Below are 72089 nucleotides of genomic sequence, written 5' to 3' on the forward strand. Positions count from 1 at the left end.
TAGTTTGAGAAACAGATGCCTCACAAGTCCTCAGCTTCATTAAATAGTACCCGCAAAACACCAGTCTCAATGTCAACAGTGAAGAGGCGACTCCGGGATGCTGGCCTTCTAGTGGAAAGCGAGGGGTCATGTTTCGGAGGAAATTGGGGAGACCCTTTGCTATGAGACTCGAAATTGAGCTCAGGCGCATCCTGTTTCCATTGATCATCCTTAATATATTTCTACAACTTGATTGGAGTTAACCTGTGGTAAATTCAATTGATTGGACATGATTGGGAAAGGCACACACCTGACTATATAATGTCAGAGCAAAAACCAAGCCATGAGGTGGAAGGAATTGTCCATAGAGCTCCGAGACAGGAGCATTGAAGATCCCCAAGAACACAGTGGCCTCCATCATTATTAAATGGAAGAACCACCAAGACTCTTCCTAGAGCTGGCCGCCCGACCAAACTGAACAGTCGGGGGAGAAGGGCCTTGGTCATGGAAGTAACCAAGAACCCGATGGTCACTCTTACAGAGCTCTAGAGTTCCTTAGCAGCACGCTTGGAGTTTGCCAAAAGGCACCTAAAGCCTATCAAACCATGAGAAACAAGATTCTCTGGTCTGGTCAAGGTTAGTATTGGCCCACTAGAGACACGTATTTACAACTTAACTCGATATGTTCATTCATACAATCAACTCACTGAATGCAATATGACAGAGAGGATTTGAGATTGAAGTCTGCAGTAGAAGGGCGTCATCTAGTGTAACATTCCTTAGGTCTATCAATAAAGGTTTTTATTTTCAAGGTTAGAAAGGGTCAACTTGGCAGAGTGTATTTGTGTAAGATTAGTTGGTCGGTGTTTACATATTATACACTCCAACATGTTCATGGAAATGGAATAAGAGATGGTCTCATACTGCATGCTCAGTTTTTTCTATTTTCAGTATTTGAATGACAAATGTAGGATCTGGAAGCCATAGCACTATAGGCAGCTAAAGCACATTCCATCTCTGTTACTCACACACTGACCTTAGCCTTAACTCCCTCCAAACCTTGAACAACAAACCCAAAGGTTATGGACCCTTTTCATGTAAAGGCCAAGTTATGCACACACACAGACACACATACGCGAGCATGCACACGCGCACACACACATACACACACACACTTGAGTAACATTGTTTACAGTATAACATATAACCAGGGCATTGTTCTTGGCTGTTTGGCATAAACAAGAGCAAACTGCTGCACATGAACTTTGATCAACATACAGCATATAACCACTGTTGAAGGCACAGGATGATGGTGACACCTTCATTTGGGAGGACAGGCATGTGATAATGGCTGGAGCGGAATAAGTGTCATGGTGTTAAATAAACCAAATGGTTTCCAGTGTTTGATCCCATTTCAATAGCTCCGATCCAGACATTATTAAAAGTCGTCCTCACCTCAGCAGCCTCCACTGTTTGAAGGATATAAATATACAATAAGTAGGTTAGACTACCAGAGCATTGTAATATCTTAATGTTTACTCCCACCTAGTGGTCCCAGTAGGAAAACACTTCCATAGGGTCAGATATACTGATGTACTGTAGAGAGTGGTGTAGAGCAGTGCAGTCGTTGGTGGTCTGTGGTGGCCCTCTACAGCTGTAAATAATGTCCTTACAAGTGTGTGACCACTCCTGTGTCTCTGACCCCTGACAGCTTAGCTTTCCACCTGGTGGAACGCTGCTCTTGATCTCCCATCACCTCCCTCAGATTGACAGAAAGAGAGAGTGAGAGAGAGAGAGCTCCGTCTCCCTGTAAAGAATTCCAACCTCCTCCTCTGACACGCCTGGTGTAGAGGTCCAATGGCAGGTGATGGTAGTAGCAGGCTTAGCAATGTAACCTTCCTAGTGAGGTCTGGTATTATGGCTAGTATGGACTAGTACAGCATCAAATCAAATATTTTCTTTGTTATTTTTTACAGCAGACTTTTGCACAAAAGCTTATCACAAAGTATAAATAAATCAGTCTGGATTCTACATTTCTTTGAATACGATGAGGTGGTGTTTAGTAAAGAATAGGTTTTCAAAAGTCAAGAGAGCACAGGTGGTTCAAGTCAACTGCACAAAGTCCAGCTACTATCAATTTGGTCTTGTATGTGTGTCTTTGTCCATTGCGAGATACAAAAGGATGAAGGAAGAGCAATTGATCAATCTCCAACCTCTACAGTGTCTGCACGCCCCCCTTTACATTTCTGCAAATGAACGCCACCTCCACCATGCAACAAGTGCAGGGTCGTGCAGCCATCCAATCAGCTTTATCTCCTGGTTTATTAAACGATACATCAGCAACAATGGGACAAGGCTAACCCCCACCGTGCAACAAGTCCCTATTATCTGGAGCATTGTCTAGTATCTTTTATTCCCCAGCACACGTGCACTATAGTACAATACAGTGCACGGGAGGGCGGCTCTTCAGAAGGCTGGTAACATGATAAGACTCCAAAGGAAAGGTGAAGAAAAGCCCCCCGCACTGAGACGTGACACAGTCCAGTCCCTGCTACACCTTTCTTATGGTCTCCTATCCCTTGCTCTGTGTCTTCTTGCCCCCCGGCCACGATGATAAAGCCCCACCTGCTCCAAAGACTCAGGCCTTTCCCTCTCTGAAATGGTCCCATACAGCACATTTGCTTTGTTACACACACAGATCATGTTTCAAGTTTGAAATATAGCTTCTTGGCATGCGGGAACTTAAAGGTATAACTCTTTCAGTTGTTATAGCAATGTGTAGAAACATAAAATAATTGTGCTCCTCATTGGTTTCACCACGAGGGCCAGAGCGGTGTCTGTCTCTCCAAAGCCTTTGCCTTTGGAGACACCTCTGGGCGGTAGTGACACCAATCACCTGGTGAAAACATTGACATGCAGAAGAAAGGCAGAAAGGTATGAAAACAGCATGTTGATCCTGCCTGAGAGCTGCATAATTGACCCCTTGGTTGGCTGACCTACACTTAAACAAAAATAAAATAAACAGAAATTAAGATTTTGTTTTTTACCATTCTGACACAAATACAGTATCCTAAATGCTCACAAAATTTCTCCACATTACTCCAGGTGCATGCAAATAAGGATGCTGTCAAGTGTCAAGCATTTGTTGCCAGATTATGCTGCCACTCAGATCACTCTGTTAGTTTTAGCAAAACTGTCTATTAATTTCCCTATTCATCCACCCATCCCTCCCTGGACCCCAGAGTAATGACAGGTCACAGGTCATGTTCATTATAGTGTTTTCAGCTGTTACTATACATCACATGACAGCTGTGTTGTAGGTTACATACAGACACACCCCTGATTGTGACTACATTGACTACATAGGTTTGGGCCGTTGCTCTGCACAGCAGACACCAATGGTTAGTTACATGAGACCACTGTCCTAACCCCCTGTCAGTCAGATCCTCTATCACGGGTAAATGGGACATACTAACCCTAGTGGTTAGGGAAATGGACTGGTACAAACACGTTATGGGCAGAGGAGTGGTACAGAAATACTGTACGGCTACACTAAGTAAAGCTATATCTTTCATTCGTTCCAAGGTTCAGAACTTCAGATCCACCCGCTCTGACTCACCATGAGTCATCTGTGACGCCTGAACCTTGACCCTCGAACCAAAACCTAATTTCCTGAATATCTGATCAGTTGGTCAGCTTCTCTGTGTGGTCCAGTCCGGAAAGCACATCTGACACAGTACAAGTGTAACTGCAAACTCACTGGTGCCTGGCTGGCTCTTTCCTCTGGCTTTATAGGCAGTCATCATCCCTGGAGAAAGAAGTCACTACCCCCCCCCCCCCCCCCCGTCCTGACCTTGGAATTGAATTAGAATTGCTATCTATGCTTAGGTTATCCATAACAGTTACAGTCCCAAAGGTAACAGATTAGATAATCATTAGGTTACTTTTAATTGTCTCTTGGCAAACTTCATAATGAATGTTGTTGTGAATGTAAGCTACTTGTTGTTTGTGATTAAGAAAGCAAAGTTCAAGGCTGAGGCCACATGAGCACTGACCCAGCAGCATTCAATTTGGCAGAACCCTGAAAGAAATGCCAGGTGTATCACGCCAGGGTGGCTGATCACTGCTGAGATACTGGAAGGCTTCTGTCTCCACCCACAACAGCAGCTCTGCATTGGAACAGCATTGTATGATTGTGCATGTGCGTGTGCGTGTGTGTGTGTGTGTGTGTGCGTGTGTGTGTGTGTGTGTGTGTGTGTGTGCGTGTGCATGTGTGTGTGTGTGTGTATGGAAATGATCTAGAATGAAAGTTCTCTTCAAATACCAACCCTATCACAAATATGCTCCCCAATGTTCTAAATGTAACTAACTCTCAACACCATACAAGACCAACTTACTGCTGGGAATGTGAAAAGCTCAGACTTATTTTTCATTTTATGTCATTTCACATAACTGTTGCTGACCTACCTTGAATGTGTAGAACAACATTCACATCCTAGCCAGGGTATACAGAGAGAAAGGGCATCTAGCTGCAACAATACTGGCATCAGTGCATAATGTACCTTTCTGGCTGGGATCAAAGTATGCGTAGGTTTCCCAATTTAGCCTCCACTTCATAGATAGGAATAACTGGTCCCATGGGGTTGTCTCACTGAGAGTGACCATGCTAACTCGCCACTGTTGTTCTGTGTCAGTGATTTACATGGTGCTAGTGACCCTTTTGGATCGGTGTCAGTTCTCCTCCTCACCCAGTCTCCTCACTGTGATAGTGAGACAAATTTAGCCCTGTTATTAATATGAGCCCAACTAGACCACTAGCAATGACATGCAGATGTGCAGAGTAGTCCCAGTGTGTTCCCACATTGTTGGTCATAGATTGTACTGTTGGCCAAGGAATTAGTAAATAACATTTTCTGCTCAAAGTACTCAAAAGTTTAGGGTAACCAGGTGCAGATCTACTTATATAAAACAATGTTTTTTCTTTTTCCGGCTGATATTAGTAGGCCTACATTGAACCTGGAAGCATCATTTATTTGCAGAAATGTCTGGTTTCGATTATATGCATACTAATGCAAGTAATGCATGATAACATAACAGTAGCAGTGAATGCAACCAGCATGTAAGCTGATTGACACCAGAGTTACGGCCTGGGGAGCCAGCTGCTCAGTCTGCTGAGAGAGAGACATAATATCCCCTGGGTATGGACTGACATGGAAGTTTGGAAGTGTGTGTGCATGTGCATGTGCATGTGCGTGTGCATGTGTGTGTGCACTATATGTGTGTGTGTGTGTACTGTATGATTGTGCATGTGCGTGTGTGTGTGTGTGTGTGTGTGTGTGTGCGTGTGTGTGTGTGTGTGTGTGTGTGTGTGTGTGTGTGCGTGTGCATGTGTGTGTGTGTGTGTGTACTGTATGTGTGTGTGCCAGTGTGTATGTGTATTTGCCTGACATAGATCCATCAGGTGTTCTCGGCGCTCTCAATGTGTCCATTATGAGTTGGAGGAAGTATGGAGTTAGCGACTCTCTTTGCACTACCACCGGATGGAATCACACAGCCAACGGCCCCCACCTTGTTCTCAACACATACTGGGCTGGATTAGAACAGGGAACCAGAGCAGAGGAGAGCAGAAACAGGATCTGGCCCCCTCTCCGATCACTCATTGGGCCCACTACCCTTCCTCAAAAAACATCCTTGACACTTCCCCCTCCAATTAATGCAACCTTGTTACGTTTGCGACGGGTACACGTTGTGAAAGTCAAGACCGAGCCCCCCGCCTGTACAACATTTTTAGCCAGCAGAAGCAAGCCAGCAACCCTGAAGGCTAGAGGTTATCATTAAAATAGCACTGCTCAGCCCTGTAAATTGAGAGTGTATAAAGCAGCAGGACAACAAGTAGTGTAATCATTTCCCTTCCCCAGGGATATTTGACTCTGATTCCAGTGAGGCTGCTCAGCACTAGCCCGTCCATGTTTGTTTAGTAACAGAAGCAGGGGGGGGGGGGGGGGGCGCCCCGGCCTGGCGGACTCTCTTTCAATGGTCAAAGCCGTAAAACCGGCGTCGGTTCTGATACTGTGCCACCTTGGGGACCGTCCGACATGTCTCTTATGAGATGGCACCTCACACTGACAGCTGCTGAAGGTCAAAGGTAGAGGTCAAGCCCATCACAGGTAACATATCAGCCCAAAGGCATGCTGGCGACCAGCAGGGACACTCTCGGGGTTGGCTGTGGGCTGATTTAAAAGGCTCTGCTGGGAAACTATCTGCTCCACCACAGACGCTGTGCCTGTGACCGCAGGCACTGGCTGATGTGTCTGATAGCCAGATGAAGGCTTACAGAGATAACACATGGGGGACCAAACGCCAGACGCACATGCTCAGCACAGACGCCAGGTGCTGGATGCCGTACAGACCCTGCAGAAACCTCTACTGATTCTGTCCAGCTGGACACAGAGACTCCTGGAAGCCTGTGTGATCCTAGGAACTTGTCAAGACCATCCCTGTTGCAACAATTAAGAGAGCCGCAACCCATACATCCAGAGCCTAACATACATACACACAACTATGTCATTGTAAAGGGACTTGCTACTCCAAAAGGATTCCACAAAGTATATCAAGTAGGCTCTTTGTCAGATATGAACACACCTTGATAACAAACCCAACCACTTTTAGCACACTCCACCTTCTTAAGAACCTTGAATCTGACCTATGCAAGGTCTTGAAAAGCCATTGAATATTTCCCCCCAGATCAAGACAATCTGCTCCCTTTGATCCCCATGCGGTGATCATTCACCCTTGACCAATAATGAGCTGTTCCCACACCTCTGCAGTGTGCTGTTCTAATAACACAGCAGACAGTTCAATCACTGACCCTTATCTCCATGGTAAAACCTGTCAGTGGCCTATGGCACAGCTGAGTAGATCAGGGGAAGAGAAACTCCTGTGAAGACTTCTGATCTTTACTGTCTTGTCCTGAGTATATAGATGTAGAATGTACTAGACTTGAGAAAAGACATGGCTATTTTGTCTCATTTAATTCTACAGTATATTGCACTGACAAAAGAAATAGAACAAATACAAGGCACACAGTATTTTAAAGAAATAGTACATGTAGGCTTTTAAAATGTGTCCTTTCTGTACATTATATTTCTATGTTTGAGAGATTTAACCTCTATCAGTGACCTAGACTGTTTCTTATGGAGTACCATGACATACAGTAGACTGTGTGATTAATGCCTGTACACCACCTCATGAGTTCATTAAAAAAATGGGAGCGAAAACAGGGAGACACAGCACTGTATAGCAACTGAGCAGTAGTATAACAATCACCTACTGATCTAACTTTGTTACATTACCTACTACTCTCTCAACAGGAAGCTGTTGGTTCAAGGGGTTATCCATGGCGGGTGTCTGGCAGCCTGTAGCAGCTGGGTATTAGTGGAGTTGAGACACTACCCTCCAGGGTATCAGTGCCCAGGCACACCGCAAGAGTTCCAAAGGGGATTTAGAGACAGGACCACTATGCAATGCCATGTGACTGTCCCCCAGCCACATCAAACAAACACTGCCTGATACTATCTGGCTAGTGTGGGATCTGTTCAGGGTCGGCTCACTCGGCAGCTCAGGGAGGGATGTGTGGTACTGTCAGTGGTCATGCCACCTGCAACTAGTTCAAATAAAGCCTACAAACTGCTGAAGCACCCAAACTGTGTATATGTTTTCATCACAGGTGCAGGTCAATACACCTGTCCAAACTGAGTCAAACCATCATCCTCAAAGGCTTACTTGATGAGGTTGGGACAGAGATGCATATACAGTGTCACGTATCATGTCAGAAGGTACAGTCCACTCCATGGGTGTAGTGCAAGTGAGGGGTGAGTAATACGAGTGATGGGTGTATAATGTGAGTGAGGGGTGTATAATGTGAGTGAGGGGTGTATAATGTGAGTGGGGGGTGTATAATGTGAGTGAGGGGTGTATAATGTGAGTGAATTCCATGTGCTAGCCTGATAATCCTGCTAACATTCTGACCTTTCATAGTCCACAAACAGTATCACTGGGCTGGTCACTGTGGTCAGCAGGACCAAAAAATAATAGGCCAACGAGTGGCTAACATATGTCCCATGTACTAAACACAATGGTGGATCATACTGACGCCTTCTAGGAGTATCTTTAGATATACAGTACCAGTCAAAAGTTTAGAAACACCTACTCATTCAAGTAAAAAAAAAAATGTAAACCTATTTTCTGCATTGTAGAATAATAGTGAAGACATCAAAACTATGAAGTAACACATATGGAATCATGTAGTAACCAAAAAAGTGTTAAACAAACCAAAATATATTTTAGATTCTTCAAAGTAGCCACCCTTTCCTTGTCTTGATGTAAACTTTGCACATTCTTGGCATTCTCTCAACCAGCTTCACCTGGAATGCTTTTCCAAGAGTCTTGAAGGAGTTCCCAAGTATGCTGAACACTTGTTGGCTGCTTTTCCTTCACTCTGCGGTCCAACTCATCCCAAACCATCTCAATTGGGTTGAGGTCAGGTGATTGTGGAGGCCAGGTCATCTGATGCAGCACTCTACTTCTTCATCAAATAGCCCTTACACAACCTGGAGGTGTGTTGGGTGATTGTCCTGTTGAAAAACAAATGATAGTCCAACTAAGCGCAAACCAGATGGGATGGCGTATTGCTGCAGAATGCTGTGGTAGATATGCTGGTTAAGTGTACCTTGAATTCTAAATAAATCACTGACAGTGTCACCAGACAAAGCACCCCCACACCATCACAACTCCTCCTCCATGCTTCACGGTGGGAACCACATGCTTCAAGAGGGCCACCATTGTTCCTGTTCCCAAGAAAGCGAAGGTAACTGAGCTAAACGACTACCGCCCCGTAGCATTCACTTCCGTCATCATGAAGTGCTTTGAGAGACTAGTCAAGGACCATATCACCTCCACCCTACCTGACACCCTAGACCCACTCCAATTTGCTTACTGCCCAAATAGGTCCACAGACGATGCAATCTCAACCACACTGCACACTGCCCTAACCCATCTGGACAAGAGGAATACCTATGTGAGAATGCTGTTCATCGACTACAGCTCGGCATTTAACACCATAATGCCCTCCAAGCTCGTCATCAAGCTCGAGACCCTGGGTCTCGACCCCGCCCTGTGCAACTGGGTACTGGACTTCCTGACGGGCCGCCCCCAGGTGGTGAGGGTAGGCAACAACATCTCCACCCCGCTGATCCTCAACACTGGGGCCCCACAAGGGTGCGTTCTGAGCCCTCTCCTGTACTCCCTGTTCACCCACGACTGCGTGGCCACGCACGCCTCCAACTCAATCATCAAGTTTGCGGACGACACAACAGTGGTAGGCTTGATTACCAACAACGACGAGACGGTCTACAGGGAGGAGGTGAGGGCCCTCGGAGTGTGGTGTCAGGAAAATAACCTCACACTCAACGTCAACAAAACTAAGGAGATGATTGTGGACTTCAGGAAACAGCAGAGAGGACATCCCCCTATCCACATCGATGGATCAGTACTGGAGAGGGTAGTAAGTTTTAAGTTCCTCGGCGTACACATCACAGACAAACTGAATTAGTCCAGCCACACAGACAGCATCGTGAAGAAGGCACAGCAGCCTGAAATTCGGCTTGTCACCAAAAGCACTCACAAACTTCTACAGATGCACAATCAGGAGCATCCTGTCGGGCTGTATCACCGCCTGGTACGGCAACTGCTCCGCCCACAACCGTAAGGCTCTCCAGAGGGTAGTGAGGTCTGCACAACGCATCACCGGGGGCAAACTACCTGCCCTCCAGGACACCTACACCACCCGATGTCACAGGAAGGCCATAAAGATCATCAAGGACAACAACCACCCGAGCCACTGTCTGTTCACCCCGCTATCATCCAGAAGGCGAGATCAGTACAGGTGCATCAAAGCAGGGACAGAGAGACTGAAAAACAGCTTCTATCTCAAGGCCATCAGACTGTTAAACAGCCACCACTAACATTGAGTGGCTACTGCCAACACACTGACTCAACTCCAGCCACTTTAATAATGGGAATTGATGGGAAATTATGTAAAATATATCACTAGCCACTTTAAACAATGCTACCTAATATAATGTTTACATACCCTACATTATTCATCTCATATGCATACGTATATTCTGTACTCTATATCATCTACTGCATCTTTATGTAATACATGTATCACTAGCCACTTTAACTATGCCACTTTGTTTACATACTCATCTCATATGTATATACTGCACTCAATACCATCTACTGTATCTTGCCTATGCCGCTCTGTACCACCACTCATTCATATATCTTTATGCACATATTCTTTATCACCTTACTCTTGTGTCTATAAGGTAGTAGTTTTGGAATTGTTAGCTAGATTACTTGTTGGTTATTACTGCATTGTCGGAACTAGAAGCACAAGCATTTCGCTACACTCGCATTAACATCTGCTAACCATGTGTATGTGACAAATAAAATTTGATTTGATTTGATGTGGAGAGCATCCGTTCACCTACTCTGTGTCTCCCAAAGACACTATGGTTGGAACCAAAAATAAAGATTTGGACTCGGACCAAAGGACAGATTTCCACCGGTCTAATGTCCATTGCTCGTATTTCTTGGCCTAAGCAAGTCTCTTCTTCTTATTGGTGTCCTTTAGCAGTGGTTTCTTTGCAGCAATTTGACCATGTAGGCCTGATTCACGCAGTCTCCTCTGAACAGTTGATGTTGAGATGTGTCTGTTACTTGAACTCTGTGAAATATTTATTTGGGCTGCAATTTCTGAGGCTGGTACCTCTAATTAACTTATCCTCTGCAGCAGAGGTAACTCTGGGTCTTCCTTTCCTGTGGTGGTCCTCATGAGAGCCAGTTTCATCATAGCGCTTGATGGTTTTTGCGACTATCAACAGTTATCAACAGTTTAGTGTGATGACCCCTGTTAATCAGCTTTCCTCTGCCCTGTATGATACACACACACAATGAAACCCACCACATGACAAGACCCAAAGCTGTCCCAAAAAGTCCCCAAACTCTTTGTGACTAGTTATTTTAAACACTGGGGTTGAGTTTAAATACTAAAGATCAACCAACAGTCACCATCCTACTGAGACAGGCTGTTTGAGTGATCTGAGGGTTGGCATTAAATATAGAGGTGTTCTCCCAGTCGCACTGCACGCCTAATGACAAAAGAAAGCACTTACAACTCAGTCACAAGTCTCTTCCTCACACCCCATGTGGTGGTGATTCGTTCAGCTTACTCATGTTACTCCTCCAAACCAATTAATATTTCATACAAGCACTTGAGAAATTCAGCCCTGGGGGGGGGGGGGGGGGGGCAATGGCACCCTCCTCCGTCTGTGCTGTATTCTCAAACAAAGGTGCTTTCTAAAATGAGGTCTTTTTTTGGGACCCACTACTACCTCATTAATGTTAGTATCAGAGGTCCAGAGAGAGGGCAGTATGAGGAAGTCTTTGGTGTCACCCCAGTCTAGCTCCAGTCTAATCCACTTAACAATACACACTCTGTCTGTCTTTCAGCTGGTCATGTTCAACTAGTCTCTGACATCAGAGAGGTCTGTGATTAACATCCTTATGAACGCATCTAAAATTAAAAGATCACGTCACTGAAAGTGATTGATTGCTTTTTATGATAATTGTTGATTGTATTCCAGAGTTGCTATTGGATCAATCTCTCTCAGCTGTTCTCTGTGATGAGACTTGATATTAATAATAATATTGCATCTCTTCAATCATAACCTGTGTTGTTGCCCAGTCATGCAAAGTTGAGACACACTTCCCCAGTGCCAGCCAGAGAAAGCTGTTTGATAATTCCCAGATATCTAGTTCCCCTGCTGTTTTTTTCGGTTATCACACCATAAAAACTATTCTCCCCTACCAACACAACACCTCCACTGGCTTTCCATAACGTATTCGAGGCTTGGTGACAATGTCATTGTGAGAAGTACTCTACGAATCAGTTTGAGTGGACTGGTAACTGACCTCAAGTCACTCTAGCAGCTCCTGGGCTCTGACCCTGGTCTCCTTTGTCACGCCCTGGCCATAGAGAGGCTTTTATTCTCTATTTTGGTTAGGCCAGGGTGTGACTAGGGTGGGCATTCTAGTTTCTTTATTTCTATGTTTTGGCCGGGTATGGTTCTCAATCAGGGACAGCTGTCTATCGTTGTTTCTGATTGGGAATCATACTTAGGCAGCCTTTTTTTCCCACCTATGTTTTGTGGGTAGTTGTTTTCTGTAGAGTTTATGCTCCTTACAGAACAGTTTTGGTTTTCCCTCTTGTTGATTTTGTTCGAGTGTTTTGTGATCAAATAAAATCATGAACACTTACCACGCAGCGCTTTGGTCCGATTCTCATTATGACGAGAGCCGTGACATCCTTACTGCCCCCATACCCCACAGGGGACAGCCCCCCTCTCCACTTCTACCCGCCGCCAGTGGAATTCTCAGCCCCTCCACATTAAACATACTCATCCCTTTAAATCACTTTTAAAGACCCAACTCTCTATGAAGGCTCTAGTTCAGGACCACTGTTTGTTGTATATTTTGGCTTTGTTGCTACCTGTTACTGAACACACCAACTTGACTGTGACATTACTGGGCTTGTTGGTAGCAGACAGCATATGAATCATTGTTGTCATTATTGTTGATATTCTTGTTGACCGTAAGAGGGAAAATGGGCATCATTATGTAATTCTGTTTATTCTTGTTTTTATGGTAGTGTTTGTTTGTCATGGTTTGTTAATAGTAACCACTAGTAACCGCTTCTTCCATAAAGGATATGTGATGTATTGTATCTAGATGTCCATGGTCAATGGGCATCCATCCTGGAGGCACCAACACCAAGCCAAACATTTGGCCAAACCCAGAGCAGCACAGACACATGCACACACAGCTCTGACAGTCAATAATGCCCAGAGGAATTAGAGCAAGAAAGAGACAGTTAAAGTGATTCTCATGGCAAGACCTAAATCAGGGGGACTGGGCAGTGTGCCAATTATGACTGCACCGCATAAAGGCCTAGTGCAGTCAAAAACGTGATTTTCTTGTATTTTATATATATTTCCACACTACGAGGTTGCAATAATGAGGTGAAATTGTGAAAATTATGATTATGCCCCTTTAGTGTAACAGCTGTTTGAAAAGAACGCCTGAAATGTCTGCCTGTTTTGGTGAGAGGGAGTTTTGGCCTGTCTGGTGACATCACCAAGCGGTAAATTAGTTAATAGACCAATAAGAAAGAGTTCTAAAACCTCTCTGCCAATAACAGCAAATTTTCAGTTTTCCCTTCCCAACTAAAACCACTCCCAGACAGTCCTAGCAAAATTCTTGCTTGAGAAATTGCACTTCGCTAAGAAGATATTTTTGTTTGTTTTTGAGCATTTTCATTTAAAACAATCATGGTAAGATACTTAATTGTTACCCAGAAATTATTTGATATTGAGATAAAAACGGCTGCATTGGACCTTTAAATATAATGCTTTCTCAGTGGAGAAGCAGGGGATAGGACTTCACTATGGAATGAGTGCCTCCCTTCAAATGTCAACAGATTCACCCACAGACACATGGTACTTGTATCAGCCTGTAGTTAAATGGTTTCCGCCATCTTTTACTGTCAACACTATTTAAGTGCCCTTGAGCAAGGCACTTAAAGGTATACTTGGGATTTTTACAATGAAGCCCTTTATATACTTCCCCAGAGTCAGATGAACCTCTGGATACCATGTTTATGTCTCTGTGTCCAGCATGAAGGAAGTTATAGGTTGTTACATGAGCCAATCCTAACTAGCGTAAGTTAGAACAATGACTATCTACTACAGCAGCATGCTAGCACTTAGACTTCCAGTCATTGCGCTAACACTAGTTAGCAATTACGCTAGAGCTAGTTAGCGACTTCCTTTAAACTGCATGCAGAGACAAAAATGGTATGCACGAGTTCATCTGACTCTGGGAAGTAGATAAGTGGCCTCATTGCCAAAATCCTGAAGTATCCCTTTAACCCTAATTTGCTCCAGAAGCGCTGTACTACTATGGCGGACCCTGTAAACGAACACATTTCACTGCACCTATCCGGTGTGTATGTGGCAAAAAACCTGACTATCAACCTTTAATCCTGTAACATGACATTAATCAATTAGTGAATCAATTAGTGACTGATGACATCAAACAACCATTTGAAATACCAACAGAAATTAATACTGAATACAGATCATCCTGAGATGAAGCTAGTGGATGGGAGACTATACTGTTTAGGTGTGTAAACTTGATCCAGGGTGCAGATGTAGGCCATAACATCTCAGCATCAGAGTAAGCACAGGCAGAATAGGTCACTTTTGACCCCTATTTGTTTTAAGGTTCTAGACAATGGAGTTAAAGCAGGTCAGTGGGGTTGTGCAAATGCTTAAAAGTTAACATCAAGAAAGGGATGTACCATGGACAGAGGAGAGAAGATACTGGGAATGCAAATAAGAATAATCCCACCCATCTTCTGTGTACTGTAAATCAATTTACTATAGTTTTTGTAAAAGCGTTTTTCTTTTATGATCCACTCTGTAAATATGTCATATACTCCCTTAGCCTGCACCTGCACTTATAAACTACTGGTTATTCAATTATTATGTTGTACTACACCTTGGTAGAGGATATCCCTCCCTTGGCTTTTGAAACATCCTACATTCTTACACAGACACAACACTTAAAAGTGATTCACTGAGCAAAAATAGTTATGCTGTGGTTTAGGCATAATTATGAGATGTAGTAAGCATCACACAGTCAGTCATAGGTGTCTTTACACCTACATTATATGGATTTAGACAATTGTATGCCTCTTGACAGGTTATTGGTGCACCTATTACTCACAGTCTGTTAATGATATAGCAACAATGAAATGCATAGCTTCAGAAGAGAACATGCCAGTGAGGAATCTACAGTATTGTGTGTATGTAGAAAGGACTCAATACCAAGAGGACACAGGGTAACCAGGGCAAAACCATATTAGAGAATGCATGTATTGACATGATATTCCAGTCCTGGAGCTAACAAGTACGCACCTTTATTACCAATGAATGATCTAAACAAGCTAAATCATATCACCAGTCACTTTGGATTTACAGTGTCAACAGTAGGATTTGCATCCCTTTTGTCGACATTCAGAAATTTCCCTCTGTAATTTGCCTGTCAAACAGAAACGAAGTCCTGCTCTCTCTAATAAAACATGTGTGCTGTGTTTGGACGGTTTTTTCTATTTTGATGGGGGGGGGGGGGGGTCAGGTACCTTCTAACTCATCAATACTACATTTACATAAATTCATAAACAGTTGGGTTAAACCAGGACTAATTTGGACCTCCTAAAGATGAAAGGAGATTGTTGAGTGTAAATGATGAGGGTTAATGGACCAGGCCTCTCAGGTGCCATATCCCAGAAGGCTTCTGGTGCCTCTGTTGTGGCTCACATAGACCCCTGCAGGGATAACGACACCAAACACGGGTTATTAAGCGACCATTTGCTGCTACCTATAGCGTGCATCTGAATAGTTATGAGTATTCTACAGATGCATTCAATTATGGAGAATTATATAGTTTGCCGCCATATACGTAAAATGTTAAAAGTCGTTATACATGTTCACTTTTCCCCCCAAATATCCATCACATGTATTTACAAGTGCTTCCAAGTAAATACGAGTGGTGAGCATCCTAATTTGAGCTGTGTGTAGCCACCAGACCGAACCCGACACCCAGCGCGCGCGGTGAAGATCAGTTTAGGCAAGGAACATGTATCGCAACCGAATGTCTTCAAATCGCCTTCCGCATTACTGAAATCTAACCCGAGGACATCAGGAGAGTGACATAATCCTCAAGACATCCCAAAACTGCGACCCAGCAAACGGAGTGCCAGGGGTGTTTTGGAGATGTGTGTTGGAGTGGACTTCTGTCTCTACTTACTGTTTGGTCGTGCAGAGGTCGAGAAAAGAAGGGCGGACACTTCGAAACGTCAGCGTGCTTAAAGCTATAAATCTATCCAAACCGCTCTCTGCGCCGGGTATGGTGTAATGAGCAGACAGCTGCACATCTGTACTGCCAGTGCCAGCCTGAAGAGCCCTCATGTGGACAGCCATCTCACTCCTCACGCGGACACCTTGGATATAATGGAGAATACACATCATTGCCCTATTTTTTTATTAGAATACATTGGGGATATGAAAACATCGCGTAAATCTTCATGATCATACATGTTGCTCTGGTGGATGTTACGAACGTTATTTATTACATTTTTTCTAATGAAAAAGGTCAAAAGTAACACTTAACGGTCTCCATAACGCGAGTTTTCTGTACGTTTCCCTGCGCCTCGGCTTTGGCGAACTGGTCCACTCCCTGCTTCGGGAAAGCCGATGTCTTCATTTGACTCCTTGCAGTTGGTGATGGTGGATCTATCTCGGATATCCAATGTGGAAACCAGAATCCAATTAGTTTGCGACTGAGCGCCTGGAGAGAGAGCGCAGCGGCACTTTACCCAGCCAGTCACTCCAGCGCGTAGCCTACCTGTGGGCAGACACATGGTTGGCTGCTCTGTATACGAGAAGCCACTCATCAAGCCTTGTTGCACTCATTTTCAGGGTCATTTTTACATTGTAAATTACATTAAACGCATCGGATGAACGCATCGGATATATGTGATCAGATACAATTTTACAGTCTGAATATATCCTTTGGATACAACTAGGGCTGCTTCTGACGCACCACGGAACGTTAAATGCATCGCTGTGTGTTGGATTTTAATACTGATACCAATTGCAGGTCTGCAAGGGCCAGATTTAAGGTAAGCACAGTACATTCACAGTTATTGGTTGTTCAGTAGTATTGAGTAATTTAGATGCATGTGTGTAGGCTGTCGTATGCCTATGATATTGATACATTCATTTTGAGGCTATTGGACATTCTGAATGTCTAGCCTACAAAATACAAAAAAGCATTAATCAATCTTCGAAAGGACAAATGTATCAAACGTGTAAAAAAAAAGGGGGCCGTTTTATAATAGCATATGCACTGTTAGCTGCACAATTGGAAGCAATTTATTTATCCTTTATTTAATTAGGCAAGTCAGTTAAGAACAAATTCTTATTTTCAATGACGGCCTATGAACTGCCTGCCTGCCTGTACCTTGTCAGCTCGGGGATATGAACTTGCAACCTTTCGGTTACTAGTCCAACGCTCTAACCACTAGGCTACCCTGCCGCCCCAAGGCATGAAGCCTATTAAAAATTTACAAACTTTATCTGCAGACAATGCTCAATTAATTAACAAGATTCCAGGTAATAATTAATTGGCCAGGGATTCACCATCTGGCGAATTCATGTCAACATTTGGGCTTGTGTAACCTTTCTGCTGGACAGTAGCCAATGCGCTATGCATGGTGTGACCATAAACACATTTTGGAGTAAAGGCGCACCCTACGCCTGTGGCGGCCACCTATTTCAGTAACACGCACTCATAAATTCTCTCTGAAATAGGTTTAAAATTGGTTGTAATCGAGGTGTTGTTTGGGCCAGAATGGAAATTCATAGACATGCAGAAATATCTTGGCACAAAAACAATCATTAAAAAATTATTGTGATTATCAATATTTGTATCATGCAGAAGCTATGGAGGTCCCCAAAGTAATAGGATAGTCATGTATTAAATTATATTAATAGATTATATCTAGTCTATTTAAACCTAAATACCAATGTGGTAACAGTTTATAGTTACATATAGTGTTTATAACCTTCTAGACATATTTGACCTTTAAATTGAAAAATATCAATTTGATCAAATGTAAATAATGCTTTCTGAAGTTGGTTAATTTGGAATTTGGAACTACAGGTAACTGGCAAAATAAACACCAACATAAAGTTTCTTAGGGCATTGGGCCACCACCAGCCAGAACAGCTTCAATGCACCTCGGCATAGATTCTACAAGTGTCTGGAACTCTATCGGAGACCTCAATTCTTCCACGAGAAATTCCATCATTTGGTGTTTTGTTGACCATGGTGGAAAATCCTGTCCTAGGCGCCACTTCAGAATCTCCCATAAGTATTCAATTGGGTTGAGATCTGGTGTCTGAGACGGCCATGGCATATGATTTACATTGTTTTTATGCTCATCAAACTATTCAGGGACCTCTTGTGCCGTGTGGATAGAGGCGTTGTCATCCTATGGGGGGCATAGCCGTGGAAGCCACAATAATGGCCTGCCCAGCATTTTTATACATTTGATCAACTTGTAATATTTTCCAGTTTTCACTATTGAAAGATGACCAAACCAACCCCCTATTGAAAGATGACCAAACCAACCCCCTATTGAAAGATGACCAAACCAACCACCTATTGAAAGATGACCAAACCAACCCCCTTTTGGCACTGTGTCTACAGCCTACACTTACTGTATATTCATAGTTCAATCCAATTCAGAAATGTATGATTATTGTAAAGTAGGATACAACTCACACATCCGTCTCGTTTTCTTGCAGATTCCTTCATAGGAACTGAGTCTAAGATGAAGTTATGGGATGTTTTGGCCACGTGTTTGTTGCTCCTGAGCTCCGTCTCCACACGCCCCCTTTACCAAAACCTTCAGCCTGCCAAAAGAGCTCACTACTCGGATTGGCATAGTGATTCTCTGTCCCCGTCTGTGGAGGAACCAGAGCCAGAGTTCCAGTCGGAGTCTCACAGCCTGCAAGAGATTTCCATGGAAGAAAAATGTAAGTCAAGATTCTGATACATTGTTTTTACACCTACTGAAGTTTCAAACATACTTTATTCTGCATAAGATCAGACCGTCTTCAGGAAAATTATAATTTCTTATAGAAGACTATTAAAGTTGCTTGATGAGACTCTGTTGCAAAACCGTAGCATTAATGTGACTGCAGTACTCAGTCCTCAACTGGTTCTCAGTTTCTTGAAGTGAATATGGGTTTAAAGAGGGTGACACACCACACATTAAACATACCATGTATTGTTTGGTACTCAGTGTGTTCAAATTGCCTGATTACCAAAACAAACGTGCTACATTCAGTCCAAACATGTAACCCAAACAGAGAGGATACATATCTGTTTACCATGGCCATAGGTTGCCATGTGTTACATATTGCACCAGGGGTGCTCCCCTGGTAAGAACAGGCACTCTGGGGTTACACTTGGTTTTTGGTGGGTAAAGTCTTGCAAGCTACTGCCTTTTGCTATGAACCGCATTGTAGCAAGGCAAGCTTATCCCAAATAAAGGGACAGCAGTCAATGTAATTGATGCCTGATAGTGTGAAGCGCCCTTGAACGGAGGCCAGACCAGTCATTGATGAATCCTGCTGAGTGCCAGATTCAGAGGAGGAGCAGTAGTTTGTCTAACAGCAGGTTTGAGCAGCCTTCTCTGCTGCTGTGGGCAGCATCACACTGGGGTCAAAACATCCATGCGGCAGAAGGAGCAAGAAATAGTGACTGCAGCGCCTCAGTCCTAAACAGAGTTGAGCACTGACATTCCTACTGCCTTGTTTATCTTCAACCCTGCCTCTCTGGGACTGCGGTATTTGTGCCCTCTCCCTGTCAGGAAAACAAAGCACCCCCTCCCCAACCAAGTTACAGTAGAGGAACCACAAAACAGATGCCGATCACAGGAGAAAGAATGGACTATACGGAGTAAGAAGCAACAAGGGAAAGCTCAATATTGTATTTATGTTCATTTTAGCAGCTGCGAGGGTGAGGAATTCAATTTGTTTAAAAGAGCATGAACCCGTCTTGTCTTTACACAGTATAAGCTGTAGACGAGACATGGAACATTTAGACCAGAGAAATGTTTCCCCCTCACCTCATATTCAGTTAGCGGCGGTGAGTGACATCCCCTCGGCCTGTTCTGCAACTTAAGACCATTAACAATGCACCAAGGTGTAAACAACCCTGGAACTCAATGGGAGGTTTTGGCCTTTTGTTTCAGTTGCAATGTCTGTGGTAAGCGATGACTCTTGTACCCATTCCAAGTAATCTTTGGAGGCAAGTGTCTCTGCAGCTGATCCACAGCCTCTAGAGATACTTGTGTCTGCAGGACAGAAAACATGTACAAGGCTTCTGGAGCCTGCACAACTAGGCTAGAAAACGGATGTTGTTAATAGTAAATAATATTTTGGTCCCTGTCGGATCCTTGTCAGGACTTCACTTTGGTCTCAGTGGAGCTTTACACTGGCAGGCTTCAGAGCTGATCTCTAAATCATAAAAACATGATTCTAGAGAACGTTTGAAACAGGTGCATGGGAGAGCCAGGAGGTGTTTCTGTATTTTGGGCGGTTTTGCTGCAGAAAATTTCACCTGTCTGTCAGCTGGCATAGAATAGTACCTACCCCTGTCTGTCAGCTGGCATAGAATAGTACCTACCCCTGTCTGTCTGCTAACATAGAATAGTACCTACCCCTGTCTGTCAGCTGGTATAGAATAGTACCTACCCCTGTCTGTCAGCTGGCATAGAATAGTACCTACCCCTGTCTGTCTGCTGGCATAGAATGGTACCTACCCCTGTCTGTCAGCTGGCATAGAATAGTACCTACCCCTGTCTGTCTGCTAACATAGAATAGTACCTACCACTGTCTGTCAGCTGGCATAGAATAGTACCTACCACTGTCTGTCAGCTGACATAGAATGGTACCTACCCCTGTCTGTCAGCTGGCATTAAATAGTACCTACTCCTGTCTGTCTGCTGGCATAGAATAGTACCTACCCCTGTCTGTCTGCTGGCATAGAATAGTACCTACCCCTGTCTGTCTGCTGGCATAGAATAGTACCTACCACTGTCTGTCAGCTGGCATAGAATAGTACCTACCCCTGTCTGTCTGCTGGCATAGAATAGTACCTACCCCTGTCTGTTTGCTGGCATAGAATAGTACCTACCACTGTCTGTCAGCTGGCATAGAATAGTACCTACCCCTGTCTGTCAGCTGGCATAGAATAGTACCTACCCCTGTCTGTTTGCTGGCATAGAATAGTACCTACCCCTGTCTGTCAGCTGGCATAGAATAGTACCTACCCCTGTCTGTCAGCTGGCATAGAATAGTACCTACCACTGTCTGTCTGCTGGCATAGAATAGTACCTACCCCTGTCTGTCTGCTGGCATAGAATAGTACCTACCCCTGTCTGTCTGCTGGCATAGAATAGTACCTACCCCTGTCTGTCTGCTGTCATAGAATAGTACCTACCCCTGTCTGTCAGCTGGCATAGAATAGTACCTACCCCTGTCTGTCAGCTGGCATAGAATAGTACCTACCCATGTATGTCAGCTGGCATAGATTAGTACCTACCCCTGTCTGTCTGCTGGCATAGAATAGTACCTACCCCTGTCTGTCTGCTGGCATAGAATAGTACCTACCCCTGTCTGTCAGCTGGCATTAAATAGTACCTACCCCTGTCTGTCAGCTGGCATAGAATAGTACCTACCCCTGTCTGTCTGCTGGCATAGAATAGTACCTACCCCTGTCTGTCAGCTGGCATAGAATAGTACCTACCCCTGTCTGTCAGCTGGCATAGAATAGTACCTACCCCTGTCTGTCTGCTGGCATAGAATGGTACCTACCCCTGTCTGTCAGCTGGCATAGAATAGTACCTACCCCTGTCTGTCTGCTAACATAGAATAGTACCTACCACTGTCTGTCAGCTGGCATAGAATAGTACCTACCACTGTCTGTCAGCTGACATAGAATGGTACCTACCCCTGTCTGTCAGCTGGCATTAAATAGTACCTACCCCTGTCTGTCTGCTGGCATAGAATAGTACCTACCCCTGTCTGTCTGCTGGCATAGAATAGTACCTACCCCTGTCTGTCTGCTGGCATAGAATAGTACCTACCACTGTCTGTCAGCTGGCATAGAATAGTACCTACCCCTGTCTGTCTGCTGGCATAGAATAGTACCTACCCCTGTCTGTTTGCTGGCATAGAATAGTACCTACCACTGTCTGTCAGCTGGCATAGAATAGTACCTACCCCTGTCTGTCAGCTGGCATAGAATAGTACCTACCCCTGTCTGTTTGCTGGCATAGAATAGTACCTACCCCTGTCTGTCAGCTGGCATAGAATAGTACCTACCCCTGTCTGTCAGCTGGCATAGAATAGTACCTACCACTGTCTGTCTGCTGGCATAGAATAGTACCTACCCCTGTCTGTCTGCTGGCATAGAATAGTACCTACCCCTGTCTGTCTGCTGGCATAGAATAGTACCTACCCCTGTCTGTCTGCTGTCATAGAATAGTACCTACCCCTGTCTGTCAGCTGGCATAGAATAGTACCTACCCCTGTCTGTCAGCTGGCATAGAATAGTACCTACCCATGTATGTCAGCTGGCATAGATTAGTACCTACCCCTGTCTGTCTGCTGGCATAGAATAGTACCTACCCCTGTCTGTCTGCTGGCATAGAATAGTACCTACCCCTGTCTGTCAGCTGGCATTAAATAGTACCTACCCCTGTCTGTCAGCTGGCATAGAATAGTACCTACCCCTGTCTGTCTGCTGGCATAGAATAGTACCTACCCCTGTCTGTCAGCTGGCATAGAATAGTACCTACCCCTGTCTGTCTGCTGGCATAGAATAGTACCTACCCCTGTCTGTCAGCTGGCATAGAATAGTACCTACCCCTGTCTGTCAGCTGGCATAGAATAGTACCTTCCCCTGTCTGCTGGCATAGAATAGTACCTACCCCTGTCTGTCAGCTGGCATAGAATAGTACCTATCCCTGTCTGTCAGCTGGCATAGAATAGTACCTACCACTGTCTGTCAGCTGACATAGAATGGTACCTGCCCCTGTCTGTCAGCTGGCATTAAATAGTACCTACCCCTGTCTGTCTGCTGGCATAGAATAGTACCTACACCTGTCTGTCTGCTGGCATAGAATAGTACCTACCCCTGTCTGTCTGCTGGCATAGAATAGTACCTACCACTGTCTGTCAGCTGGCATAGAATAGTACCTACCCCTGTCTGTCTGCTGGCATAGAATAGTACCTACCCCTGTCTGTTTGCTGGCATAGAATAGTACCTACCACTGTCTGTCAGCTGGCATAGAATAGTACCTACCCCTGTCTGTCAGCTGGCATAGAATAGTACCTACCCCTGTCTGTTTGCTGGCATAGAATAGTACCTACCCCTGTCTGTCAGCTGGCATAGAATAGTACCTACCCCTGTCTGTCAGCTGGCATAGAATAGTACCTACCACTGTCTGTCTGCTGGCATAGAATAGTACCTACCCCTGTCTGTCTGCTGGCATAGAATAGTACCTACCCCTGTCTGTCTGCTGGCATAGAATAGTACCTACCCCTGTCTGTCTGCTGTCATAGAATAGTACCTACCCCTGTCTGTCAGCTGGCATAGAATAGTACCTACCCCTGTCTGTCAGCTGGCATAGCATAGTACCTACCCATGTATGTCAGCTGGCATAGATTAGTACCTACCCCTGTCTGTCTGCTGGCATAGAATAGTACCTACCCCTGTCTGTCTGCTGGCATAGAATAGTACCTACCCCTGTCTGTCAGCTGGCATTAAATAGTACCTACCCCTGTCTGTCAGCTGGCATAGAATAGTACCTACCCCTGTCTGTCTGCTGGCATAGAATAGTACCTACCCCTGTCTGTCAGCTGGCATAGAATAGTACCTACCCCTGTCTGTCTGCTGGCATAGAATAGTACCTACCCCTGTCTGTCAGCTGGCATAGAATAGTACCTACCCCTGTCTGTCAGCTGGCATAGAATAGTACCTTCCCCTGTCTGCTGGCATAGAATAGTACCTATCCCTGTCTGTCAGCTGGCATAGAATAGTACCTACCCCTGTCTGTCTGCTGGCATAGAATAGTACCTACCACTGTCTGTCAGCTGGCATAGAATAGTACCTACCCCTGTCTGTCTGCTGGCATAGAATAGTACCTACCCCTGTCTGTTTGCTGGCATAGAATAGTACCTACCACTGTCTGTCAGCTGGCATAGAATAGTACCTACCCCTGTCTGTCAGCTGGCATAGAATAGTACCTACCCCTGTCTGTTTGCTGGCATAGAATATTACCTACCCCTGTCTGTCAGCTGGCATAGAATAGTACCTACCCCTGTCTGTCAGCTGGCATAGAATAGTACCTACCACTGTCTGTCTGCTGGCATAGAATAGTACCTACCCCTGTCTGTCTGCTGGCATAGAATAGTACCTACCCCTGTCTGTCTGCTGGCATAGAATAGTACCTACCCCTGTCTGTCTGCTGTCATAGAATAGTACCTACCCCTGTCTGTCAGCTGGCATAGAATAGTACCTACCCCTGTCTGTCAGCTGGCATAGAATAGTACCTACCCATGTATGTCAGCTGGCATAGATTAGTACCTACCCCTGTCTGTCTGCTGGCATAGAATAGTACCTACCCCTGTCTGTCTGCTGGCATAGAATAGTACCTACCCCTGTCTGTCAGCTGGCATTAAATAGTACCTACCCCTGTCTGTCAGCTGGCATAGAATAGTACCTACCCCTGTCTGTCTGCTGGCATAGAATAGTACCTACCCCTGTCTGTCAGCTGGCATAGAATAGTGCCTACCCCTGTCTGTTTGCTGGCATAGAATATTACCTACCCCTGTCTGTCAGCTGGCATAGAATAGTACCTACCCCTGTCTGTCAGCTGGCATAGAATAGTACCTACCACTGTCTGTCTGCTGGCATAGAATAGTACCTACCCCTGTCTGTCTGCTGGCATAGAATAGTACCTACCCCTGTCTGTCTGCTGGCATAGAATAGTACCTACCCCTGTCTGTCTGCTGTCATAGAATAGTACCTACCCCTGTCTGTCAGCTGGCATAGAATAGTACCTACCCCTGTCTGTCAGCTGGCATAGAATAGTACCTACCCATGTATGTCAGCTGGCATAGATTAGTACCTACCCCTGTCTGTCTGCTGGCATAGAATAGTACCTACCCCTGTCTGTCTGCTGGCATAGAATAGTACCTACCCCTGTCTGTCAGCTGGCATTAAATAGTACCTACCCCTGTCTGTCAGCTGGCATAGAATAGTACCTACCCCTGTCTGTCTGCTGGCATAGAATAGTACCTACCCCTGTCTGTCAGCTGGCATAGAATAGTACCTACCCCTGTCTGTCTGCTGGCATAGAATAGTACCTACCCCTGTCTGTCAGCTGGCATAGAATAGTACCTACCCCTGTCTGTCAGCTGGCATAGAATAGTACCTTCCCCTGTCTGCTGGCATAGAATAGTACCTATCCCTGTCTGTCAGCTGGCATAGAATAGTACCTATCCCTGTCTGTCAGCTGGTATAGAATAGTACCTAACCCTGTCTGTCAGCTGGCATAGAATAGTACCTACCCCTGTCTGTCTGCTGGCATAGAATAGTACCTACCCCTGTCTGTCAGCTGGCATAGAATAGTACCTACCCCTGTCTGTCTGCTGGCATAGAATAGTACCTACCCCTGTCTGTCTGCTGGCATAGAATAGTACCTACCCCTGTCTTTCAGCTGGCATAGAATAGTACCTACCCCTATCTGTCTGCTAACATAGAATAGTACCTACCCCTGTCTGTCTGCTAACATATAATTGTACCTACCACTGTGTCAGCTGACATAGAATGGTACCTTCCCCTGTCTTTCAGCTGGCATAGAATAGTACCTACCCCTGTCTGTCAGCTGGCATAGAATAGTACCTACCCCTGTCTCTCTGCTAACATAGAATAGTACCTACCACTGTCTGTCAGCTGGCATAGAATAGTACCTACCCCTGTCTGTCAGCTGGCATAGAATAGTACCTACCACTGTCTGTCAGCTGTCATAGAATAGTACCTACCCCTGTCTGTCTGCTCACACAGAATAGTACCTACCACTGTCTGTCAGCTGACATAGAATGGTACCCACCCCTGTCTGTCAGCTGGCATAGAATATTACCTACCCCTGTCTGTCTGCTGGCATGGAATAGTACCTACCCCTGTCTGTCAGCTGGCATAGAATAGTACCTACCCCTGTCTGTCTGCTGGCATAGAATAGTACCTACCCCTGTCTGTCAGCTGGCATAGAATAGTACCTACCCCTGTCTGTCTGCTGGCATAGAATAGTACCTACCCCTGTCTGTCTGCTGGCATAGAATAGTACCTACCCCTGTCTGTCAGCTGGCATAGAATAGTACCTACCCCTATCTGTCTGCTAACATAGAATAGTACCTACCCCTGTCTGTCTGCTAACATAGAATTGTACCTACCACTGTGTCAGCTGACATAGAATGGTACCTTCCCCTGTCTGTCAGCTGGCATAGAATAGTACCTACCCCTGTCTGTCAGCTGGCATAGAATAGTACCTACCCCTGTCAGTCAGCTGGCATAGAATAGTACCTACCCCTGTCTGTTTGCTGGCATAGAATAGTACCTACCACTGTCTGTCAGCTGGCATAGAATAGTACCTACCCCTGTCTGTCAGCTGGCATAGAATAGTACCTACCCCTGTCTGTTTGCTGGCATAGAATAGTACCTACCCCTGTCTGTCAGCTGGCATAGAATAGTACCTACCCCTGTCTGTCAGCTGGCATAGAATAGTACCTACCACTGTCTGTCTGCTGGCATAGAATAGTACCTACCCCTGTCTGTCTGCTGGCATAGAATAGTACCTACCCCTGTCTGTCTGCTGGCATAGAATAGTACCTACCCCTGTCTGTCTGCTGTCATAGAATAGTACCTACCCCTGTCTGTCAGCTGGCATAGAATAGTACCTACCCCTGTCTGTCAGCTGGCATAGAATAGTACCTACCCATGTATGTCAGCTGGCATAGATTAGTACCTACCCCTGTCTGTCTGCTGGCATAGAATAGTACCTACCCCTGTCTGTCTGCTGGCATAGAATAGTACCTACCCCTGTCTGTCAGCTGGCATTAAATAGTACCTACCCCTGTCTGTCAGCTGGCATAGAATAGTACCTACCCCTGTCTGTCTGCTGGCATAGAATAGTACCTACCCCTGTCTGTCAGCTGGCATAGAATAGTACCTACCCCTGTCTGTCTGCTGGCATAGAATAGTACCTACCCCTGTCTGTCAGCTGGCATAGAATAGTACCTACCCCTGTCTTTCAGCTGGCATAGAATAGTACCTTCCCCTGTCTGCTGGCATAGAATAGTACCTACCCCTGTCTGTCAGCTGGCATAGAATAGTACCTATCCCTGTCTGTCAGCTGGTATAGAATAGTACCTAACCCTGTCTGTCAGCTGGCATAGAATAGTACCTACCCCTGTCTGTCTGCTGGCATAGAATAGTACCTACCCCTGTCTGTCAGCTGGCATAGAATAGTACCTACCCCTGTCTGTCTGCTGGCATAGAATAGTACCTACCCCTGTCTGTCTGCTGGCATAGAATAGTACCTACCCCTGTCTGTCAGCTGGCATAGAATAGTACCTACCCCTATCTGTCTGCTAACATAGAATAGTACCTACCCCTGTCTGTCTGCTAACATAGAATTGTACCTACCACTGTGTCAGCTGACATAGAATGGTACCTTCCCCTGTCTGTCAGCTGGCATAGAATAGTACCTACCCCTGTCTGTCAGCTGGCAAAGAATAGTACCTACCCCTGTCTCTCTGCTAACATAGAATAGTACCTACCACTGTCTGTCAGCTGGCATAGAATAGTACCTACCCCTGTCTGTCAGCTGGCATAGAATAGTACCTACCACTGTCTGTCAGCTGGCATAGAATAGTACCTACCCCTGTCTGTCTGCTAACACAGAATAGTACCTACCACTGTCTGTCAGCTGACATAGAATGGTACCCACCCCTGTCTGTCAGCTGGCATAGAATATTACCTACCCCTGTCTGTCTGCTGGCATAGAATAGTACCTACCCCTGTCTGTCAGCTGGCATAGAATAGTACCTACCCCTGTCTGTCTGCTGGCATAGAATAGTACCTACCCCTGTCTGTCAGCTGGCATAGAATAGTACCTACCCCTGTCTGTCAGCTGGCATAGAATAGTACCTTCCCCTGTCTGCTGGCATAGAATAGTACCTACCCCTGTCTGTCAGCTGGCATAGAATAGTACCTATCCCTGTCTGTCAGCTGGTATAGAATAGTACCTAACCCTGTCTGTCAGCTGGCATAGAATAGTACCTACCCCTGTCTGTCTGCTGGCATAGAATAGTACCTACCCCTGTCTGTCAGCTGGCATAGAATAGTACCTACCCCTGTCTGTCTGCTGGCATAGAATAGTACCTACCCCTGTCTGTCTGCTGGCATAGAATAGTACCTACCCCTGTCTGTCAGCTGGCATAGAATAGTACCTACCCCTATCTGTCTGCTAACATAGAATAGTACCTACCCCTGTCTGTCTGCTAACATAGAATTGTACCTACCACTGTGTCAGCTGACATAGAATGGTACCTTCCCCTGTCTGTCAGCTGGCATAGAATAGTACCTACCCCTGTCTGTCAGCTGGCATAGAATAGTACCTACCCCTGTCTCTCTGCTAACATAGAATAGTACCTACCACTGTCTGTCAGCTGGCATAGAATAGTACTTACCCCTGTCTGTCAGCTGGCATAGAATAGTACCTACCACTGTCTGTCAGCTGGCATAGAATAGTACCTACCCCTGTCTGTCTGCTAACACAGAATAGTACCTACCACTGTCTGTCAGCTGACATAGAATGGTACCCACCCCTGTCTGTCAGCTGGCATAGAATATTACCTACCCCTGTCTGTCTGCTGGCATAGAATAGTACCTACCCCTGTCTGTCTGCTGGCATAGAATAGTACCTACCCCTGTCTGTCTGCTGGCATAGAATAGTACCTACCCCTGTCTGTCTGCTGTCATAGAATAGTACCTACCCCTGTCTGTCAGCTGGCATAGAATAGTACCTACCCCTGTCTGTCAGCTGGCATAGAATAGTACCTACCCCTGTCTGTCAGCTGGCATTAAATAGTACCTTCCCCTGTCTGTCAGCTGGCATAGAATAGTACCTACCCCTGTCTGTCTGCTGGCATAGAATAGTACCTACCCCTGTCTGTCAGCTGGCATAGAATAGTACCTACCCCTGTCTGTCTGCTAACATAGAATAGTACCTACCACTGTCTGTCAGCTGGCATAGAATAGTACCTACCTCTGTCTGTCTGCTAACATATAATAGTACCTACCCCTGTCTTTCAGCTGGCATAGAATAGTACCTACCACTGTCTGTCAGCTGACATAGAATGGTACCTACCCCTGTCTGTCAGCTGGCATAGAATAGTACCTACCCCTGTCTGTCTGCTGGCATAGAATAGTACCTACCCCTGTCTGTCTGCTGGCATAGAATAGTACCTACCCCTGTCTGTCAGCTGGCATAGAATAGTACCTACCCCTGTCTGTCAGCTGGCATAGAATAGTACCTACCCCTGTCTGTCAGCTGGCATAGAATAGTACCTACCCCTGTCTGTCAGCTGGCATAGAATAGTACCTACCACTGTCTGTCTGCTGGCATAGAATAGTACCTAACCCTGTCTGTCTGCTGGCATAGAATAGTACCTACCCCTGTCTGTCAGCTGGCATAGAATAGTACCTATCCCTGTCTGTCAGCTGGTATAGAATAGTACCTAACCCTGTCTGTCTGCTGGCATAGAATAGTACCTACCCCTGTCTGTCTGCTGGCATAGAATAGTACCTACCCCTGTCTGTCAGCTGGCATAGAATAGTACCTACCCCTATCTGTCTGCTAACATAGAATAGTACCTACCCCTGTCTGTCAGCTGGCAAAGAATAGTACCTACCCCTGTCTGTCTGCTAACATAAATAGTACCTACCCCTGTCTGTCAGTTGGCATAGAATAGTACCTACCCCTGTCTGTCAGCTGGCATAGAATAGTACCTACCCCTGTCTGTATGCTAACATAGAATAGTACCTACCCCTGTCTGTCAGCTGGCATAGAATAGTACCTACCCCTGTCTGTCAGCTGGCATAGAATAGTACCTACCCCTGTCTGTCAGCTGGCATAGAATAGTACCTACCCCTGTCTGTCAGCTGGCATAGAATAGTACCTACCCCTGTCTGTCAGCTGGCATAGAATAGTACCTAACCCTGTCTGTCTGCTGGCATAGAATAGTACCTACCCCTGTCTGTCTGCTGGCATAGAATAATACCTACCCCTGTCTGTCTGCTGGCATAGAATATTACCTACCCCTGTCTGTCTGCTGGCATAGAATAGTACCTACCCCTGTCTGTCAGCTGGCATAGAATAGTACCTACCACTGTCTGTCAGCTGACATAGAATGGTACCTACCCCTGTCTGTCAGCTGGCATAGAATAGTACCTACCCCTATCTGTCTGCTAACATAGAATAGTACCTACCCCTGTCTGTCTGCTAACATAGAATTGTACCTACCACTGTGTCAGCTGACATAGAATGGTACCTTCCCCTGTCTGTCAGCTGGCATAGAATAGTACCTACCCCTGTCTGTCAGCTGGCATAGAATAGTACCTACCCCTGTCTCTCTGCTAACATAGAATAGTACCTACCACTGTCTGTCAGCTGGCATAGAATAGTACCTACCCCTGTCTGTCAGCTGGCATAGAATAGTACCTACCACTGTCTGTCAGCTGGCAGAGAATAGTACCTACCCCTGTCTGTCTGCTAACACAGAATAGTACCTACCACTGTCTGTCAGCTGACATAGAATGGTACCCACCCCTGTCTGTCAGCTGGCATAGAATATTACCTACCCCTGTCTGTCTGCTGGCATAGAATAGTACCTACCACTGTCTGTCTGCTGGCATAGAATAGTACCTACCCCTGTCTGTCTGCTGGCATAGAATAGTACCTACCCCTGTCTGTCTGCTGGCATAGAATAGTACCTACCCCTGTCTGTCTGCTGTCATAGAATAGTACCTACCCCTGTCTGTCAGCTGGCATAGAATTGTACCTACCCCTGTCTGTCAGCTGGCATAGAATAGTACCTACCCCTGTCTGTCAGCTGGCATAGAATAGTACCTACCCCTGTCTGTCTGCTAACATAGAATAGTACCTACCACTGTCTGTCAGCTGGCATAGAATAGTACCTACCTCTGTCTGTCTGCTAACATAGAATAGTACCTACCCCTGTCTTTCAGCTGGCATAGAATAGTACCTACCACTGTCTGTCAGCTAGCATAGAATAGTACCTACCCCTGTCTGTCTGCTAACATAGAATGGTACCTACCACTGTCTGTCAGCTGACATAGAATGGTACCTACCCCTGTCTGTCAGCTGGCATAGAATAGTACCTACCCCTGTCTGTCTGCTGGCATAGAATAGTACCTACCCCTGTCTGTCAGCTGGCATAGAATAGTACCTACCCCTGTCTGTCTGCTGGCATAGAATAGTACCTACCCCTGTCAGTCAGCTGGCATAGAATAGTACCTACCCCTGTCTGTCTGCTAACATAGAATAGTACCTACCACTGTCTGTCTGCTAACATAGAATAGTACCTACCCCTGTCTGTCAGCTAGCATAGAATAGTACCTACCCCTGTCTGTCTGCTAACATAGAATGGTACCTACCACTGTCTGTCAGCTGACATAGAATAGTACCTACCCCTGTCTGTCAGCTGGCATAGAATAGTACCTACCCCTGTCTGTCAGCTGGCATAGAATAGTACCTACCACTGTCTGTCTGCTGGCATAGAATAGTACCTAACCCTGTCTGTCTGCTGGCATAGAATAGTACCTACCCCTGTCTGTCAGCTGGCATAGAATAGTACCTATCTCTGTCTGTCAGCTGGTATAGAATAGTACCTAACCCTGTCTGTCTGCTGGCATAGAATAGTACCTACCCCTGTCTGTCTGCTGGCATAGAATAGTACCTACCCCTGTCTGTCTGCTGGCATAGAATAATACCTACCCCTGTCTGTCTGCTGGCATAGAATAGTACCTACCCCTGTCTGTCAGCTGGCATAGAATACTACCTACCCCTGTCTGTCTGCTAAAATAGAATAGTACCTACCACTGTCTGTCAGCTGGCATAGAATAGTACCTACCTCTGTCTGTCTGCTAACATAGAATAGTACCTACCCCTGTCTGTCAGCTGGCATAGAATAGTACCTACCCCTGTCTGTCAGCTGGCATAGAATAGTACCTACCCCTGTCTGTCAGCTGGCATAGAATAGTACCTACCCCTGTCTGTCAGCTGGCATAGAATAGTACCTACCCCTGTCTGTCAGCTGGCATAGAATAGTACCTACCCCTGTCTGTCAGCTGGCATAGAATAGTACCTACCACTGTCTGTCTGCTGGCATAGAATAATACCTAACCCTGTCTGTCTGCTGGCATAGAATAGTACCTACCACTGTCTGTCAGCTGGCATAGAATAGTACCTACCCCTGTCTGTCAGCTGGCATAGAATAGTACCTACCACTGTCTGTCTGCTGGCATAGAATAGTACCTACCCCTTTCTGTCTGCTGGCATAGAATAGTACCTACCCCTGTCTGTCTGCTGGCATAGAATAATACCTACCCCTGTCTGTCTGCTGGCATAGAATAGTACCTACCCCTGTCAGTCAGCTGGCATAGAATAGTACCTACCCCTGTCTGTCAGCTGGCATAGAATAGTACCTACCCCTGTCTGTCTGCTAACATAGAATAGTACCTACCACTGTCTGTCAGCTGGCATAGAATAGTACCTACCCCTGTCTGTCAGCTGGCATAGAATAGTACCTACCCCTGTCTGTCAGCTGGCATAGAATAGTACCTACCACTGTCTGTCTGCTGGCATAGAATAGTACCTAACCCTGTCTGTCTGCTGGCATAGAATAGTACCTACCCCTGTCTGTCAGCTGGCATAGAATAGTACCTATCTCTGTCTGTCAGCTGGTATAGAATAGTACCTACCCCTGTCTGTCTGCTGGCATAGAATATTACCTACCCCTGTCTGTCTGCTGGCATAGAATAGTACCTACCCCTGTCTGTCAGCTGGCATAGAATAGTACCTACCCCTGTCTGTCTGCTAAAATAGAATAGTACCTACCACTGTCTGTCAGCTGGCATAGAATAGTACCTACCCCTGTCTGTCAGCTGGCATAGAATAGTACCTACCCCTGTTTGTCAGCTGGCATAGAATAGTACCTACCACTGTCTGTCAGCTGGCATAGATTAGTACCTACCCCTCTCTGTATGCTGGCATAGAATAGTACCTACCCCTGTCTGTCTGCTGGCATAGAATAGTACCTACCCCTGTCTGTCAGCTGGCATTAAATAGTACCTACCCCTGTCTGTCAGCTGGCATAGAATAGTACCTACCCCTGTCTGTCTGCTGGCATAGAATAGTACCTACCCCTGTCTGTCAGCTGGCATAGAATAGTACCTACCCCTGTCTGTCTGCTGGCATAGAATAGTACCTACCCCTGTCTGTCAGCTGGCATAGAATAGTACCTACCCCTGTCTGTCAGCTGGCATAGAATAGTACCTTCCCCTGTCTGTCAGCTGGCATAGAATAGTACCTACCCCTGTCTGTCAGCTGGCATAGAATAGTACCTATCCCTGTCTGTCAGCTGGTATAGAATAGTACCTAACCCTGTCTGTCAGCTGGCATAGAATAGTACCTACCCCTGTCTGTCTGCTGGCATAGAATAGTACCTACCCCTGTCTGTCAGCTGGCATAGAATAGTACCTACCCCTGTCTGTCTGCTGGCATAGAATAGTACCTACCCCTGTCTGTCTGCTGGCATAGAATAGTACCTACCCCTGTCTGTCAGCTGGCATAGAATAGTACCTACCCCTATCTGTCTGCTAACATAGAATAGTACCTACCCCTGTCTGTCTGCTAACATAGAATTGTACCTACCACTGTGTCAGCTGACATAGAATGGTACCTTCCCCTGTCTGTCAGCTGGCATAGAATAGTACCTACCCCTGTCTGTCAGCTGGCATAGAATAGTACCTACCCCTGTCTCTCTGCTAACATAGAATAGTACCTACCACTGTCTGTCAGCTGGCATAGAATAGTACCTACCCCTGTCTGTCAGCTGGCATAGAATAGTACCTACCACTGTCTGTCAGCTGGCATAGAATAGTACCTACCCCTGTCTGTCTGCTAACACAGAATAGTACCTACCACTGTCTGTCAGCTGACATAGAATGGTACCCACCCCTGTCTGTCAGCTGGCATAGAATATTACCTACCCCTGTCTGTCTGCTGGCATAGAATAGTACCTACCCCTGTCTGTCTGCTGGCATAGAATAGTACCTACCACTGTCTGTCTGCTGGCATAGAATAGTACCTACCCCTGTCTGTCTGCTGGCATAGAATAGTACCTACCCCTGTCTGTCAGCTGGCATAGAATAGTACCTACCCCTGTCTGTCAGCTGGCATAGAATAGTACCTACCCCTGTCTGTCAGCTGGCATAGAATAGTACCTACCCTGTCTGTCAGCTGGCATAGAATAGTACCTACCCCTGTCTGTCTGCTAACATAAATAGTACCTACCCCTGTCTGTCAGCTGGCATAGAATAGTACCTACCCCTGTCTGTCAGCTGGCATAGAAGAGTACCTACCCCTGTCTGTCAGCTGGCATAGAATAGTACCTACCCCTGTCTGTCAGCTGGCATAGAATAGCACCTACCCCTGTCTGTCAGCTGGCATAGAATAGTACCTACCCCTGTCTGTCTGCTAACATATAATAGTACCTACCACTGTGTCAGCTGACATAGAATGGTACCTACCCCTGTCTGTCAGCTGGCATAGAATAGTACCTACCCCTGTCTGTCTGCTGGCATAGAATAGTACCTACCACTGTCTGTCTGCTGGCATAGAATAGTACCTACCCCTGTCTGTCTGCTGGCATAGAATAGTACCTACCCCTGTCTGTCAGCTGGCATAGAATAGTACCTACCCCTGTCTGTCAGCTGGCATAGAATAGTACCTACCCCTGTCTGTCAGCTGGCATAGAATAGTACCTACCCTGTCTGTCAGCTGGCATAGAATAGTACCTGCCCCTGTCTGTCTGCTAACATAAATAGTACCTACCCCTGTCTGTCAGCTGGCATAGAATAGTACCTACCCCTGTCTGTCAGCTGGCATAGAAGAGTACCTACCCCTGTCTGTCAGCTGGCATAGAATAGTACATACCCCTGTCTGTCAGCTGGCATAGAATAGCACCTACCCCTGTCTGTCAGCTGGCATAGAATAGTACCTACCCCTGTCTGTCTGCTAACATATAATAGTACCTACCACTGTGTCAGCTGACATAGAATGGTACCTACCCCTGTCTGTCAGCTGGCATAGAATAGTACCTACCCCTGTCTGTCAGCTGGCATAGAATAGTACCTACCCCTGTCTGTCTGCTAACATAGAATAGTACCTACAACTGTCTGTCAGCTGGCATAGAATAGTACCTACCTCTGTCTGTCTGCTAACATAGAATAGTACCTACCCCTGTCTTTCAGCTGGCATGGAATAGTACCTACCACTGTCTGTCAGCTAGCATAGAATAGTACCTACCCCTGTCTGTCTGCTAACATAGAATAGTACCTACCACTGTCTGTCAGCTGACATAGAATGGTACCTACCCCTGTCTGTCAGCTGGCATAGAATAGTACCTACCCCTGTCTGTCTGCTGGCATAGAATAGTACCTACCCCTGTCTGTCAGCTGGCATAGAATAGTACCTACCCCTGTCTGTCTGCTGGCATAGAATAGTACCTACCCCTGTCTGTCAGCTGGCATAGAATAGTACCTACCCCTGTCTGTCTGCTAACATAGAATAGTACCTACCACTGTCTGTCAGCTGGCATAGAATAGTACCTACCTCTGTCTGTCTGCTAACATAGAATAGTACCTACCCCTGTCTTTCAGCTGGCATAGAATAGTACCTACCACTGTCTGTCAGCTAGCATAGAATAGTACCTACCCCTGTCTGTCTGCTAACATAGAATAGTACCTACCACTGTCTGTCAGCTGACATAGAATGGTACCTACCCCTGTCTGTCAGCTGGCATAGAATAGTACCTACCCCTGTCTGTCTGCTGGCATAGAATAGTACCTACCCCTGTCTGTCTGCTGGCATAGAATAGTACCTACCCCTGTCTGTCAGCTGGCATAGAATAGTACCTACCCCTGTCTGTCAGCTGGCATAGAATAGTACCTACCCCTGTCTGTCAGCTGGCATAGAATAGTACCTACCCCTGTCTGTCAGCTGGCATAGAATAGTACCTACCCCTGTCTGTCAGCTGGCATAGAATAGTACCTACCCCTGTCTGTCAGCTGGCATAGAATAGTACCTACCACTGTCTGTCTGCTGGCATAGAATAGTACCTAACCCTGTCTGTCTGCTGGCATAGAATAGTACCTACCCCTGTCTGTCAGCTGGCATAGAATAGTACCTATCCCTGTCTGTCAGCTGGTATAGAATAGTACCTAACCCTGTCTGTCTGCTGGCATAGAATAGTACCTACCCCTGTCTGTCTGCTGGCATAGAATAATACCTACCCCTGTCTGTCTGCTGGCATAGAATAGTACCTACCCCTGTCTGTCAGCTGGCATAGAATTGTACCTACCCCTATCTGTCTGCTAACATAGAATAGTACCTACCCCTGTCTGTCAGCTGGCAAAGAATAGTACCTACCCCTGTCTGTCTGCTAACATAAATAGTACCTACCCCTGTCTGTCAGTTGGAATAGAATAGTACCTACCCCTGTCTGTCTGCTAACATAGAATAGTACCTACCACTGTCTGTCAGCTGGCATAGAATAGTACCTACCTCTGTCTGTCTGCTAACATAGAATAGTACCTACCCCTGTCTTTCAGCTGGCATAGAATAGTACCTACCACTGTCTGTCAGCTAGCATAGAATAGTACCTACCACTGTCTGTCAGCTGACATAGAATGGTACCTACCCCTGTCTGTCAGCTGGCATAGAATAGTACCTACCCCTGTCTGTCTGCTGGCATAGAATAGTACCTACCCCTGTCTGTCTGCTGGCATAGAATACTACCTACCCCTGTCTGTGAGCTGGCATAGAATAGTACCTACCCCTGTCTGTCAGCTGGCATAGAATAGTACCTACCCCTGTCTGTCAGCTGGCATAGAAGAGTACCTACCCCTGTCTGTCAGCTGGCATAGAATAGTACCTACCCCTGTCTGTCAGCTGGCATAGAATAGCACCTACCCCTGTCTGTCAGCTGGCATAGAATAGTACCTACCCCTGTCTGTCTGCTAACATAGAATAGTACCTACCACTGTCTGTCAGCTGGCATAGAATAGTACCTACCTCTGTCTGTCAGCTAGCATAGAATAGTACCTACCCCTGTCTGTCTGCTAACATAGAATAGTACCTACCACTGTCTGTCAGCTGACATAGAATGGTACCTACCCCTGTCTGTCAGCTGGCATAGAATAGTACCTACCCCTGTCTGTCTGCTGGCATAGAATAGTACCTACCCCTGTCTGTCTGCTGGCATAGAATAGTACCTACCCCTGTCTGTCAGCTGGCATAGAATAGTACCTACCCCTGTCTGTCAGCTGGCATAGAATAGTACCTACCCCTGTCTTTCAGCTGGCATAGAATAGTACCTACCCCTGTCTGTCAGCTGGCATAGAATAGTACCTACCCCTGTCTGTCAGCTGGCATAGAATAGTACCTACCCCTGTCTGTCAGCTGGCATAGAATAGTACCTACCACTGTCTGTCTGCTGGCATAGAATAGTACCTACCCCTGTCTGTCTGCTGGCATAGAATAGCACCTACCCCTGTCTGTCTGCTGGCATAGAATAGTACCTACCCCTGTCTGTCAGCTGGCATAGAATAGTACCTACCCCTGTCTGTCAGCTGGCATAGAATAGTACCTACCCCTGTCTGTCAGCTGGCATAGAATAGTACCTACCCCTGTCTGTCAGCTGGCATAGAATAGTACCTACCCTGTCTGTCAGCTGGCATAGAATAGTACCTACCCCTGTCTGTCTGCTAACATAAATAGTACCTACCCCTGTCTGTCAGCTGGCATAGAATAGTACCTACCACTGTCTGTCAGCTGGCATAGAATGGTACCTACCCCTGTCTGTCTGCTAACATAGAATAGTACCTACCACTGTCTGTCAGCTGGCATAGAATAGTACCTACCTCTGTCTGTCTGCTAACATAGAATAGTACCTACCCCTGTCTTTCAGCTGGCATAGAATAGTACCTACCCCTGTCTGTCTGCTAACATAGAATAGTACCTACCACTGTCTGTCAGCTGACATAGAATGGTACCTACCCCTGTCTGTCTGCTGGCATAGAATAGTACCTACCCCTGTCTGTCTGCTGGCATAGAATAGTACCTACCCCTGTCTGTCAGCTGGCATAGAATAGTACCTACCCCTGTCTGTCAGCTGGCATAGAATAGTACCTACCCCTGTCTGTCAGCTGGCATAGAATAGTACCTACCCCTGTCTGTCAGCTGGCATAGAATAGTACCTACCCCTGTCTGTCAGCTGGCATAGAATAGTACCTACCCCTGTCTGTCAGCTGGCATAGAATAGTACCTACCACTGTCTGTCTGCTGGCATAGAATAGTACCTACCCCTGTCTGTCTGCTGGCATAGAATAGCACCTACCCCTGTCTGTCTGCTGGCATAGAATAGTACCTACCCCTGTCTGTCAGCTGGCATAGAATAGTACCTACCCCTGTCTGTCAGCTGGCATAGAATAGTACCTACCCCTGTCTGTCAGCTGGCATAGAATAGTACCTACCCTGTCTGTCAGCTGGCATAGAATAGTACCTACCCCTGTCTGTCTGCTAACATAAATAGTACCTACCCCTGTCTGTCAGCTGGCATAGAATAGTACCTACCACTGTCTGTCAGCTGACATAGAATGGTACCTACCCCTGTCTGTCTGCTAACATAGAATAGTACCTACCACTGTCTGTCAGCTGGCATAGAATAGTACCTACCTCTGTCTGTCTGCTAACATAGAATAGTACCTACCCCTGTCTTTCAGCTGGCATAGAATAGTACCTACCACTGTCTGTCAGCTAGCATAGAATAGTACCTACCCCTGTATGTCTGCTAACATAGAATAGTACCTACCACTGTCTGTCAGCTGACATAGAATGGTACCTACCCCTGTCTGTCAGCTGGCATAGAATAGTACCTACCCCTGTCTGTCTGCTGGCATAGAATAGTACCTACCCCTGTCTGTCTGCTGGCATAGAATAGTACCTACCCCTGTCTGTCAGCTGGCATAGAATAGTACCTACCCCTGTCTGTCAGCTGGCATAGAATAGTACCTACCCCTTTCTGTCAGCTGGCATAGAATAGTACCTACCCCTGTCTGTCAGCTGGCATAGAATAGTACCTACCCCTGTCTGTCAGCTGGCATAGAATAGTACCTACCCCTGTCTGTCTGCTGGCATAGAATAGTACCTACCCCTGTCTGTCAGCTGGCATAGAATAGTGCCTACCCCTGTCTGTCTGCTAACATAGAATAGTACCTACCCCTGTCTGTCTGCTAACATAGAATAGTACCTAACCCTGTCTGTCTGCTAACATAGAATTGTACCTACCCCTGTCTGTCTGCTCTATAGTGTATCAGCTAATAGACACACAATAGGAGGTGTCTAAATCAAAAAGGCACAGGGTGTCTAAACAGATTGGCCCCTGGCTCACCCGATACGGCCCAATCAGCTTTGGACCTGGGTGGATCAGATTACCTGTTCCCTGGTAGTGGGACAGGTGAGACAGGTGACACCCACCACCATAGAGAGGCTGGGTTACTGACACCTCCACCTGCCAGACAGACACACTACAGAACCTGTCTGGATGCCCTGTTCCCACCACACACAGGCCAGTCAACTGAGGCTTGGAGTAAACATGTCAAGGCCAGCATAGCCCCTCTACTAACCTTACCTCCACCGACCAAATGCACAGATGCACAAACATACACGCACGCACATTAAAACATAATAAAAACGTCATATACCTGATTGCTGTTGGGTAATAGTGCCATACTAATTGAGTCATTTCACAATAATGTTTTCTTCTGAGTGGGTTGCAAGATGCTTATGCGCTGTGGAGCAGGAGGGGGTTTACACTATAATAGAATCAACATGTATTACTTAAGGATCAGGACTCTCTGGGTCTCTTCTTGTTCCCCTCTGCAGAGGGCAGAGGGCTCCCTGCATGTTTTGAATTTGAAGCAGAATAGGTGCTCTGAGAGATCTGCTCTAACTCAATGTCACATTCCGTATGATTCCCTTCTGGAGGTGCTGTAAACTCTGATTCAGTGTTTTAAAAGGGAAAGAGAAGGATGTCCATTCCAAGACCTATAACTAAGATCAGAGTCATATTTAGAGAAGACTTGTGCCAATACGGTTTGTGTCTGAATGTTCTGAGAGCGCCACTTTCTCCTTCATAGCCGTAGCTAAGTGATAATTGATGTTGTACTGTTTATCTCTGATAGTTTCAAAACCTATGAAGATGTCCAGTGAAAGCAGATATGCTATTTGTTGACACCACAACACAGTACAGACTTGGAGACACATTATCCCGAATGCCAATCAATAAAAACGTCTGTTAAATTCGCTACTCTGTTTTGCTTGTTTGCAGCGGGTCATTTCATAGGGAACTGTCAGAGGCACTGACATATTGTTACATCACCAACATGGCGAGAATAAAACCTGGCTGAACTCTTAATATATGGCTTTGCCTAAAATGACTGACGAAGACTAAAACAATCCTCTGTATGGCACTGTCAGCTGTAACAGTTATCGAAGCATTGCTACTTTGTCATGGAGATGCTCAATATTGATTTAACATTCAAATTGTTGTCATTACTATTTTTACTTCTATTGTTTATTACGACTCTATGTGTTGTCATTTTATTGCATTGAATTCACTATTGCATTATCAGTAATTTCCTCTTTGCATCCTCTCTCTCTTAAAGATGACATCACAGGCCCATATCCGGACCAGTTTGAGGATGTAATGGATTTTATCAAGGCTACCATTGGCAGACTGAGAAGATCATCAGAGCCCGCCGGCAGCTCAAGGGGAAGGAGGGAGCAGAGAGAGCAGGGGAGACAGAGAGGAGCAGCAAACATAGACCGAAGAGGGGGAGGGAGAGGAGTGGGGAGAGGAGGGCGTGGGGAGAAGAAGGGTCGGGGGCGAGGGGGCAAAGGGAGGAGCAGTGAAAGAGGGGAGCAGCGGATGAAGCCGGTTGAAGGCCGAGGCTGCTTGCTAAAAGAGGTCCATCTCAACGTCACAGACTTAGGGTTGGGCTACCGGACCAAAGAGGAGCTGATCTTCCGGTACTGCAGCGGCCCTTGTTCAGATGCAGAGACCAACTATGACAAGATCCTCAACAACCTCACCCACAACAAGAAGCTGGTCAAGGACACACCCTCCCGCACCTGCTGTCGACCAATCACGTTTGACGATGATCTGTCATTCCTGGATGACAACAACGAGGACTACCACATTCTGCGGAAGCATTCCGCCCGCAAATGTGGCTGTGTCTGACTCTGGGAGAGACGAATGAAAGAAAGGCTGACAGACAGACAGAAAGGAGAAGGAGCAGTAACATAAAGCCTCTCAGAGGCTGGTACTGCCTCTTGGAATGAAGGAACACATGGGAAAAGAAGGGAACATGAGACGGATACAGTCCACTCCAGTGGTGTCTTAGGAACCATGGACAGTATTAGCATGTCCTGTGTCCCACTCCTGAGAGGCTGCTGTGGGGTGAACAGGGATGGTGTGGTCCCCAAACCTCCAGTAATTAGGCTAATTTAGAGCCCAGATCAGGTCACAGTGGAAAAGGGACTCCTCTATGCTATAATTACATAGAATTTTAATGACTTAGAAATTCAGCGTAACGGTCTTTAAAAGAGACGTTGTCAATTCAGCTCAGTATTCACTTCATGATTGGATGACGTTCTTGGACACCTACAGGGGATACGCTCTCATTTCCCTGTGGAACCATGCTGTTACACTCACAGGCTTGCCTGCAATGGAGCTGCTGAGACGGAATCAGAGGAATTCAGGATATTGTTCCTCAAAAACGTCTGTTTTTCCGTAGTCAGATCATGAGGCATACAGTGAGAGCAGAACTCTTCTTGACAAGTATTTCCAGCTGCAGTCCAGAGTGTTCTGGTTTCACTGCACAGACTGGAGCTTAACGTTTACATTCACAATGAACGAGGGAACCTGTTGACTGGTTTAGTCCTATAGCAAAGAGACAGTCTGGTACGACACATCAATGTAAAATCCAATATATTTACAATTTATATATATATATATATAAATATATATATATACACACACACAAGATGTATTTATTAAGATTGAATTAACTTATTGTTATTTATTGCAGTCCATTTTATGAAAGAAATGTTTGTTTTTCTTATTTATTTGAGCTCTGTTTTGTCCCGGATGGTACCAAAGTCGAGCATGTGTTTTCTAAGTAGAATCAGATTGTGCTGAAACAACCGGATTCAAGGTGCAGCCATAACTAATCAAACTCATCCTTCAGTTTCAAAATGCTGTACAAAGTCTGTAATCCATGGTAGTTAATCCTAAACTCACTGCCGATTCCAAAACATCATAGATTTATGAGAATAACAGAAGCTATCGATTTAGAGAGGGGGCGCAGAAAGGAAGTGACAGGGTGGAGCGGACCAATTCCAACCTTTTTCAAAACTTACAAATCTTATCTCTGCTTTCGATCCTTTTGAATGATGCCAGGTTTGAGCGTCTTTGACAGTGTTCCTCATTTGTCACTAATGGAAAGCAGAGAGGGCTGAGCAGCCTGGGGCGTTAGGGGCTGAGGGCCTGGGAGACACCAGTCAGCTGCTCCTCACTCCTCACGCTAACCAAGTAGATGGGTAAACAAGACTACTGCCAAAATCATGGCATGCCATTATCGGTTTACAAAGGAACATAAAAAGCCTGCATTCATTGTTTATTTTCTAGGCATAAAGTCGTACTGCCAGTGGTTATCCCGGAGAGCTGTGTAGCTTTCTTTACAATGATACTCTCCACATTATTTCAAGACATCCTCTTTTTTTATAGACGGAATAACAAAATGACCTCATTGCTAGAGAAGTGGTGCAGGACAGGTTGGATATGGCCAGCCTTCAGGCCCACTGCTTTCAATTCACTTGCATTCTCTTTCTATCACACCATTTGCAAAGTAATGTGTTACTAAACTCTTTACAAAATGCTACATAAAAGCTAGCCAGGAGTGATGGTAGCACAGAAAATCTCTGATATCATAGAAGCAGTCAGTAAAAACCTTGACGCTAGACTGTGGAAAAGGGACCCACTGTCCTTTGGCCATCACAGTGCAGTGCAGAAGTTGATGGTATGCATGTACACTTGGCTGCCAGGGTCTGTTACCCTCAACCCTTCAGTCTGGTCCTGGCTCTACACCAAGTCTGGGCAAAAACTTCGTAGTGGTTACTGTCCCAGTAGGCTTTAGCGTTCTTGGGAGTGTCTCTGTCTCTGTGGTCTCTGCTTTGACAGACATGCAGGTTTTTCTTACTGATCTGGGGTTTGTTTGAAAACAGTGCTCTAACATGCAGCTTAGCCCACTACTCCCACTGGAACACCAATGTTTAAGACCATTTAAGGGCGATCTAGGCTCTGCCTCTCTTAGCCAAATCGACATGCACTCCCCTACAAATTTATTTGGACAGTGAAGCTTAAACTTTTCATTTGGGTCTATACTCCAGCCTTTTCACTTTGAGATCAAATACTTCATATGAGGTGACAGTACAGAATGTCACCTTTTATTTTAGGGTATTTTCCAACATTCTGTTTATCCGTTTAAAAATGTAAGCTCTATGAATCTAGTCCCCCCATTTGAAGGTGTCATAAATATTTGTACAGAATCACACAGGTGTATTAAAGTGGTCAGAAATGTTGTATTTGGTCCCATATTCCTAGCACACAATGATACAGTTAGAGAGACGAAGGTCATACCTCCAAGACATGCTAACCTCTCATCTTTACCAACAGGGGAGGTTAACATTTTTGGGGGGGTATGATATTTATGTCTAACTTTCTCACTCATCATTATTCACGATTCATTCATGATTATCCGTAATCATTGCTAGGAACTACATTAATGCAGAAGTGTTCCCGAAACACATTATATTCTTATTTACAATAAAAGGGAATACATTAAATACATGATTTACTATTGGGAAAAACATCATCCGTAACATAACCAAAACAAACTGCAAATGCATCCAACATACAGTATATCACACAAGTGAGTACACCCCTCACAGTTTAGTAAATATTTGAGTATATATTTTCATGTGACAACACTGAAGAAAGCAGTTTAGACATTAATGGCTGTGTGTTGAGTTATTTTGAGGGGTCAGCAAATGTACACTGTTATACAAGCTGTACACTCACTACTTTACATTGTAGCAAAGTGTCATTTCTTCAGTGTTGTCACATGAAAAGATATACTCAAATATTTACAAAAATGTAAGGGATGTACTCACTTTTGTGATATACTGTATATCTTCAAGTGTGGGGAGGGGGGGGGGGGGGGGGGACTACTTACAAAGTCATTTAATTTCTAAATGGTAAAACAGATATGTATGAATATACCTTCAAATAAAAGGTGACATTTTGCACTCTCACCTCATCTGAAACATTTGATCTCAAATCCCAAATGCTGGAGTATAGGGACAAATGTACAGATTATTTAGATTCACTGTCCAAATAAATACGTATGAAAGTGTGCGTCTTAAGACCAGACAGTACAACAAAAAGACAGACAGACTGTGTTTGTGACATCACTGAAGGGGAGAGAGGGGACCACTGGGTAACCAGGCATTCAGTGTGAGCATTATACAGCATACAGTATACACTCACCCAAAACAACTACTAAACAGAAGGGAACACTAACACTAACAGAGAGAGCCCCAGGACCTGATGAAGGGCATGGATTACGGACCAGAGTATCTGTGCTCACCCAACTGCATCCAAGACAGCTTTAGTCTCATAATCCATCCTGCACACAGAACAAATCCACGGCATCAAGCTGAAATTTAGGCCCAATGGGGTGGCAGGGTAGCCTAGTGGTTAGAGCATTGGACTAGCAGCCAAAGTGGTTGCAAGTTCAAATCCCTGAGCTGACAAGGTACAAATCTGTAATTCAGGCAGTTAACCCACTGTTCCTAGGCCATCATTGAAAATAAGAATTTGTTCTTAACTGACTTTTTTATTTTATTTTACCTTTATTTAACTAGGCAAGTCAGTTAAGAACAAATTCTTATTTTCAATGATGGCCTAGGAACAGTGGGTCAACTGCCTGTTCAACTTGCCTAGTTAAATCAAATAAAAAATACGGTCAGAGAAAAATCTACCATTTTATCACAGCACACTTTTCATTTGGACCATCTTCCCCTTTAATATCGGATTTCTGTGTAAGTCTTCTGGAGACAACCTAGCAGCCTCTTGGGCCCTTACCCTTCTGCACGATATTTTAAAGTGTGTGTGAACTAACTGACTGACCCCTCTGTCTTATGGTTGTTTGCTCAACAGTCGGTGATCTTTTCCTGTGTGTTCATAACTCCGGCAGTTATTCTGTGAAGATAAACATTCAAAGTGTACAAACACCAGGCAGGCAGAAAAAAATGCATTATTTGTTTTCAGACCTATGTTTGTGTCGTTATTGCCTCTGTGAAAGAAAAGGTGTAATGTCTCACTTGTTTTGTGTTACTGAACCAAAGCTCTCAACAAATTTTATTTTTGTACAATATTTTATAACTTTTTACAGAATTAAACTTGTTTCTATCAAAATGTTGTGCATCTGATTGCTACTCAAAACAAAATGCAGTGCGAGTTCTGTAGAATCCTATTGGTCGTTTATAAGAAAGGTCTTCCATAACAAAGTACTCCATGTGTAGTCTCTCCCTGACAGACATTTGAGTGCAAATGTAATTCTCATGGTGGAATAACTTCGTTGGAGGTTGCCATCAGCACTTGAAGGGCAGATGTTAGGGCAGGGGAGGTTTGAGGTTTTATAGAGAGGGTCAAGGCAGGGGAGGTTTGAGGTTTTATAGAGAGGGTCAGGGCAGGGGAGGTTTGAGGTTTTATAGAGAGGGTCAGGGCAGGGGAGGTTTTATAGGGTAGGGCCAGGGCAGGGGGGGTTTGAGGTTTTATAGGGTAGGGTCAGGGCAGGGGAGGTTTGAGGATTTATAGGGTAGGGCCAGGACAGGGGAGGTTTGAGGTTTTATAGAGAGGGTCGGGGCAGGGGAGGTTTTAGGTTTTATAGGGTAGGCTCAGGGCAGGGGAGGTTTGAGGTTTAATAGGGTAGGGACAGGGCAGGGGAGGTTTGAGGTTTTATAGGGTAGGGTCAGGGCAGGGGAGGTTTGAGGTTTTATAGAGAGGGTCAGGGCAGTGGAGGTTTGAGGTTTTATAGAGAGGGGCAGGGGAGGTTTGAGGTTTTATAGGGTAGGGTCAGGGCAGGGGAGATTTGAGGTTTTATAGGGTAGGGCCAGGGCAGAGGTTTGAGGTTTTATAGGGTAGGGTCAGGGCAGGGGAGGTTTGAGGTTTTATAGAGAGGGGCAGGGGAGGTTTGAGGTTTTATAGGGTAGGGTCAGGGCAGGGGAGGTTTGAGGTTTTATAGGGTAGGACCAGGGCAGAGGAGGTTTGAGGTTTTACAGGGTAGGGTCAGGGCAGGGGAGTTTTAAGGTTGTATAGAGAGGTCAGGTTAGGGGAGGTTTGAGGTTTTATAGGGTAGGGCCAGGGCAGGGGAGGTTTGAGGTTTTATAGGGTAGGGCCAGGGCAGGGGGGGGGGGGGTTATAGAGAGTGTCAGGGCAGGGGAGGTTTGAGGTTTTATAGGGTAGGGTCAGGGCAGGGGGAGTTTGAGGTTTTATAGTGTAGGACCAGGGCAGGGGAATATTGAGGTTTTATAGAGAGGGTCAGGGCACGGGAGGTTTGAGGTTTTATAGGGTAGGGTCAGGGCAGGGGAGGTTTGAGGTTTTATAGAGAGGGTCAGGGCACGGGAGGTTTGAGGTTTTATAGGGTAGGGTCAGGGCAGGGGAGGTTTGAGGTTTAATAGGGTAGGGTCAGGGCAGGGGAATATTGAGGTTTTATAGAGAGGGTCAGGGCACGGGAGGTTTGAGGTTTTATAGGGTAGGGTCAGGGCAGGGGAGGCTTTATAGAGAGGGTCAGGGCAGGGGAGGTTTGAGGTGTATAGGGAGGGTTAGGGCAGGGCAAGTTTGAGGTGTTATAGGGAGGGTCAGGGGAGGGGAGGTTTGAGGTTTTATAGGGAGGGTCAGGGCAGGGGAGGTTTGAGGTTTTATAGGGAGGGTCAGGCGAGGGGAGGTTTGAGGATTTATAGGGTAGGGCCAGGACAGGGGAGGTTTGAGGTTTTATAGGGAGGGTCAGGGCAGGGGAGGTTTGAGGATTTATAGGGTAGGGCCAGGACAGGGGAGGTTTGAGGTTTTATAGAGAGGGTCGGGGCAGGGGAGGTTTTAGGTTTTATAGGGTAGGCTCAGGGCAGGGGAGGTTTGAGGTTTAATAGGGTAGGGACAGGGCAGGGGAGGTTTTATAGGGTAGGGTCAGGGCAGGGGAGGTTTGAGGATTTATAGGGTAGGGCCAGGACAGGGGAGGTTTGAGGTTTTATGGAGAGGGTCGGGGCAGGGGAGGTTTTAGGTTTTATAGGGTAGGCTCAGGGCAGGGGAGGTTTGAGGTTTAATAGGGTAGGGACAGGGCAGGGGAGGTTTGAGGTTTTATAGGGTAGGGTCAGGGCAGGGGAGGTTTGAGGTTTTATAGAGAGGGTCAGGGCAGTGGAGGTTTGAGGTTTTATAGAGAGGGGCAGGGGAGGTTTGAGGTTTTATAGGGTAGGGTCAGGGCAGGGGAGATTTGAGGTTTTATAGGGTAGGGCCAGGGCAGAGGTTTGAGGTTTTATAGGGTAGGGTCAGGGCAGGGGAGGTTTGAGGTTTTATAGAGAGGGGCAGGGGAGGTTTGAGGTTTTATAGGGTAGGGTCAGGGCAGGGGAGGTTTGAGGTTTTATAGGGTAGGACCAGGGCAGAGGAGGTTTGAGGTTTTACAGGGTAGGGTCAGGGCAGGGGAGTTTTAAGGTTGTATAGAGAGGTCAGGTTAGGGGAGGTTTGAGGTTTTATAGGGTAGGGCCAGGGCAGGGGAGGTTTGAGGTTTTATAGGGTAGGGCCAGGGCAGGGGGGGGGGGGTTATAGAGAGTGTCAGGGCAGGGGAGGTTTGAGGTTTTATAGGGTAGGGTCAGGGCAGGGGGAGTTTGAGGTTTTATAGTGTAGGACCAGGGCAGGGGAATATTGAGGTTTTATAGAGAGGGTCAGGGCACGGGAGGTTTGAGGTTTTATAGGGTAGGGTCAGGGCAGGGGAGGTTTGAGGTTTTATAGAGAGGGTCAGGGCACGGGAGGTTTGAGGTTTTATAGGGTAGGGTCAGGGCAGGGGAGGTTTGAGGTTTAATAGGGTAGGGTCAGGGCAGGGGAATATTGAGGTTTTATAGAGAGGGTCAGGGCACGGGAGGTTTGAGGTTTTATAGGGTAGGGTCAGGGCAGGGGAGGCTTTATAGAGAGGGTCAGGGCAGGGGAGGTTTGAGGTGTATAGGGAGGGTTAGGGCAGGGCAAGTTTGAGGTGTTATAGGGAGGGTCAGGGGAGGGGAGGTTTGAGGTTTTATAGGGAGGGTCAGGCGAGGGGAGGTTTGAGATTTTATAGGGAGGGTCAGGGCAGGGGAGGTTTGAGGTTTTATAGGGAGGGTCAGGGGAGGGGAGGTTTGAGGTTTTATAGGGTGGGTCAGCGCAGGGGAGGTTTGAGGTTTTATGGGGAGGGTCAGGTAAGGGGAGGATTGAGGTTTTATAGGAAGGGTCAGGGGAGGGGAGGTTTGAGGTTTTATAGGAAGGGTCAGGGGAGGGGTGGTTGAGGGTTTTAGGTGTGTTAGGGGGTTGTAAGGATACATTAGTGGAAGGAGAGGCCAGTGCTTTGCTTCCTCCTGTTGTGTATTCCTGAATGCCAGGGCCAGGTCTGTATGGTAAACAAAAGCTTGCTGGAAAGCGACACCATGCTGGAAATCGAGGCACTCAGGGAAAATGTTTCCACCCCACAGAGAAGATGTGTAAACACTGATGAGAAAATGGCACAGGCGGCGTGAGTCAGTCAATTTCTGCCCGTGTTTATACACCTCAAGGTGGTTTTATGCACCTTGGTTTTTCCAGTGGATAAAAGGAAAGCCCTGATTATCAGCTGTCCATCAAGCTGTGTGAGGATGATGACTTCAGGCCTGGACCATCGGCAAAGCACATTTCTTTAGTCCTAAACATGCCCCTCTTTTGAACAAAAAAACAAAAAAAACAAGCCAAAGATTGGGGCAAGGAGATGAGGAGAAACCTGGGACCAAGACAGAGGAGAGACTTGATCCTCTGATTGCGCCATGACTTATACAGATTGTAGTGCCACATCCAGCCCAAAACACACCCTTTGCCCACTACTAAAAGAGGCAGATGATCCCACTGGACATTGCTGGACTGTTATGTCACTCACTGATCCTGCATTCCAACATTTTGGCATTCCTGGGCTGGTAACAGACACTGCTGCAGCCACTGGCTGGTGACATCATCCTTTGGAATAGTAGTGCTGGGCAAGAAGATTAGGCCTTAGGGCTTGGCGGTTGGCTAAGCCACGCTCCTTTGGGACTCATTACGGTTTTCAGGACGTTTGAGGCTTTTTCATGGTGAACTGGCCACAGTCCAGATGATGAGCAGTTTTCAAGGGTTTGTGTTTAGAACACGCTTTCTAGTCATGATCTCTTGGGATGACTGTGCAGGACAAAGCACAGCACAATTTGATTCACAGTGCTATTTGATTCACTAAGGAAAGACAAAACAAACCTTTTCCATGCCTGTTTTCTTAAAAACGTTAAATAAATCTGGGGACTGGGTATTCACCCTGGTGAATGAGAACTGCTACTTTATAAAGACACTAAAGTAGTGTCTGTCAAAACTGAATGGTCTTCTCAATCCCTCATAACTCAAATCAAATGTATTTGTCACATGCTTCGTAAACAACAGGTATGGACTAACAGTGAAATGCTTACTTATGGGCCCTTCCCAACAATGCAGAGAGAAAGAAAGAGAAATAATAGATAAGTAAATCACGTAATAATAGATACACAATGAGTAACGATAACTTGGCTATATACACAGGGTACTAGTACCAAGTGGATGTGCAGGGGTACAAGGTAGTTGAGGTAGATATGCACATATAACTAGGAATAAAGTGACACATGGTCAACAGTAGTATGTGATGAGTCAAAAAAGGGTTAATGCAGATAGCTCCTCGGACTAACTACACTTAACAAAATATAAACACAACATGCAACAATTTCAAAGATCTAACCGATTTACAGTTCATATAAGAACATCAGTCAATTTAAATACATTCATGAGGCACATGACTGGGAATACAGATATGCACCTTTTTTTAAGAAGGGGCGTGGATCATAAAACCAGTCAGTATCCACCATTTGCCTCGTGCAGCGCAACATCTCCTTCACATAGAGTTGATCAGGCTGTTGATTGTGGCCTGTGGAATGTTGTCCCACCCCTCTTCAATGGCTGTGCGAAGTTGCTGGATATTGGCGGGAACAGGAACACGCTGTCATACACGTCGATCTAGAGCATCCCAAACATCCTCAATGGGTGCAGGCCATGGAACAACTGGAACATTTTCAGCTTCGAGGAATTGTGTACAGATCCTTGCGACATGGGGCCGTGCATTATCATGTCGAAACATGAGGTAATGGTGGCGGATGAATGGCAGGACAATAGGCCTTAGGATCTCATCGCTGTAACTCTGTGCATTCAAATTGCCATCAATAAAATGCATTTGTGTTCGTTGTCCCTAGCTTATGCCTGCCCATACCATAACCCACTCTGTTCACAAAGTTGACATCAGCAAATCGCTTGCTCACGCGACTCTATACACGCCGTCAGCCATCTGCCCGGTACAGTTTCAACTAGGATTCATCCGTGAAGAGCACACTTCTCCAGCATGTCAGTGGCCATCGAAGGTGAGCATTTGCCCAATGAAGTCTATTACGACACCAAACTGTAGTCAGGTCAAGACCCTGGTGAGGACGACGAGCACGCAGATGAGCTTTCCTGAGACGTTTCTGACAGTATCAACATCAACAGCGAAGAGGCGACCCTGGGATGCTGGCCTTGTAAGCAGAGTTGCAAAGAAAAAGTCATATCTCAGACTGGACAATACCAAGAAAAGATTAAGATGGGCGAAATAACACAGACACTGGACAGAGGAACTCTGGAACATGTTCTGGGATCCTTCCGATGATAATTGAGGAGTACACCATATTAGTCACTGGCTTTATCAATAAGTGCATCGAGGACTTCGTCCCCACAGTGACTGCACGTACATACCCCAACCAGAAGCCATGGATTACAGACAACATTCGCACTGTGCTAAAGGGTAGAGCTGCCGCTTTCAAGGTACGGGACTCTAACCTGGAAGCTTATAAGAAATCCTGCTATGCCCGCCGACGAACCATCAAACAGGCAAAGCGTCAATACAGGGCTAAGATTGAATCGTACTACACCAGCTCCGACTCTCGTCTTATGTGGCAGAGCTTGCAAACTATTGCAGACTACAAAGGGAAACACAGCCGCGAGCTGCCCAGTGACACAAGCCTACCAGATGATCTAAATCACTTCTACGCTCACTTTGAGGCAAGAAACACTGAGGCATGAATGAGAGCATCAGCTGTTCCGGGCGACTGTGTAATCACGCTCTCCGTAGCCGACATGAGTAAGACCTTTAAACAGGTCAACATTCACAAGACTGCTACTCTCTGTTTTTCATATATGCATAGTCACTTTAACCATACCTACATGTACATACTACCTCAATCAGCCCGACTAACCTGTGCCTGTATATTGCCTCGCTACTGTTATTTTTCACTGTCTTTTTTACTGTTGTTTTTATTTCTTTACTTATCTATTTTTTACCTAATATCTTTTTTTTACTTAGAAAATGCACTGTTGGTTAGAGCCTGTAAATAAGCACTTCGCTTGTTGTATTTGGCGTACGTGACAAATAAACTTTGATTTGATGCTCCAGATACTCAACTAGTCTAAAGAAGGCCAGTTTTATTGCTTCTTTAATCAGCACAACAGTTTTCAGCTGTGCTAACATAATTGCAAAAGGGTTTTCTTATGAGCCTTTTAAAATTCTAAACTTGGATTAGCTAACACAATGTGCCATTGGAACACAGGTGTGATGGTTGCTGATAATGGTTCTCTGTACGCCTATGTAGATATTTAATAAAGAATCTGCCGTTTCCAGCTACAATAGTCATTTACAACCTTAACAATGTCTACACTGTATTTCTGATCAATTTGATGTTATTTTACATGGGGGGAAAAATGATTTTCTTTCAAAAACAAGGACATTTCTAAGTGACCCCAAACTTTTCAACGGTAGCGTATACAAATTGTTGAGTGTGGTCTTAGTGCCAGCATTGGTCTGCGGTGGTAGATAGTCAGCTACGAAACTGTAAGGTGGGTAAAAGCCTGAGGCTACATTCCAGAGGATTGTAATGAACATAAACGTGATCCATGCACTGTACCCAAGTAGTTTTTTCCCTCACACTAACATAATTATAGACAATCTACAGGTTGGACAGGAGATTTAGGACAACACTGGTGACTGTCATCACTTATCTAGTTTCTGGGTGAGGTGAAAGCAGCAATTAAAGGATATTTTAAACATTTCTAGCTATTCAGCTCTGACACATTTGGGTGGCCATACCATACATGTTGTGTAAGATAGCTCTACTGTTTATGTACAGTACCAGTCAGTGCCAGGGTTTCTCTTTATGTTTACTATTTTCTACATTGTAGAATAATAGTGAAGACATCAAAACTATGAAATAACGCATATGGAATCATGTAGTAACCAAAAAAGTGTTAAACAAATCAAAACATATTTTATATTTGAGACTCTTCAAAGTAGACACTCTTTGCCTTGATGACAGTTTTGCACACTCTTGGCATTCTCTCAACCAGCTTTACCTGGAATGCTTTTCCAACAGTCTTGAAGGAGTTCCCACATATGCTGAGCACTGCTTTTCCTTCAGTCTGCAGTCCAACTCATCCCAAACCATCTCAATTGGTTTGAGGTTGGGTGATTGGGGAGGACAGGTCATCTGATGCAGCCCTCCATCACTCTCATTCTGGGTAAAATAGCCCTTATACAGCCTGGAGGTTTGTTGGGTCATTGTCCTGTTGAAGGTGTGCTATTTACAGATTGGCTGTGTAAAGATACAGTGATGGGTAAGCTACTCAGAAAGCTGATGATTAAAGTTGGAGAGGGAGATATAAGACTCCAGCTTCAGCGATTTTTGCAATTTGTTCCAGTCATTGGCAGCAGAGTCCTGGAAGGAAAGGCGGCGAAAGGAAGTGTTGGCTTTGGGGATGACCAGTGCAATATACCTGCTGGAGCGCGTGCTACGGGAGGATGTTGCTATGGTGACCAGTGAGCTGAGATAAGGCGGGGTTTTACCTAGCAAAGACTTATAGATGATCTGGAGCCAGTGGGTTTGGCGACGGATATGAAGTGAGGGCCAGCCAACGACAGCATACAGGTCGCAGTGGTGGGTAGTATATGGGGCTTTGGTGATAAAACGGATGGCACTGTGATAGACTACATCCAGTTTGCTGAGTAGAGTGTTGGGGGCTATTTTGTAAATGACATCACCGAAGTCGAGGATCGGTAGGATAGTCAGTTTTACGAGGGTATGTTTGGTGGCATGAGAGAAGGAGGCTTTGTTTGTTCTAGATTTCATTTTGGATTGTATACACTTAATGTGAGTCTGGAAGGAGATTTTACAGTCTAACCAGACACTTAGGTATTTGTAGTTGTCCACATAGTATTGGTCAGAACCGTACAGAGTAGTGATGCTAGTCGGGTGGGAGAGTGCGGGCAGCAATTGGTTGAAGAGCATGCACTTAGTTTTACTAGCATTTAAAAGCAGTTGGAGGCCACGGAAGGAGTGTTGTATGGCATTGAAGCTCGTTTGGAGGTTTGTTAGTACAGTGTCCAAAGAACTGCCTGATGGTGTCGCCTGTGTAGAGGTGGATCAGAGAATCACCAGCAACAAGAGCAACATCATTGATGTATACAAAGAAAAGAGTCGGCCCGAGAATTGAACCCTGTGGCACCCCCATAAAGACTGCCAGAGGTCCGGACAACAGGCCTTCCGATTTGACAAACTGAACTCTATCTGAGAAGTAGTTTGTGAACCAAGCGAGGCAGTCTTTTGAGAAGCCAAGGCTATTGAGTCTGTCAATCACTGCATTCTTGTCTGCAAAGTCGAAAGCCTTGGCCAGGTCGATGAAGACGGCTGCTCAGTACTGATAGTCCCACTAAGCGCAAACCAGATGGGATGGCGTGTCGCTGCAGAATGCTCCGGTAGCCATGCTGATTACGTGTGTCACGGAATTCTAAATAAATCACAGACAGTGTCACCAGCAAAGCACCCACACACCATCACACCTCCTCCTCCATGCTTCAGGGTGGGAACTACACATGAGGAGATAATCCATTCACCTACTCTACGTCTCCCAAAGACACAGGTTGGAACCAAAAATCTCAAATTTGGAATCATCAGACAAAAGGACAGATTTCCACCGGTCTAATGTCCATTGCTAGTGTTTCTTGGCCCAGGCAAGTCTCTTCTTCTTATTGGTGTCCTTTAGTAGTGGTTTCTTTGCTACAATTCAACCATTAAGGCCTGATTCACACAGTCTCCTCTGAACAGTTAATCTTGAGATGTTTCTGTTACTTGAACCCTGTGAAACATTTATTTGGGCTGCAATTGCTGAGGCTGGTAACTCAAATGAACTTATCCTCTGCAGCAGAGGTAACTCTGGGTCTTAATTTCCTGTGGCGGTCCTCAAGAGAGCCAGTTTCATCATAGAGCTCAATGGTTTTTGCGACTGCACTTGAAGAAACTTTCAAAGTTCTTGAAATTTTCCGGATTGACTGACCATGTCTTAAAGTAATGTTGGATTGCCGTTTCTCTTTGCTTATTTGAGTTGTTCTTGCCATAATATGGACTTGGTCTTTTTTTACCAAATAGGGCTATCTTGTGTATACCACCCCTACCTTGTCACAGCACAACTGATTGGCTCATTAAGAAGGAATGAAATTCCACAAATGAACTTTTAACAATCAATCTTTTCCCATCAATATTTAGGACTGGTTAAATCCTGCAAGTGAAACTGCGCAACAGAAATAACATCTAAATAAATATTTATTTGAAGGAGTGACTCAAAGGAAATGCATGCATGTCCTTCAGACCCAGATGACTAAGACTGAGTGGATGTCTAAGAGGTTAACTCCATGATAGACACCAGATAGATCAAGATGGATTTTAATTTGAAGAGATTGCATCTCAATAAAATCTAGCTGAAAGTCTTGATCTATGTCTGAAGGTCCAAAGTCATGGTATAGGCTTCAATGAGGTGGGATAAAGTGAGGTGGAGTAAAGTACACACTACATGTATAATTTGGATGAACTATCCCTTTAATTACTGTATCTCAGGAGATCATAAACGACACACAATTTGAGTCAAGTACAGCAAGTTAAAAAGAATACACATATAGAAACACTCCCCAGCACACTAGCACACAATCGCACAAAAACACACTCATACTCACACTTGCATGCACATGCACACACAAAGGATTTTTTGCGGCTCAAATCTTGCGTTTCTTCCAATCTGGTTCATTGTCAGCCTCTTCATCAGACTCTTCCTCATCTTGAAAGATTGCAACTGGTTGGGTATTGGCAGAAGACAGGGAGGAGGGGAGACAATTTACATTGGTACAGTACATTACAACCATCCTTACACGATACAAATAAGATAGTCTTATTCAGCGTCAACACGACAGAAAATTAAACTGATACAGACCGAGAGAAGGAATAATGGGACAAGATTTTAAGAGACAGAATAAAGGAGGCGTAATGAAAGGGATAGGACATTAACCAGTGAGGCAGGTCAGCAGGAAATTAAAGCATTTCCTTATTGTTATCACTCTGCCCATTCTGAGCAGTGATTAAAATCCAACATCTGTTCTAGGTGAATAAGGGAGTGGACATGACACACACTCACAGAAACATACAGACACACACAAAAAGCACACATGGGGTTAGACTATAGGAAGGAGAGAGTAGGGAAATTAGGAATATGTTCTTCCAATACCTCCACTAGGGTCCAGGCAGCACCTCCTAAAATACTTGTAGTGTGCCTCCTACTCAATGACACTTTCCTTAAGATGTTTTATAGACCATACCCTCTCTTTTAGAACCTTCTTACTGGTCATTCAATGATCAGATACATATAAATACAATATTTATAGTGTTCTGTCTCGTGTGTGTGTGTGTGTGTTAGTGGTGCGCGGGTCAGCTGTTTGTTCATCCGTACCCGCCCGCAATTGCTAATAACCAATCTGCAACCGCCCAACTGTGATAAAGTGAAAATCTGAGGCCCGCACCCAACTCTAACCAGCAAATAATGAAAAAGCGCTATAGGCTACAGTCAAAGACTGCAGAACGATTATTAGACAGGAGTGCTGCATTTTCTTGGTCCCCAATTTAGATATATATCTGCTTAGAATATCCAACATTTTGGTAGGGTATTTGAAAAATGGCGCTGAAGAACGTGGCTGACGTTTTACATTCTCCCAACCAATTGTGCTAGTTTGTTTGTTTTTTTTGCATTTTGTGTAACTTATTTTTTTACTTGTTGTGTATATAATGTCCTGCTACTGTCTCTTATGACCGAAAATAACTTCTGGACATCAGAAAAGTGATTACTCACCGCGGACTGGAAGAACATTTTTCTTTTAATGAGTCCAACGAGAAGCAACTCCTGCTTTCACTGCAACAGGCCCAGATCCACGCAGTTTGCATGAAAAAAAGATGCCACAGATCAGGGATCCTTCTGAAAATCCGGAGGCGAGCGGGTAAACTCCCACTGCCTTCGATTCTTCTCGCTAACGTGCAATCACTGGACAATAAAATGGACGACCTACGATTAAGATTATCCGACCAATGGGACATTAAAAACTGTAACATCTTATGTTTCACCGAGACGTAGCTGAACGAGGATACGGACAATATAGAGCTAGCAGGATTTTCCATGCACCGGCAGAACAGAGACGCTACCTCTGGTAAGACGAGGGGCAGGGTTGTGTGTCTTTTTGTCAATAACAGCTGGTGCGCGATGTCTAATATTAAGAAGTCTCGAGGTATTGCTCACCTGAGGTAAAGTACCTAAAAAGCTGTAGACTGCACTATCTACCAAGAGAGTTCTCATCTGTCTATTTACCACCACAAAACAAAGCTGGCACTAAGACCGCTCTCAACCAACTCTATGAGGCCATTAGCAAAGAAGAAAATGCTCACCCAGAAGCGGCACTCCTAGTGGCCAGGGACTTTAATGCAGGCAAAATTAAATCAGTTTTACCAAATTTTTACCAGCCTGTCACATGTGCAACCAGAGGGAAAAAAACCTGAGACCACCTTTACTGGATGCATACAAAGGTCTCCAACACCCTCCATGAGCATGTTAGGAAAAATGTACTCATTGTTGTATTTATGTTTAGTTAAAATATGGCCTGCCACACTCACACTATCCTTGTGGGGACCAAACTATTGATTCCCATTCAAAATCCTATTATCCCCAATATCGCACTAATGCAATTCCACAAAAGACCCAATATGCACAGCAGCAGATTAGCAAAAAATAAAATAGGTTGTCACATGGAAGCCATTAGCATAGCGTATTTACTTCACACAAAGTCCCCCTGAATTCAAAGCACACACATAATTGACACTGCCGGACTGCACAGGCGAGTCGTGACCAGAATGCGGTTAACAAACCCTACTATTACTACTGTCACACCCCGACCATAGTTTGCTTTGTATGTTTCTATGTTTTAGTTGGTCAGGGTGTGAGCTGGGTGGGCATTCTATGTTACATGTCTAGTTTGTCTAGTTCTATGTTTGGCCTGATATGGTTCTCAATCAGGTGGGCAGGCAGGTGTTCATCATTGTCTCTGATTGGGAACCATATTGAGGTAGCCTGTTTGGTGTTGGGTTTTGTGGGTGATTGTCCTTAGTGTCCTTATGTCCTTTTTCTGTCGTGTATATGTGCACCAGTATTAGGCTGTTTCGGTTTTCGTTACGTTTATTGTTTTGTAGCTTTTGTATTGGATTCGTGTTGCTTCAGTTTCATTAAACATGGATCGCAATAGCCACGCCGCATTTTGGTCTGACTCTCTTTCACATACAGAAAACCGTGACAACTACCCTAATAAACCCTACTACCCTAATAAACCCTACTACCCTAATAAACCCTACTACCCCAATAAACTGCTACATTATAGCCTATAAAATAACGTGTGCCTCTTTGAGCAGTTATTATGTCACAAATTTCATAGGCATATGCACAATTCACTACATAGGCATCTCTGTCACAGATATGCAGTCTTAATGAGTAGATCTTCTCCTGTTCTAGAGCCTCGGCTATTTTCATATCCAGTCCAAATCCCACCGAAACCCAAAATCCTGACTCCTGTCTCGCATGAAAATTCCTAACTTTATTATCGATAGGTTGCATTACCAAATCAAGTCTCTTACCTATGCATGGAAAAATACCGCTATAACAATTCTTATGCTTCTCTGCGCTGTCTCGTACTTGCTGCCCATATAACCTGCCTAAATGACTACGTCTGTAGCCATAAAATGCTTTGAAAGGCTGGTCATGGCTCACATCAACATCATCATCCCAGAAACCCTAGACACACTCCAATTTGCATACCGCACCAACAGGAACACAGATCCACAGAAGTGACTTCCGGCGCCGACAGAGATGGCCGCCTCGCTTCGCGTTCCTAGGAAACTGTGCAGTATTTTGTTTTTTTACGTGTTATTTCATACATTGGTACCCCGGGTAATCTTAGGTTTCATTACATACAGTCGGTAGGAACTACTGAATATAAGAGCAACAACTTTCCCGAAGCGGATCCTGTGTTTTGCACTCCACCCAGGACAATGGATCGGATCCCAGCCGGCGAACCCGCCCTGTGCAACTGGGTACTGGACTTCCTAACGGGCCGCCCCCAGGTGGTGAGGGTAGGTAACAACATCTCCACCCCGCTGATCCTCAACACGGGGGCCCCACAAGGGTGCTTCTGAGCCCTCTCCTGTACTCCCTGTTCACCCACGACTGTGTGGCCATGCACGCCTCCAACTCAATCACCAACAACGACGAGATGGCCTACAGGGAAGAGGTGAGGGCCCTCGGAGTGTGATGTCAGGAAAATAACCTCACACTCAACGTCAACAAAACAAAGGAGATGATCGTGGACTTCAGGAAACAGCAGAGGGAGCACCCCCCTATCCACATCGACGGGACAGTAGTGGAGAGGGTAGTAAGTTTTAAGTTCCTCGGCGTACACATCACGGACAAACTGAATTGGTCCACCCACACAGACAGCGTTGTGAAGAAGGTGCAGCAGTGCCTCTTCAACCTCAGGAGGCTGAAGAAATTTGGCTTGTCACCAAAATCACTCACAAACTTTTACAGATGCACAATCGAGAGCATCCTTTCGGGCTGTTTCACCGCCTGGTACGGCAACTGCTCCGCCCACAACCGTAAGGCTCTCCAGGGGGTAGTGAGGTCTGCACAACGCATCACCGGGGGCAAACTACCTGCCCTCCAGGACACCTAAACCACCCGATGTCACAGGAAGGCCATAAAGATCATCAAGGACAACAACCACCCGAGCCACTGCCTGTTCACCCCGCTATCATCCAGAAGGCGAGGTCAGTACAGGTGCATCAAAGCAGGGACAGAGAGATTGAAAAACAGCTTCTGTCTCAAGGCCATCAGACTGTTAAACAGCCACCACTAACATTGAGTGGCTGCTGCCAACATACTGACTCAACTCCAGCCACTTTAATAATGGAAAAATGTATGTAAAAAAATGTATCACTAGCCACTTTAAACAATGCCACTTAATATAATGTTTACATACCCTACATGACTCATCTCATATGTATATACTGTACTCGATACCATCTACTGCATCTTTCCTTTGCCGTTCTGTACCATCACTCATTCATATATTTTATGTACATATTCTTAATCCCTTTACACTTGTGTCTATCAGGTAGTAGTTGTGGAATTGTTAGGTTAGATTGCTTGTTGGTTATTACTGAATTGTCGGAACTAGAAGCACAAGCATTTCGCTACACTCGCATTAACATCTGCTAACCATGTGTATGTGACAAATAACATTTGATTTGATTTTAGATGATGCAATCTCTATTGCACTCCACACTGCCCTTTCCCACCTGGACAAAAGGAACACCTATGTGAGAATGCTATTCATTGACTACAGCTCAGCGTTCAACACCATAGTGCCCTCAAATCTTATCACTAAGCTAAGGACCCTGGGACTAAATAACTGGATCCTGGACTTCCTGACGGGCCGCCCCCAGGTGGTAAGGGTAGGTAACAACACAGCCACCACGCTGATCCTCAACACGGGGGCCCCTCAGGGGTGCATGCTCAGTCCCCTCCTGTACTCCCTGTTCACTCATGACTGCATGGCCAGGCATGACTCCAACAGCATCATTAAGTTTGCTGATGACACAACAGTAGTAGGCCTGATCACCGAGAATGATGAGACAGCCTACAGGGACGAGGTCAGAGACCTGACCGGGTGGTGCAAGGACAATAACCTCTCCCTCAACGTGATCAAGACAAAGGAGATGATCGTGGACAACAGAAAAAGGAGGACCGAGCACGACCCCATTCTCATCGACGGGGCTGTAGTGGAGCAGGTTGAGAGCTTCAAGTTCCTTGGAGTCCATATCACCAACAAACTAACATGGTCCAAGCACACCAAGACAGATGTGAAGAGGGCACGACAAAACCTATTCCATCTCAGGAGACTTGGCATGGGTCCTCAGATCCTCAAAAGGTTTTACAACTGCACCATCGAGAGCATCCTGACGGATTGCATCACTGCCTGGTATGGCAACTGCCTCTGACCGCAAGGCACTACAGAGGGTAGTGCGCATGGCCCAGTACATCACCGTGGGCAAACTTCTTGCCATCCAGGACACCAGGCGGTGTCAGAGGAAGGCCCAAAAAATTGCCAGACTCCAGCCACCCTAGTCATAGACTGTTCTCTCTGCTACTGCATGGCAAGCGGTACTGGAGCAATAAGTCTAGGTCCAAGAGGCTTCTAAACAGTTTCTACCCCCAAGCCATAAAACACATGAACAGCTAATCAAATGGCTACCCAGACTATTTCCATTTCCCCCCTTCTACGTTGCTGCTACTCTCTGTTATTATATATGAATATATGCATAGTCACTTCAATAACTCTACCTAGATGTACATATTACCTCAATTACCTCGACACCGGTGTACCCCCTGTATATAGTCCCGCTATTAATGATTTACTGCTGCTCTTTAATTATTTGTTATTCTTATAGAGTAGACATAGCTATTGAGAGTAGATATAGCTATTGAGAGTAGATATAGCTATTGAGAGTAGATATACCCACTTAGAGTAGATATAGCCATTGAGAGTAGATATAGTTATTGAGAGTAGCTATAACTATTGGTAGTAGCTATAACTATTGAGAGTAGATATAGCTATTGCGAGTAACCCTGAGTAAGGTAGTTAACCCACTGTTCCCCGGGCACCGGAGATGTGGATGTCGATTAAGGCAACCCCCGCACCTCTCTTATTTCAGTTGAATACAATCAGTTGGACAACTGACTAGGTATCCCCCTTTCCCTTTCCCTAGGCAGCAGGTAGCCTAGTGATTAGAGTGTTGGGCCAGTCACCGAAAGGTTGCTAGATCGATTCTCCGAGCTGAGAAGGTAAAAATCTGTCATTTTGTCCCTGAACAAGGCAGTTAACCCACTGTTCCTAGGCCGTCATTGTAAATAAGAATATGTTATTAACTGACTTGCCTAGTTACATTTTTTTTAAATAGCTATTGAGAGTAGATCTAACTATTGAGAGTAGATCTAGCTATTGAGAGTAGATTTAGCTATTGAGAGTAGATCTAGCTATTGAGAGTAGATCTAACTATTGAGTGTAGATATAACTATTGAGAGTAGAAGTAACTATTGAGAGTAAATACAACTATTGAGAGTAGATATAGTATGGATATTTCTTAAACAGAGTTGGTCCCCATTACCTTGATATTTAAACTATTTCCACTCTTTATCTCCCCGTTATTAATGAGCTGATCTGCTGTCTGTATAATCATCAACTCGATTTAGACAAATGTAGGAGGTATTCTGTCTTTCGTTGAAGGAGGTTATCTAGCAAGGTTAGCAACTTTGGTCATTTGACATTGTGTTATGAATGGCCTGTACGTAATTGGAGATCAACGATAGTTAACTTACTCCCTCATTACTAAATATCAGTTTACTTTGCTCTGCAATCTTTACATAGCAGTGCTCCTCTTATTTCGGGAGAACATTGGCATATGTTGGTTTTAAACGATTTAAAATGGGCACTTACAGGTATTTCTTGGGAAGTATTCATCCCTAGCCCCAGCCAGCCCCTGAAACATTACACAACACTTTTAAGAGTAGTTTAAATCAGGATGATAAAGAAATTACAGTGAATTATCCAACAAGTCTCTCTCTCTCTGGGCCTCATGGTACATGGGAAGAGCATGGGCTGGAGGGAGAGAGAAAATGAGGTCCTCTCAGTGTACTCTTTCTGCCATGTTGGACCCCAACAAGGTCATTATCACTTCCAGGTTTATATTTACACATCCACGTTTTGTGTGTCTGTCCCCAACATACGTATGCTTGAATATCTGAGTAACACGGTGTGTGTGTGTGTGTGTGTGTGTGTGTGTGTGTGTGTGTGTGTGTGTGTGTGTGTGTGTGTGTGTGTGTGTGTGTGTGTGTACGTGTGTGTACGTGTGTGTGTGTGTGTGTGTGTTTCCTCAAGGGTTACAGAGACATACTTAGTTTAGGGCTAGATTAAGTGATTTTCCATTCAGGAGCTCCTGTTGTCACTGCTCAGTGTTAATTCTTCTCCTCCACGCTACATTAAACAAAAAGGTTACTGTTAACAGATCCCCACTCTTTTCTCAATGGGCCATCACCACGCTTCCTCTTCCTTCTAATTTTCCAGCGCTAGGGCACAGGTTTGTCACTCAGCGACCATGACCTTTACTCTCACAGCCTGTCAGCGCGGCGATGAAATCACATGATGGATATAAAAAGGGTTCTGTCGCCTAAACAATAAGCTGTGTTTCCCTACTAGTCAATCACGGCTATGCCAGGTGTCTGGTCCTCCTATTCCTGTTCATACCTCAGTGAGAGATATACAAGGCTGACAGAGGAGAGCCACGCATCGTCCATGCATAGTGCAGCTGTGATTAGTGTGGAAATGACAGACTGTCTGGATTAAAGACTGGTCAAGTGTGGTGGGTTGTAGGGAAGGGGGGTGTTGATTTAGGAGAGGGGTGAGTGTGTGTGTGTGAAAGCGGGGGTATCACGCTGCCTGAGGTGGGAGAGGTGGCTGTCCCTGGCATGACTGGAGCCCTGGTGGTTGACGCGTGGCATCATGCCCTGTGGCGGTCTGTTCACTCACGGTCACCATCAGCTAATGGGCCTGCACTGTGACAACACTGACTGAACACTGCCTGATGTCACCTCTGAAAGCGTGTGTGTGAGAGAGCGAGTGTTGTGTGATACTGCTAGCATGTTTGTGGCTGATACTGTGTGTCTGTCTGTGTGTGTGTGTGTCTGTGTCTGTGTCTGTGTCTGTGTCTGTGTGTGTGTGTGTGTGTGTGTGTGTGTGTGTGTGTGTGTGTGTGTGTGTGTGTGTGAGAGAGAGCGAGTGTTGTTGTGTGATACTGCTAGCATGTTTGTGGCTGATACTGTGTGTGTGTGTGTGTGTGTGTGTGTGTGTGTGTGTGTGTGTGTGTGTGTGTGTGTGTGTGTGTGTGTGTGTGTGTGTGTGTGTGTCTGTGTGTGTGTGTGTGTGTGTGTGTGTGTGTGTGTGTGTGTGTGTGATGAGTGTGTGTGTGTACATGGTGTGTGTGTGTGTGTGTACATGGTGTGTGTGTGTGTGTTAGGGCTGGGCGATATCGGCAAAATATAATATCACAATATTTTTATACAAATTTGACGGTCTGACGGTATGTTATGTTTTGGATGAATAAAAGTTCTACATTTGCTTTATGAGTAGTGCGTGATCCTAGGGTGGCAACACATATATTCTAAATGATTTCAAATGGGTCTTTTTCCATTCAGATTGTTTTATACTGTTCAATTCAACCCCACCCCCCAAAAAATCTGCATTTTCATAAATTGATGCATTTCATACGCTCATTTGAGGTCATTTCCACACGGCCACTTAGGAAGGCACAATTTGGGTGAACAATCTAGGTCTTATTTTTAACCAAAATGTTGCAATTACAATTTGACTTGTGATTTAGAGCAAAACACTTGGGTGAACTGTTGGAATCATGGAAATATAATGATTATTCTAATTCTACTGTTAGAATATAACAGTGGGAACTTTGACTACAGTGTTTGACATGACAGCAAATTAAAATGCCAGGAAGGTGTTATTGTGACAGGGTAGGAACCAAAGTGTTGACAAGTGTACCCTAGGGCTTTGCTTATTCCTCTTTGATTTAAAAGATACTGTTGCACAAAAAAGCATGCAGATGTAGGTCTACACCATCACTAATATTATCAGGCTGTATAGCTAGTTATATTGGCTCTGACTCTCTGGCTAGTAATTAGCATTAGCAGCTAAGAAGATTTAGGCCCAACTAATTAAGAAAATACAAACTAGCTTTTATAGTGTAATTATAGAATGCTAAGGGTTTATGATTAAGAAGCAAAGTGATAACATCATCGTTGATGTCAAAATTGTTGCATGTGCTGCATTGACCAGGCAGAGACTGGAGGAACAACAAATGAGAGGAGAGATGAGAGAGAGGAGAGATGACTCAAGTAGCGAAGGTAACTATAAAAATGGAAGTTACACACAGTGTATCATATTTAACAAACCAAACATTCAAATAATATTATAGAAGGTAAAGTAAAAACCCAAACCGGTCCGTGCATCAATACCGGTATATCGTCAAATACAGTATACCGCCCAGCCCTATTGTGTGTGTGACTGTGTGTGTTGAGGTACTTACGTGTGACGATAGATTCTTGCATCAGTGTCTCTCTTTCATCTTGCTCTTCACCACAGCTTAGCCCCCCTGCACACAGAGAGTTAGCTGTGAGAGACAAGGTCAGCTTTATACACCGTTCTCAAACATGGCTGCCTGTAGGATAGAGATGGCCAGTCTCTTCCGCTCTGCTCCTAACAGGATGGAGTCTAGACAACCCACTTCAGGCACATTATCAAATAAACACACTATTGTTTCTCGCTGGGAGTTTGTACAGTGAAGTGAGAAAAATACTGACAATGTACAGGACAGGCAAAAACGTGTTGTAAAAAATAACAGCTGTCGTCCCAGCCACCACAAAGGTAAACATTATCAGTTCAGTGTACCTATGACTCTTGACAGAGTCCTAGTAGACCTTAGCCAATCCGATTCCAGTCCCCACCATTATCTGATTCAGCTTGGGATGCCAGAGACAGCGCACCACACCCTGAGAGAGAAACAGAGACAGCGCACCACACCCTGAGAGAGAAACAGAGACAGCGCACCACACCCTGAGAGAGAAACAGAGACAGGAGATAAGCTATACAGAGACATACTGAACATTTCATCGTAATATGAGATTGAAATGATTTGTAGCGATGGAGCGGATACATTGTGGTAGTAGTTTGTGCTATTGACTGCGGTAGACTGTAGATGTAAAGTGGAACGTGGGCAGGTTTTTATCAGTCGGAGTGGTCTCTGCATTAGTTGACTATATTTGGTCGTCAGGACGGGGCCTGGATCCCTCAGTCTGTGTGTGACAGATGGCTTGCTGCCAAGTGCAAATGTGACCACGCTCATCCAGAGTGTGTGTGGTGTGTGTGAACACGCAAGTGTGTATGTTTAGCAGTGATGAAGCACTTGAGAGTGCACATGTGCACTATTTTTGTGAGAGACTTTCAGTTTATAGGTGGAAATTCTGAGAGATGCTAAGCAGATGTGTGGCAGGTAACACATTAGTGGCTGGACGTTGGATAATTCTGAATGCACAGCAGTCTTCTCACTCAGGCTTGTTGTGCTCTCTCCGTCTCTCTAAGTTCCTCTGTAACAAAGAGTCCTAATGTAGGAATGGAAGAGGATGCAATAATCCTACACATAATGAAAAAGGTTTATGACTGATGCTGGGCACAGTAGGCAGTATTACAAGAAGTGGGCAGTATAACAAGCAGTGGGCAGTATTACAAGAAGTGGGCAGTATAACAAGCAGTGGGCAGTATTACAAGAAGTGGGCAGTATAATAAGCATTGGGCAGTATTACAAGTGGGCAGTATAACAAGCAGTGGGCAGTATTACAAGAAGTCGGCAGTATAACAAGCAGTGGGAAGTATTACAAGAAGTGGGCAGTATTACAAACAGTGAGCAGTATTACAAGAAGTGGGCAGTATTACAAGCAGTGAGCAGTATTACAAGCAGTGGGCAGAATTAAAAGCAGTGAGCGCTATTACAAGCAGTGGGCAGTATTACAAACAGTGGACAGTATTACAAGCAGTGGGCAGTATTACAAGAAGTGGGCAGTATTACAAGCAGTGGGCAGTATTACAAGAAGTGGGCAGTATTACAAGCAGTGGGCAGTATTACAAGCAGTGGGCAGTATTACAAACAGTGGACAGTATTACAAGCAGTGGACAGTATTACAAGCAGTGGGCAGTATTACAAGAAGTGGGCAGTATTACAAGCAGTGAGCAGTATTACAAGCAGTGGGCAGTATTAAAAGCAGTGAGCGCTATTACAAGCAGTGGGCAGTATTACACGCAGTGGGCAGTATTACAAGACATGGGAAGTATAGCAATCTGTGGGCAGTATTAAAAGCAGTGGGCAGTATTACAAGCTGTGGGCAGAATTACAAGCAGTGGGCAGTATTTCAAGAAGTGGGCAGTATTACAAGAAGATTGGAAAGCTACCGCGGTCATCCCCCACTTCAAAGGGGGTGACACTCGAGACTTAAATAATGAAAGACCTATATCCATCCTGCCCTGCCTTTCTAAAGTCTTTGAAAGCCAAGTTAACAAACAGATCAGTGACCATTTCGAATCCCACCGTACCTTCTCCGCTGTGCAATCTGGTTTCCGAGCTGGTCACGGGTGAACCTCAGCCACGCTCAAGGTACTAAACGATATCATAACCGCCATCGATAAAATACATTACTGTGCAGCCGTCTTCATCGACCGGGCCAAGGCTTTCAATCACCGTATTCTTAAAGGCAGACTCAACAGCCTTGGTTTCTCAAGTGACTGCCACGCCTGGTTAAACCAACTACTTCTCAGATAGAGTTCAGTGTGTCAAATGGGAGGGCCTGTTGTCCGGACCTCTGCCAGTCTCTATGGGGGTGCCACAGGCTTCAATTCTCGGCCCGACTCTTTTCTCTGTATATATCAACGATGTCGCTCTTGCTGCTGGTGATTTCTTGATCGACCTCTACGCAGATGACACCATTCTGTATACATCTGGCCCTTCTTTGGACACTGTGTTAACAAACCTCCAAACGAGCTTCAATGCCATGCAACACTCCTTCCGTGGCCTCCAACTGCTCTTAAACGCTAGAAAAATTGAATGCATGCTCTTCAACCCATCGCTGCCCACACCCGCAAGCCTGATTAGCGTCACCACCCTGGACGGTTCTGACTTAATATGTGAACAACTACAAATACCTAGGTGTCTGGCTAGACTGTAAACTCTCCTTCCAGACTTATATTAAGCATCTCCAATCCAAAATGAAATCTAGAATCGGCTTCCTAATTTGCAACAAAGCCTCCTTCACTCATGCTGCCAAACATACCCTCGTAAAATGAACTATCCTACCGATCCTCGACGATGTCATTTACAAAATTGCCTCCAACACTCTACTCAGAAAACTGGATGCAGTCTATCACAGTGCCATCTGTTTTGTCACCAAAGCCCCATATACCACCCACCACTGCGACCTGTATGCTCTCAATGGCTGGCCCTCGCCTCATATTCGTCGCCAGACCCACTGGCTCCAGATCATCTATAAGTCTTTGCTAGGTAAAGCTCTGCCTTATCTCAACTCACTGGTCACCATAACAACACCCACCCGTAGCACGCGCTCCAGCAGGTACAGTTGAAGTCGGAAGATTAAATAGACTTAGGTTGAAGTCATTAAAACTTGTTTTTCAACCATTCCACAATTTTCTTGTTAACAAAATATAGTTTTGGCAAGTCGGTCAGGACATCTACTTCGTGTATGACACTAGTAATTTTTTCCAACAATTGTTTACAGACAGATTATTTCACATATAATTCACTGTATCACAATTCCAGTGGGTCAGAAGTTTATATACACTAAGTTGACTGTGCTTTTAAACAACTTGGAAAATTCCAGAAAATGATGTCATGGCTTTAGAAGCTTCTGATATGCTAATTGACATAATTTGAGTCAATTGGAGGTGTAACTGTGGATGTATTTCAAGGCCTACCTTCAAACTCATTGCCTCTTTGCTTGACATCATGGGAAAATCAAAAGAAATCAGCCAAGACCTCAGAATTTTTTTTGTAGACCTCCACAAGTCTTGAGCAATTTACAAACGTCTGAAGGTACCTTGTTCATCTGTACAAACAATAGTATGCACGTATAAACACCATGGGACCACACAGCCGTCATACCGCTCAGGAAGGAGACGAGTTCTGTCTCCTAGAGATGAACGTACTGTGGTGCGAAAAGTGCAAATCAATCCCAGAACAACAGCAAAGGACCAAATGAAGATGCTGGAGGAAACAGGTACAAAAGTATCTATATCCACAGTAAAACGAGTCCTATATCGACATAACCTGAAAGGCAGCTCAGCAAGGAAGAAGCCACCGCTACAAGACCGCCATAAAAAAGCCAGACTACGGTTTGCAACTGCACATGGGGACAAAGATCATACTTTTTGAATACATTTTCTCTGGTCTGATAGAACTGTTTGGCCATAATGACCATTGTTGTGTTTGGAGGAAAAAGGGGGAGGCTTGCAAGCCGAAGAACACCATCCCAACCGTGAAGCATGGGGATGGCAGCACCATGTTGTGGGGGTGCTTTTCTGCAGGAGGGACTGGTGCACTTCACAAAATAGATGGCATCATGATGAAAGAAATGTATGTGGACATATTGAAGCAACACCTCAAGACATCAGTCAGGAAGTTAAAGCTTGGTCGCAAATGGATCTTCCAAATGGACAATGACCCCAAGCATACTTCCAAAGTTATGGCAAAATGGCTTAAGGACAACAAAGTCAAGGTATTGGAGTGGCCATCACAAAGCCCTGACCTTAATCCTATATACAATTTTTGGGCCGAACTGAAAAGGCGAGTGCGAGCAAGGAGGTCTAAAAACCTGACTCAGTTACACCAGCTCTGCCAGGAGGAATGGACCAAATTTCACCCAACTTATTGTGGGAAGCTTGTGGAAGGCTACCCGAAACGTTGGACCCAAGTGAAACAATTTAAAGGCAGTGCTACCAAGTACTAATTAACCCCCGTTTGACAAATTGAAGGAAATAAATGCTGAAATAAATCACTCTCTGCTATTATTCTGACATTTCACATTCTTAAAATAAAGTGGTGATCCTAACTGACCTAAAACAGGGATTTTTTACTAGGATTAAATGTCAGGAATTATGAAAAACTGAGTTTAAATGTATTTGGCTAAGGTGTATGTAAACTTACAACTTCAACTGAATATCTCACTCGTCATCCCCAAAGCCAATGCCTCCTTTGGCCACCTTTCCTTCCAGTTCTCTGCTGCCAATAACTGGAACGAATTGCAAAAATCGCTGAAGTTGGACACTTATATCTCCCTCACTAACTTTAAGTATCTGCTATCTAAGCAGCTTACTGATCGCTGCAGCTGTACACAGCCCTTCTGTAAATAGCCCATCCAACTACCTACCTCATCCCCATATTGTTTTTATTTTACTTGTTTTGCTCTTTTGCACACCAGTATTTCTACTTGCACATCATCATCTTCACATCTATCACTCTAGTGTTCATTTTCTAAATTGTAATTACTTCGCTACTATGGCCTATTTATTGCCTTACCTCCTTACTCCATTTGTATATAGATTTTTCTATTGTGTTATTGACTGTACTTTTGTTTATCCCACGTGTAACTTTTTGTCGCACTGCTTTGCTTTATCTTGGCCAGGTCGCAGTTGTGAATGAGAACTTGTTCTCAACTGGCCTACCTGGTTAAATAAAGGTGAAAAATATATATGTTTTTTTTAAGTGGGCAGTATTACAAGCTGTGGGCAGTTACAAACAGCGGGCAGTATTACAAGCAGTGGGCAGTTACAAACAGTGGGCAGTATTACAAGCTGTGGGTAGTTACAAACAGCGGGCAGTATTACAAGCTGTGGGCAGTTACAAACAGCGGGCAGTATTACAAGCTGTGGGCAGTGACAAACAGCGGGCTGTATTACAAGCTGTGGGCAGTTACAAGCAGCGGGCAGTATTACAAGCTGTGGGCAGTATTACAAGCTGTAGGGAGCATTACAAGCTGTAGGGAGCATTACAAGCTGTAGGGAGCATTACAAGCTGTAGGGAGCATTACAAGCAGCGGGCAGTATTACAAGCAGCAGGCAGTATTACAAGCTGTAGGGAGCATTACAAGCAGCGGGCAGTATTACAAGCAGCAGGCAGTATTACAAGCTGTAGGGAGCATTACAAGCTGTAGGGAGCATTACAAGCTGTAGGGAGCATTACAAGCTGTAGGGAGCATTACAAGCTGTGGGCAGTATTACAAGCTGTGGGCAGTTACAAGCAGCGGGCAGTATTACAAGCTGTAGGGAGCATTACAAGCTGTAGGGAGCATTACAAGCTGTAGGGAGCATTACAAGCTGTGGGCAGTATTACAAGCTGTGGGCAGTTACAAACAGCGGGCCGTATTACAAGCTGTGGGCAGAATTACAAGCTGTGGGCAGTTACAAACAGCGGGCAGTATTACAAGCTGTGGGCAGTATTACAAGCTGTGGGCAGTATTACAAGCTGTGGGCAGTATTACAAGCTGTGGGCAGTTACAAACAGCGGGCAGTATTACAAGCTGTGGGCAGTTACAAACAGCGGGCAGTATTACAAGCTGTGGGCAGTTACAAACAGCGGGCAGTATTACAAGCTGTGGGCAGTTACAAACAGCGGGAAGTATTACAAGCTGTGGGCAGTGACAAACAGCGGGCAGTATTACAAGCTGTAGGGAGCATTACAAGCTGTGGGCAGTATTACAAGCTGTGGGCAGTATTACAAGCTGTGGGCAGTTACAAGCAGCGGGCAGTATTACAAGCTGTTGTCAGGTGCGTGAATGAGGACCCAAAAGCGAATTAACAAAACAGAGTTTCTTTAATGACGAAACACACGTAGGCTCAGATGGACAGGCAGATTCCGACAGGACAGGACAAGGTTAGATCACCCGGCAGATTCCGACAGGACAGGACAAGGTTGCAGCAAACACGACGATAGTCTGGTTCAGGCATGAGAAACACAAACGAGAATCCGACAAAGACAGAAGCAGGAACAGAGAGAGATATAGAGACCTAATCAGAGGGAAAAAGGGAACAGGTGGGAAAAGGGGTGAACGAGGTAGTTAGAGGAGACAAGGAACAGCTGGGGGAAGGAGGGTAAGAAAAGGTAACCTAATACGACCAGCAGAGGGAGACAGGGTGAAGAGAAAGAACAGGAACAAGACACAACATGACAATACATGACAGTACCCCCCCACTCACCGAGCGCCTCCTGGCGCACTCGAGGAGGAAACCTGGCGGCAACGGAGGAAATCATCGATCAGCGAACGGTCCAGCACGTCCCGAGAGGGAACCCAACTCCTTTCCTC

At 45.3% G+C, this 72089-nt stretch overlaps 1 protein-coding gene across 1 annotated transcript; it reads left to right on the plus strand.

Moving 5' to 3' along the window:
• The first annotated feature begins 16112 nt into the window (after positions 1-16112).
• On the plus strand, positions 16113-43093 carry LOC110537158 (glial cell line-derived neurotrophic factor-like). Its single transcript, XM_021622982.3, has 3 exons — positions 16113-16849; positions 18540-18770; positions 40903-43093. The coding sequence occupies exons 2-3, from the start codon at positions 18566-18568 to the stop codon at positions 41475-41477; spliced, it is 780 nt and encodes a 259-aa protein (XP_021478657.3). The 5' UTR covers positions 16113-16849; positions 18540-18565; the 3' UTR covers positions 41478-43093.
• The last annotated feature ends 28996 nt before the right edge of the window (positions 43094-72089 follow it).

The sequence above is a fragment of the Oncorhynchus mykiss genome, chromosome 12 (assembly GCF_057628025.1).
Source record: "Oncorhynchus mykiss isolate SJ-2025 chromosome 12, ASM5762802v1, whole genome shotgun sequence".
NCBI classification, from domain to species: domain Eukaryota; kingdom Metazoa; phylum Chordata; class Actinopteri; order Salmoniformes; family Salmonidae; genus Oncorhynchus; species Oncorhynchus mykiss.

Coding starts and splice junctions, on each gene's coding strand:
- LOC110537158 (XM_021622982.3), top strand. CDS start 18,566: ATGAAGTTATGGGATGTTTTGGCCACGTGTTTGTTGCTCCTGAGCTCC. Junction 18,771..40,902: donor GATTTCCATGGAAGAAAAAT/GTAAGTCAAGAT, acceptor TCTCTCTTAAAG/ATGACATCACAGGCCCATAT.